Source organism: Xenopus laevis, chromosome 1L (genome assembly GCF_017654675.1).
Source record: "Xenopus laevis strain J_2021 chromosome 1L, Xenopus_laevis_v10.1, whole genome shotgun sequence".
Classification (NCBI taxonomy): domain Eukaryota; kingdom Metazoa; phylum Chordata; class Amphibia; order Anura; family Pipidae; genus Xenopus; species Xenopus laevis.
In genome coordinates, this window is record NC_054371.1 from 170,199,862 (window position 1) to 170,265,952 (window position 66,091).

The following is a 66,091-nucleotide window of genomic DNA, read 5'->3' on the forward strand; positions in this document are numbered from 1 at the left end:
AAACCAGAACACTTGGCAACAAATAGTAATGTCACTCTTAGGTGCCTTGTTTCTGATTGGCTCCTGCTGCAGAGAAGAATGCAGGGATTCCATATTCCATGGTCTCATTTAAGTCTTCTTCTTAAGTCTTTTAACTGATTACCTTATTAATAATAAGACAACAGTACATTTATGATTTTTTTTTTTACTTGCCTTAAAGGATAAGTAAACCTTTAAAATAAGTGAATGTAAAATTGATGAGGGGGCTATTCTAAGCAGTTTTGTAATATACATTCATTATTTATTCCTTTGTCATTCCATGATAGTAAGGGAAATCTGTATTGTTGATATGAATTAATTGTTTATCAAACAGCACCACCACCGCCAGTTTCTGACCACCACGTAGTCAAGGAAGAAGTTGTCAGGAGAAAGAAAGAGGCTGCTGATGTTCTTCTGCTTAGGAAAGATTTGAGAAAGGGTTTCTTTCTCCTGACAACTTCTTCCTTGACTACGTGGTGGTCAGAAACTGGCCAGCAGGAGGTGCTGTTGTCACCAAATTAATTCATGTTAACAGTACATGTATTCCTGAATATCTTGGAATAAAAAAACAAAATAAATAATAAATGTACATTACAATAGTGCTTATAGCAACCTCATCAATTTCACATGCACTTATTTTAAAGGTTTATTTATCCTTTAAGGACAAGGATGCAAATAATATATATATAATTATAGAACATCCAGAAAACTCCAGGTCCCAATCATTACAAATGATAGATCCCATACCTATAGAATATTTTAAACTGGTATAACAATCTTTTTTTTTTCTCTAGGTCCTGGAAATGCCAACCACTTTAGGGAAAGTAAGAACCCATGTCGTCACTGCATGAATTCTACCCTATAGCAATTCATTATCTGTATATTGGCTAATTCTAGCATCTATCCTTCTAGGCATTCTATTCCCTTTATTAATAACAATAAAATAGTTTTAAAATTTTTATTTTCTTACTTTAAGATATACAAATAAAAGAAAAATCAACTCAAAACACTCAAGACAATGATAAAAACAAAGCATAGAACATAAAGATACACACCCAACATCGGCGTTTAGATGCTGCCCACAATGATCCTTTGGGATTAGGTGAGGAATAACAGACACCGTACTTAACCACTTTAAGTTCTTCCAGCCATGCTTTTTGTTTGAGTTTACATTTAAAGACAAGAAACTGGAAACACATTCAGTCCCCTCAGAAGGTCTTGTTAGTGGAATACAGGTACCAAAATGAAGGTTTCTCACAAAGACTAGAGCCTGTGGTTGAACTTTTAAAAGGCCCAGTATTGGACTGGCCCACCGGGATACCAGGAAAACTCCGGGTGGGCCCTGGTGTCAGTGGGCCCTCCTGCTTCTAAACATTTGGCCTATTTCATGGTCATTGCCTATTTCTATGAGAATAAAGAGGCTAAATAGATTGAATAATAGTGTGTAAAGAAAAGAGACTAGGAGAGGTTGAGTGAGGAGAGGAAGAATAATAGTACTGAGAGTGGGCCCCTGGTCTAAGGTTTTTGGGTGAGCCCTTGGTGTCCCATTCCGACACTGAAAAGGCCTTGCAACTCAAAAGTGGAAAAAAGTAACAAGGATACTCAAACCAGCAGTCTTGATCTACAAGAAATGGCACAGTTTATCCATTTGGTACCAGAGAGAACACAGTAAAAGTCTTCCTAAACTCTGCGAGACCCAAACCATCAAGGTCGATTCGGAACTGTGAAGAACGGATTAAGAAATGACACAATGCATATTCGGCAAGCATCAATAACAGTGCAAAGGGGATCCTTCACTGTTTTACAGTCTAACAGAGACTTGATTCAACTAGTGTGTGGCCCCTCAAATACCAAAGAAAACTGGAATATCCACGGCTGGACATTACAAATACTGCATTTACTAAATTCTACATTTGTGTGCAGAGATGTTCTTCTGATACTAAAAGGCTCAATGATCACAGGTGGGGGGGGGAAGAAACAGCAAACAAACAAGAGCAGTGATCCTTGCACCTAACAGCGGAGAATTCATTAGGGGAAACAAGGTCCTGAGAGCAGACATTAAGTCCAGGGCCCCTTTTATGCTGTGCCGGGAACAAGTGCAAGTGCTTAGTGTATTGTGCCCATTAATGCCCAGCGCTGGAGTTGCTATATGTGCCATGAGACCTATAGTTTCAATTGACTGGACTTGTAGCTCAAAAACAGCTAGATCAGGGCTATCCAACTGCCCCAAAAGACTGCTTTGTATTCCATCATAATTGTAGTATAATCCAAATAACTGGCCCACTGCCTGAAAACGTTGAACATTACGAAGCTAGATGATTTGGGCAGGTTTACTAGTATACATTATATTTGTCCTTGTGTTTGTTTATCTTTTGATTAAACTATGTCTGTCCAAAGGAAGGACACCAGGAAGCAACAATCACAAAAGAGAAAGGAATGTTTTTGAGCAGAAAATGATATAACACACCTGTCACAGGGCATCAGCTGATGAGATTTTCAGTTGGGTGTGAGGTTTGATCCAATGGGAATGCAAGATGGGCTGTAAACCCATATTCGGTGTAATTGTGAGCTGTTTGGTCCAATAAAAACATAGCCCGTGTGTACTGAATTGAAACACTATGGGGTCAATTTTATCAATGTCTAATCAGTTTCAGTTTTCCAGGCAAGTTTTGCTAAATCCTAAAATCCAGTATGTGAATGACTATAACTGTACAACTTTTGTCATGTTTTATGATTGTATACCAGAGCAACTATTACTTATATTAGTTGAAAGTATAAAATGTTTGAATTCAGCACACAGGGGCTATGTTTTTATTGCACCAAAAATGGGCTGACAGCCCATCCTGCATTCCCATTGGATCAAACCGCGCACCCAATTGAAAATCTCATCAGTTGATGCCCTGTGAGAGATCATTAGTCAACCCAAAAAAGGCACCAGGCCCTAGATCTAGCTTTTCATTTTATATTACAGTCTGCATATACAGGCATGGGACCTGTAATCCAGAATGCTTGCGACCTGGGGTTTTCCGGATAACGGATCTCCATCATTAAAGTCTACTTTTCAATTCATTTAAATGTTAAATAAACCCAGTAGGATTGTTTTCGCTTCAGTAAGGATTAATTATATCTTAGTTGGCATCAAGTACAAGATACGGTTTTATGATTACAGAGAAAAAGGAAATCATTTTTAAAAATTTGGATTATTCGATTAAAATAGAGTCTATGGGAGACGACCTTCCTATAATTCTGAGCTTTATGGATACAGGTTTCCAGATAACGGATCCCATACCATATGGCTGTCTTAAAGAAATCCTTTTTCCTTTGTGTATTATGAATACATTGTTTTAACCTTGCTAATTACAGATTTTGTAAAAGTGAATTGAGTTTAAAAAAAAAAAATAAGAACGGATATGATTGTTGTATTCTTCTAAGATTTACTCTTGCAGAGGGAGGAGACTGCCATACATGTTGTTAATTCATCTATGTTTTGTATCTGTGCTGTATAACTACATGTCTGTCTATGGTTTTTCAACCTGATAAACCAGGCCAGAGATAATGAATAGAACTTTGCTGCACACAAATTGCAATGCAGTACTTTAATACCTCTTATTTGGATTTCAAGGGCCACAAAGAACATACACAATATGTTCAAGTCCTATATAAAGTAACATTTGCACCCTCTCAACGTAGGGACAGAAAGGCAGAGAGGTGCTTGGAAAGGTCTGCCAGTGCAATAGCCTGCATTTCACTGCCAGCTTAAACTGTCATCTGAGGGACCAGAGCTAAAGTAGATAGTAAATGTTTTTCCACGTCTTGTCTTTTAAACAATTCTGAAAAACAGGAACACTTGTTACACCATGCACACGTACTTACACACATTAACAGAGTTTGTTTAACCTTAGCAAGCCCAGTGCTTAGCAGATTCCAAAAGAGCAAGGCATCTGCAGTACTCAGTTGGTCTCTTCTAGCAATGGGATTAAAAGGACACTTTTTTGCTTTTTGAACATTTTTTTTTTTTTTCCCGTGTATTTTTTTTCTACCACTCAATAAATACCATACTGTCTCAGAAATGTTATGTACAACTTAGAAAAGTGATAAAAACGCACTCGGATGGCAAACAAAAATGTTAAAATGTTTAACCCCTTTAGTTACCCAAAGCCTTGCAACGCATGCATTGGGATACCTTCTTGGCATCAAAAAGGGGTTAATAGCGAACTGACAAAAAAAAAACAGTAAATAATATTTCAAGTATTGATAAACAAACTTTAAAGATTTAACCAGCTGTTCGTGTTCAGAGCGTCCTACATAAGCAAGATGTGTTTCATTACACCCTCTTTGCAGTTGTACTGACGGACTTGTGCTTAGATTATATATTAGCACATCGTTTTAAGTACTTACATAATCCCCAATGAAGAGATAAAATTGATCATTGTGTGCATTTTGATTGCTAATCGTGCTTATGTATTAGGTAGTGCAAATAGTTACACTTTGAACAGGAACAGCTGCTTTAAAAGACCTGTAAACCATGGTTTATGGAGTAATACTTCAAAACACTGAGGCAAGTCTTTCTTACATAACAGCTACACTCAGATACCAGTCCTGCATCAGTCTATATATGTGTATATATATATAATATATATATATATAAATATATGTTCAGCTTTAGCCCATGCTTCCTGGGGTTGTAATCAAGTAGCAAGAAACTGTAGACCCCCCTGCATCATGTTCTGGAGGAAGGCAAATGTCTAAGGGCAGGACTCCACGGACGATTCCGCCGCGCAAAGAGGCAGGCGTCACGATGGATGCGACGGAAATAAGGTAAGTAATGCTATTGTTGGATCGTATCACATTGGTGATGCGACGCAACTGTCGGATGCAGATGCAGCGTGCATCATCTGCATCCGACAGTCGTGTCGCAACAACGCTACGACACAATCCAACAATAGAATTACTTACCTTATTTCCGTTGCATGCAACGCCTGCATTTTTGCACAGTGCGTCGGATTGCAGCAGAATTGTCCGTGGAGTCCTGCCCTAACTGAAATGTATCAGTGATAGTGGACTGGGGCACAGAAACTGTGGAACTGAATAAGAATGCCCTGACGGCCGCCTGTATATTGTCATGTATCTTCCTATTACTGTATACTGCACATCTATCATATGAACATTATTCATTATATGAAATTACTTGTGGACTGGAAGATATACGTCTGATGCTTGTTGTTGCAGTTCCAGTGTTGCGGCCTTTAAGCACTAAAGAGTCCGTTTGCCATAAAGTAATGCTAACACAGGCTGCACTTCACTCTGTGCACTTAAGGAAAGAGTCCGAGAATAATAATAATAATAATAATAAAACAACCGCCATGTGAGGAGGATCAGTGAGTTGCCGTGAGAATGAAGGAATGAACCCCACTGCTTGCTGGGAAGACAAGACAGTAAAGGACATGGTGCAGACAAAACATATTGATTTAGCAAAGCATCAATATACAATGTGACTAACTATACATTATATACATATATAGTTGTATATACAATGGCATATGTACACAGGTAATATTGTATTAAACTGGGAAATAGCCTTGAGTGATCTTGTGAAGCGCAGCGGAAGCTTGGCTTAATGTGCAGACTCAAAAGCTGATAAGGAAACCAAAGGAATAACTAAGTAAACAATCTTCAATAAAAAAAAACTTTCCTTTTTTTCCCATATATTTAGTGATGACTCTTTTGGTTGTTGTACAGATCATCTAAAGAAGTGAATAAAGTGCGACTTAAAATTACGATTTTTTTCCCCCCTCTTTCAAATGACCATGCGACAGAATAGAACCAATCGGTGTAACCCTTTGTTGTCCATGTGCCTAATGTGACATTAGGTCTCTCAACACTTCGGGGCTGATTCACTAAGGGTCGAATATCGAGGGTTAATTAACCCTCGATATTCGACTGGGAATTGAAATCCTTCGACTTCGAATATCGAAGTCGAAGGATTTAGCGCAAATAGTGCGATCGTACGATCAAAGGATTATTCCTTCGATCGAACGATTAAATCCAATGATCAAAGGAATATCCTTTGATCAAAAAAAGTTAGCCAAGCCTATGGAGACCTTCCCCATAGGCTAACATTGACTTCACCCGAAGTTAGTGAATCGGCCCCTTCATGGAGCGACTTCTTATAACAGGGATAATGCTCGGAGATGGCTTACTGGTTGAACTACTTCCAAAATGCTTAAAGAACAGACTGAAGCACTGATTGTCCAGGATAGGTCCAGTCTCTGAAGCTGTAGTGAGATCTGAGCAGCACAATATTCTTTAGTTAGAGTGGACTTTTAACACAGGGAAATCCAGAGTGACATTCAAGTGCATTGTAAGGAGATCAATGAAGGAAAGCTATGAACACTTTTAAGTGTATAAATTACAAAGTCTTCTGTATGATCCTTCCTGTATCCATGTATTCCTGGGCTCCATCTGCTTGCATTACTGAAAGATGTGGTTGTCTTCACAAGATCACAAAATATTGCCCCTAACGTTTCAAAGATATTAATAGTCCAATGAAAGAGAGATCAGGCTTGTACAGTCTTGTGCAAACAAAGCCTTAAAGTCATCAAGTTGAAGATCTGATCAACATCCAGATCAAATTAACATTGCAAAGTCTGCATGACGGAGCGGGGAATTACAAAGTACACTGCAAACCAGCTGCATTCTTGTGGCTCTTTCCAACATATTAATAGTTGTGACAGCACTTCAATTGCTCCTGGTCTACCTATGCTTCTTCTCTTGTAAAGAACTAGAAGGTCTTGACTTCATTTTGTTTAAGTGGAAACTCTGTTTCCTAAGGCTTTTTTTCCCTTCCACTCACCAGCAGTTCTCATTTCCAAAAGCTGTGGCATGTAAGAGCTGAAGTCCAAGGACTCTCAAATGAGCAGCTCTACAGTACAGTTCAGATTGGCAGCTCCTTTGACCGCTGATTATGGTTGTTCTATGGCAGAGGGAGAGGCAACGATGAGCACACTGCAGTGATGAGGGCGACAAGGACTAGAGGAACAAGGTGCAATACAGTTATATAAAGAATAAATATTTTCCGTGGCCGCCTTCGTTATCTTGGCAAATGTTAAAAATTAGAAAATAAACATGGATGTCTCCTCAATGTCTTTGATAGAACACTGCCAAGTGCATCTGATTCCTAGTAGAACTAAGCTGGCCTCAGGATGACTGCTGAGAAAAATGCTTGAGTGGGAATGAAGATAAACTCAAGCACAAATACTGCCCTGCAGGGCACACAGTCTTCGTTCAATGCACAGCTTACCTGCAAGAAAACACACTCCGTTATTCATTATCTGCTGCAAACAAGGTAAGCATCTGAAAATTCCAGGATCTGTTATTTGCAGTAAAGTAACTTATAGCAACCAATCAGAAATTTGCTTTCATATTTTCAATGGCATTATATGAATCTGCTAATTGCTAACTGGTTTCTTTGGATACTGATGGGTTTAAAGGGGAGGGTCACCGTTCAGTTAACCTTCAGTACGTTATAGAATGGCCTATTCTAAGCAACTTTTCAATTAGTCTTCATTATTTATTTTTTATAGTCTTTTAATGATTTGACTTTTTCTTCCAACTCATTCCAGCTTTCAAGTGAGGGTCACTGACCTCATCTAAAAACCAATGCTCTGTAAGTCTACCATTACTTTTTATCACTCATCCTTCAGGCCCTCCCCCAGTCATATTCCAGTCTAGCAACCATATTGCAGAAAGTGCAAACCGGAGAGCTGCTGAATAAAAATAATTCAGAACCCACAAATAATACAAAATGAAAACCAATTGCAAGTGGTCTCAGAATATCACTCTCTACATCATACTAAAAGTTAACTCAACGGTGAATCACAATTAATGCAACAATGTTAGTGAAAAGGGCATCTTAATTTAAATGGAATTCTGTACAACTCTTATGAACAAACATCTTATGAACAAACAAACATATTAAAAAAAATACAAACGTACAACTAGCCCCCCATACCCAGTTGTATGTGCAGAGGGCTCAGAACAGTGAGAGTGGTGTGATTTTTTTTCCTTCCCCTAAATTGTGCCGTCCCACTAGTTGCATCTAAGGAACCTGCTTACCTCTAGTTCTGGCAGGAGGTACAACATTAAAACACAACAATTTCTAAAGACAAGAGCCCTTTTCAACATAAATATACAAGTTTATCATGGTTAAAAAAAAAAAATGTGTTTTCACAGTTTAATTTATCTTGTTAATTCTGTTTTTTTTCTAAGGTACTGAACCATAAAAAAATGTATATACAGTGATAACTCTCAAGCTTCAAAATTTGTTTGCTTTGAATGTGCAATGGCGCCTTAATTTCATGTAGCGAATACCTGATTCTCTAAAGAAGTTTCTGCTAAATACTGAACCTTATTTGCATATTTAAATTTCAGCAAAAAAAACAAAACAAAATTCATATAACAATAAAAATTGTACCTTTAATGGTCCAGTGACGTGAGATTAAGGGTTCAGATTCTATTAAGCCAGGCACTAATAATTTGTCCTAATATTAATACAGCAAAAGGTGTATCACTAATAGAAGTATAACAGCTATCTATCTGCTGTGCTGGCCAAGGTTTCATTTCCTTGTGTTATCAATTTGAAATTACTAAGTAAGTCAGGCATAGTACTAAGCACCACTATAGAACACTGGGGCTCAATTATAAAGACCAGACAATAGGCAGTAATTCAAAGCAAACTCTTGGGGTCAGTTATAAACACTGGGCAAATTTGCACTATGGCAATCAGATGATTGTTTTCACTGTCCAATCTGCAGCTGGCTGAAAAAAGCTAATCACTGATTGGTTGCTGTGAGTTACTGGCCAGATGCAGATTGCCCACTGCTTAAAAAATGCTGCCCACTAGTACTAGTTATCTTCACCATACAAAGATACATCTGGCATAAAAGTGATTAGGAAAATGCTACAAAGTGCCTTACATTTGCTAATGTTCTCGATGTCACTCTGATCACTCATGAAGCTCAGTAAACCATCCATCAGCAGCAAAGATCTGTGGTACCTCTGCACACAGTCCTCCCGATGATTGAACATCTCATCCAGGGCTGCTGTTTGTACCTACAATTAGATGCATATTAAGCACTCACTGTTCCCATAAGAGGTAATTTGAATGACACATGTGAAAGTGAGATTTGTTGTGTTCAAATACATCTATCTACAGTATCCATCAATCAATCTATCTACAGTATCCATCAATCTATCTACAGTATCTATCTAATCTATCTATCTATCTATCTATAGTATCTATCTACAGTATCTATCTATCTACAGTATCTATCTACAGTATCTATCTACAGTATCTATCTATAGTATCTATCTACAGTATCTATCTATCTACAGTATCTATCTATCTACAGTATCTATCTACAGTATCTATCTATAGTATCTATCTATCTATATCTATCTATATCCATCTATATTTATCTATTATCTCTATCTATCTACAGTATCTACAGTATCCATCTATCTATCGTATCTATCTATCTATAGTATCTATAGTATATCTATCTATAGTATCTATAGTATATCTATCTATAGTATCTATAGTATCTATCTATCTATAGTATCTATCTATCTATCTATATCCATCTATATCTATCTATATCCTACAGTATCCTTCTATCTATCTATCTATCTATCTATCTATAGTATCTATCTATCTATCTATCTATAGTATCTATCTATCTATCTATCTATCTATCTATCTATCTATAGTATCTATCTATCTATCTATAGTATCTATCTATCTATAGTATCTATCTATAGTATCTATCTATCTATCTATAGTATCTATCTATCTATCTATCTATCTATCTATAGTATCTATCTATCTATCTATAGTATCTATCTATCTATCTATCCATCTATCTATATCCATCTATATATCATTTATCTATATCTATCTATTATCTCTATCTCATTTATCTATATCTATCTATTATGTCTATCTATCTACAGTATCTACAGTATATATCTATCTATCTACAGTATCCATCTATCTACAGTATCCATCTATCTATATCAATCTATATCTATATATCATTTATCTATATCTACAGTATCTATCTATCTATCTATCTATCTATCTATCTACAGTATCTATCTATCTATCTATCTACAGTATCTATCTATCTATCTATCTATCTACAGTATCTATCTATCTATCTATCTATAGTATCTATCTACAGTATCTATCTACAGTATCTATCTATAGTATCTATCTATAGTATCTATCTATCTACAGTATCTATCTATCTACAGCAGGGATCCCCAACCATTTTTCACCCGTGAGCAACAATCAGATGTAAAAAGAGTTGGGGAGCAACACAAGCATGAAAAATGTTCCTGGATGGAGCCAAATAATAGATGTGATTGGCTACTGGTAGCCCCTATGTGGACTGGCTGCCTACAGGAGGTTCTGTTTAGTAGTACATCTGTTTTTTATGCAATCTAAACTTGCCTCCAAAACAGAAATTCAAAAATAATCACCTACTTTGAGGCCACTGAGAGCAACATCCAAGGGTTTGGGGAGCAACATGTTGCTCACGAGCTACTGGTTGGGGATCACTGATCTACAGTATCTATCTACAGTATCTATCTATAGTATCTATCTATCTATATCTATCTATATCTATCTATATTTATCTATTATCTCTATCTATCTACAGTATCTACAGTATCCATCTATCTATCGTATCTATCTATCTATAGTATCTATAGTATATCTATCTATAGTATCTATAGTATATCTATCTATAGTATCTATAGTATCTATCTATCTATAGTATCTATCTATCTATCTATATCCATCTATATCTATCTATATCCTACAGTATCCTTCTATCTATCTATCTATCTATCTATAGTATCTATCTATCTATCTATCTATAGTATCTATCTATCTATCTATAGTATCTATCTATCTATCTATCTATCCATCTATCTATATCCATCTATATATCATTTATCTATATCTATCTATTATCTCTATCTCATTTATCTATATCTATCTATTATGTCTATCTATCTACAGTATCTACAGTATATATCTATCTATCTACAGTATCCATCTATCTACAGTATCCATCTATCTATATCAATCTATATCTATATATCATTTATCAATATCTACAGTATCTATCTATCTATCTATCTATCTATCTATCTATCTACAGTATCTATCTATCTATCTATCTATCTATCTAATCTATCTAATCTATCTAATCTATCTATCTATTATCTATCTATCTATCTATCTATCTATCTATCTTTTTGAGCCAACATGCCTATGCTTAAAAGCCAAGTTCCCTATAACACTCAAAAAAGCCAAGAAACACCCAACACCTAGCATGCAGTTGTGGGGAAGAGGTGTTATTTTCACCTGTCTTTAGCGATAAAAAAAAATAATTATCACTCTAACATCCCGTCAGACAGGATACTTAGTATAGGGCACTGCCTACTGAGATAAAAAAAATGTTTAAAACTCAAGCCTCAGAATTAATCTTCTTACTGGTAGCCATGGTTGGAACCCCAGCAGCCATACTGCATTTCAAATTTGAGATTGGAGACTGAATGGCATGTTACAAACATATATCACTGTATAAATCACACACAGACTTTTCCTTGCAATACTCACCATTTGCACAGCATAACTAAAGATGAGCTTCTCTGCTGTGATACTGTTTATCCGATCCATTAGCTTTTGTTTGTCAGCAAAGAACCTCTGGAGCCTTCCGTTCAGGCAGTGACAGAAAGATACACTGGACTTATACAGCTCATTCAGTTTCTTCACCACTATTACAAAAACAACAGAAAGATGTCAGACCCCACTGATGACACTCAGGGCTGCCTACAGAAATGACTGGGTTCAATGCTATTTAACAGATGGAAAGTGGACACTGCCAATAAAGTATAATGGGGCCCAGGTAAAATATTGGCAACTAAATTCCCAGCTTAGCGATACCTTATTATGTCCAAAGTAAATCACAAATTATTTGAATCTACATTTTAATTTCTGTGAGAAAGAAGAGTTTATTTGAGGGTTGCTAAACAACTAAAATCAGTCACTTACACCGCCAACCACTGGGAGGCAGTGTACCCTCGTATTTCTACCACCTTTACTGCTCCTGACATCTTGCTTTTGTCACAAACAATGTAAAAAGAAAAACATAAATCCAAGAACGTAACTCGCACAGCCCAAAAAAGAAGACAAACTATTCAGGCTGGGGAATCATCATCAATCTAAGCAATATATTCCACCTAAAGGCAGTGGCACACTTGGCAAACAAGCAAGTAATTAAATCACTTTGTTTATCACATAGTAATGGAAAAAAAAGATTATTACAGCAGACAGCACTTTTTTTCATAAAAATGCAAATATTAACACTTTCAGGCAAGAATCATACCTACATGCCACAAACTCTGAGAATCTTAATTTGTTATAACGGGGAGCTCACAGTGTTACACATCCGATAACACACCCGCAATACAAAGGGCTCTTACCTTGTCGAACAGTGGAGGAGAGGCATAGCTTTCCAGTTCGGATCTGTTCCATAGCGGTCTGTAATCCAGAGGACAAAAGCTCAGCAGCCTTCAGATAGAGAACGAGCTGTTCCGCATAACTAAAGGGATAAAAGAAAAGGATTTTCTATAGTTTGCCACAACTCCTAATCTGCATGAGGCTTGCAGAACAAAACTCAATGTTACATGCAAGCAGTAATATGCTATATCAGGGGTCCCCAAACTTTTTTTTTTTTTTTTTTTACAAGGGAGCCACTGTAAAAAGAGTTGGGGAGCTTAAAAAAGTTCTTGGGGTGCCAAATAAGGGCTATGATTAGCTATTTGGTAGCGACTGTGTGGACTGACAGCCTACAAGAGGCTCAACTTGACAGTACAACTGGTTTTTATGCCTCCAAGCCTGGAATTTAAAAATAAGCACCTGCTTTGAGGCCACTGGGAGCAACATCCAAGGGGTCAGTGAGCAAATATTATACCAAACAACAAACATACCTCCACTCCCTACTCAGGAGGCTGATCTGATCGGCCACAACACTTTCTTGCATCTGATATTCAGACATCACCGATGCACCCACATCTGCAGTGGTTCCTTTGAGAGATGCAATCTCCATAACAGAATGGGCAAAGACCAATGTGAAGCGGAGACTGCGCAAGGTGTCCGTGTGCTCCTGCTGCAATGGAAAATGAAGGCACAAGCCTAATTACTAACCACTTTCTTGTTATATTGCACGATTCTTAAAAGCATTATTAAACAGGTAAACCAGTGAATTTAACCCCCTTTACTTACTGTAGCTGGGTGCAAGATATGTGATTGAAAAGGGCACAATATTGTGTGTGTATTTCACCCACGTAAGACTGGCGAATATAAAACTCCAGGGAAATATGTGTGTCGTTGCAGCAAGCATGGCTGTATTTGTTTCCTATAGCATAGGAAAAGCTGGATAATGGGTCCCTGGAGTGAATGGAGGAGAGCAGGGTAGGACTTCCATTCCATGCTCCGTTAGGTGTTTTGCAGTTGCCCAGGTAAAGGAAGCTAAGTAATTAGACTGCAGATGAGCTGTAGTTAAATGGAGGTGTCAGACTACACCTCAGTGCTTTTCCCTTGAGGCATCCTTGAGTGGAGAAGGGTGAGGGGCCGTGAAAACCTCATTGAGTGGAGGAAGGAGATGTGTGTGTAGCTGGGAAAAAGAGTTTGATTCCCCCTGAGTTAATGAGTTGGGAGAGAGCTCCAAAAGGACTGAAGAGAGGAAGAGAGAAACCCCTCTTAGGAGACAAGTGTCTAGAGTGAGTCCCAGAGAGAATTCTGGGAGTTGTGTATGTCCAAGCCTGTGAGTGCTGGAAACCATAGTTTTGTGTGAACTCCAGTGAGGGTATTAAGTTATTGCTTATGTGAAGCAAATGTGCTAAACCTGCTCATTGTGTTTGCAATAAAGGACAGCAAAGCTGCATTTGAACTTATAAAGCTGGCGTCCGTCTCCATTTCTGTGCTGAAAACTGTACCATGGCTATGGTTTTCACTACCTAAAGGTCACAATACACATTACAAACATTGGTGATTTACACTGACCCAGCAAATGCCCAGGACACCGGAACAATATGGCAGATGAAAACGAAATTTTTATGTTTGATAAATACACTCATCTATTGTACAGTGCTGTAGAACAGATTGAAGGTTTATAAATGTCTGTTCATAGTAATTAAGTGTCTCAGGTAATCACCCAACTGCAAATGAACTTATCAGAGCACACTGATAGCTCAGTCTAACCTGGCTGAAAGCTTCTGGCTGCTGTGTATGCTAAATGTTGCTGCACAGCGTACAAAAACATCATGTGACTACTCATGCTTAGCAGAGGGTGGTGGTGTCATACAGTACGGCAGGGTGTGCAGTTAAAGCATGTAGAATGCTAATGATGAAGGAAGGGCTGGGGAACTGTAAATATTTGAAGGATTATCCATCACATTTCATGCCAACCTTCTTTATACTAATAATTACACATACAGTACATACCATATTCAGTACATGTAATCAAAGGACAATCTGCTTTCATGAACCATTTACTTCCTGAATACTCATGTTAATTGAAATTAATTCTAAAGGATATCAAGGAACAACACAATAAAGATGAAAAGCACTAGTTGTTAATGCTGCAGCAAAACCATATTAAGGGCAATTCTACTTGTGCAATCCCTATTTTTATGTTCAGGGCATTAATCCAACCATGACAGCAGTCCCTTGTAACTTGACCTGTTTCTTGCTGGCTTCCATATTACACAACCATTGCAAAATATTGCATTATTGTTGCTTGAAGTAAGTATTTTAATGACAACAGGAAATTGCCAAGGAAAACACTCAAATCTAGCATAATTATAATAAAATAATAATAATTATAATAATAATAATAATCAGTCTAGTCTAATGGTTTAAGATGGCTTTCCTTACCTCCATAAGAGTTTCTTCAGGCAGTTCAGGCACCTCAAACATTACAACACCCTCAGCATTAGCTGTCCCAGGATCAGGATAGGTGCACCTGAAGCTGGATGGTGATTCAAAGGCTTCTCCTCCTGCTCCACCCAAAAGATGCCTTCCAGTAAAAGAGCCTGCTGAGCTCTGAGAGCTGGAAGATCCCACTGTGGAGGAAAACAATGGGGGGAATAAGAAAACTGGAAAAGATGGCAGATTATAATAATAAAGAAGAAAATATGAAGTAAGGATCAAGTATAGAAGCTCACCAGAGAAAAGCCGGGTCCTTGCTTGGGCAGTGGTTGTTCCATCTGGGGGTGAACCAACAGTAAAAATGACAGGAGCGGGGCTGGTGGAACATCCGGCCTGTGCACCACTGGGCAAATTTCCTCCGAAGCCAATCAAAGGAGCTGCAAAGAACCAGTCAGGATCAATTACAGTGTCATCATCTGTTTCATCATTATAGAACAACTGATTTGGTACAAACCATTTTAAACTAAGATCTGAAGGAGTTGCCACATAAGGAATGCTAACAAGACTTTAGCAGAGTATTTTGGGATGCTGCAACAGTGTCTTCCAAAATTACTAGAATAAGTTTATCTCAGGATATCATAGAGAAACAAGTTAATACAAGGGAAACAAAATTGTTGCTGAAACAAGTTAAAAGACAGCTTTAAAACACACCAGAAGAAAGGCATGAACAACTATAGGCCCTTTAAAAGCTATTGAACTTCATCTCCCGGTAAAGGCATAAGGTCATTGTGGGATGCTGGGAGTTGTATTTCAGCAACATCTAAATGACCTCCTTTCTGCCTGTCCATGAGACATAACAACTCAATGCTTACATTTAATTTCATAACCCATTGTGGCAAAAGGACAGATAATGTCAAGCTACCATCATGTACAAGGTACTTTTTATTATTATTATTACAGAGAAAAAAGAAATGAATTAAAGGAGAATGAAACGTCCCAGCCCCTGTTTTCAAGGCTGCCTACCCTGAAAAGTCCCATGGCCACCTCACCAGTACTATGACTATATAGTAGAGCACAAGGGTTGGCGGGCGCCATCTATTGTTATATCAGGTCTGGTTTTTAGGACCTGGAAAGGCACTGCTGACCAAGAGTTTGCACACTGGAAGCCTATATGGCCCTGGCTTCTGCTGATCATGCTCCTAGTTGATCTCTGGAGGTTCATGAACTTTTCAAAGCCGGCACCATGCAGTTTGGAACGGGGATCAGGGGCCTTAATATGAGTAAGATGCTTGTAGGATAATGGGTTTCTGGATAAAAGATCCCATACCTTTATTGTGAGCTACATTCAAATTTGGCTGGATTATAAAACCATAAAATATAGTATAGGTGATAAAGACTATGCTATACATAAAGTTGTTTGTAAAAAAAAAATGGAAAATGCTTCAGCACTGCTACAAGCTAACTGACAAAGGCAGCTCTGACACAAGAAAACGTTTGTACTATATTGGTACCATTTCCTTCTTTTCACAGCTAATCCCTTCAAATCCTTTGAAAAGTGTAAACGTGTATAACAGGCTTTGGCAACCTGCAGAGCTTTAGCTATCAGATAGCAGTTGCTGCTGAAAAAAGAAAAACATCAATATAGTTGTTGGACTTGTTGTTGGAAATTGTAGTGCAACATCTGGAGGCCTGCAGATTACCCATTATTGACATGAAACAACGCTGTATTGTTGCCTTCCGCTACAAGACCAATCTCTTTGCTCAGGTAACAACTAAGAAATCAGGAAACTTAGCAACTCACCTGCAATTTCCATGGGTTTCTCTGCATTGAGGCTTTCATTGCTTCCAATCTCAGCCTGAGTCCCAAATGCAGCCTTAAGCAATAGATCTGTCAGTTTTCCAGTACTAAAGGACCTGCACGACACAAACAAGCACATCTTTGGATAATGGGCTTACTACTGAGGTTTTGTAATTGCTTCACTATCATATAGTAAACTCAATGTACATCACTGAAATGAAACTTTCAAAAGGGTCCTACGTTTGATTATAGCCAGTGTGGGCTTCATCTGGGAGTCTTACCACCCACACTCACTTACAGGCAGCTTAATTGGCTCTTGATACAATTTACCATCAAATGTATGGGATGGTAACCTTAGGCTGTAAGCTTCACTACAGGTATGAACGATGTATAATATATGTAAAGCACTGCAGAATTTGTATATTTATGAAAATATAATGTATACTGTATAAATAAAAATGCAGAAGCTTCTTCCTATTGATGCTACTTAAATTAACTAGGTACCACAGAAAAATCTTCATAGGGCACCCAAAACTTAGGGAGAATGCACCAACGTATACTGAAACTGCACAGTACAGCAGAGTGATTACCTAGTTTCCCCATGTGTAGAGTATACAAAGTTTGTTTACTGAGAAACAAGAAAATACGTTTCTTATGTAAAGTCAAAAGCAACTGATTTCCCCATATGCTCTCCCAGAGTTCCCCTAAATAAATAACAAATAATAAATAATACTTAAAACAGCAGGTGACATTACCTGCCAAATGGTCCTTTCACTTCTTCTAATGGACGCAGGCCTACATTGTTTTGCTGGCAGTGAAAATGACCCATGTTCTTCAGATCAGGGAGAGTCTTATTCCTGGTGGGTGGGACCATCACTCCCTGGTGAGCGAGCAGAGCCAGCAGATTTTGGGAGCTGGGACCCCTTGTGAACTCAAATGGTGATATGCTCTGCAGAAAACAGTGAGACCAATTCAAGTTGGAAGTATAGTTCCTCTTTCAAAACACTTCTCTGTTAGAGGAGGGTTAGGAAGAAAAGTGCCTGCGGTGTCTGTAATGCATTTCTGAAGTCATAAATGCACAGAAAATGAATCACAGGACAAAGGAAACTCATTTCTGAAGCCATCAAATTTAAAGAAATGAAGCCATATATGAGCATGTGAGCAACACTGGTACTCTACACTTTGGAAAATAGTCTGTCCTGTGCTGTTCTGTGGCATTTAATAGTTTTTCAGAGTGCCACTGATACTCCAGATTAACTATCTCTCATTAAATGATGGCCACATTGTACAACACATATTAATGGAATAGGTTTGGGGGTAAGCAATGCAGCCAATGACAGTTCCAAAAGCAAACAAAATCCGGTGCTAACATCTACATGTTTTAAAGCTGAAACAGAGCAAGACCATTTTTTTAAAAAGGGCGTAAGAATGCCATAGCTTTGTTGCCCATAAGTACCTTTGTAGGTGAGCCTAATATAGTAGGTAGAGGACTTCTCTGCATGAAGTCTGATAACTTTGGGGAGGATCGGAGAGGACGGGTTGGCTGCAGGCTGTTGATCTGCTGTGGCTGACTGGGCTGGGGAACAGCATCTTGGGGCATCACAGGATCAGAGTACTGTTTCTTGATTTTTTGTCCACAGGATTGCATATCTGACAGGCTTGGGGCACTGTGAAGTCGAGATCCCATTCCACGGGAGTTATGTGCAGGTACAGGAATACCTGTTGATAAAGTTACATTCATGAATTTACTAACAATTCAAAGTGCTGTACCTAAATCTCTGTATATTAAAAAGGCTTGCAAGTATCTGGAGATAAAAAATAATAATCATTTTTCACCAGAATTAAAGACATATCCATCAAAAGTTATTGGAAACATGATACAACCCAAGTCATTTCTCAATGCACCATTCTTATAGAGAACATACCATAAACAGGACTTCTGTTCCGGATCTCAGTTCCTGCTGGGCTTACAGTGATGCTTTGTCCAGGCTGCTCTGGGATAGTTCCCACTTGAAACAATACATTAAATATGAAATGGTAAAAAAAAAGTAGCTGACAATAATAAAAGGCAACGTCTTCAAGAAAGAAGGCCAAGCCTTCAAGAGAAGTCACACATACAGCAAATTAATAAATAATACATAAAACTTTTTTGTATTTTTTCCAAAGATATATATCCAGTGATATTAAAGGGATCCTGTCATCAGAAAACATGTTTTTTTTTCAAAACGCATCAGTTAATAGTGCTACTCCAGCAGACTGCACTGAAATCCATTTCTCAAAAGAGCAAACAGATTTTTTTATATTCAATTTTGAAATCTGACATGGGGCTAGACATTTTGTCAATTTCCCAGCTGCCCCCAGTCATGAACTAAAAGTAATTTAGAATTTCTAAGGCACGCTGCAAATTAAATATTGGGTACAAAGGTAAAATTATTTCCATCTTAGATGAAGCAAATATTAAAACTCCTCTTTTTTTGGAACTGCTTTTATTTGCCCTGTCTAACGCAATAAACTTCACCTCTGGCTGAGTTCTCATCATTTGGGCCCTGTACATATAGTTCTTAGTATTCAGAATTATTCAGAATAGAGTTAGAATCCAGGCTAGAAAATAAATCTTTAATCGTAGCATTTTACCTTGTGGGGATGGTGTGTATGGTTTTGCCCCACCAAATGAAAGCCTCCTCGGTGTGGGGGCAGACGTGTTCTCCATGTGGGAAGGAGGGGATGTGCCAACTTTCATGAAGCTGATGGGGCTCGTGCTACTAGACTTGCACACCATTCCAGCTCTAGGAAACAAGAGTAGCACAGTTATTCTTCAGGACTAAAGCTATGTTTGGGTTATAGTATGGTTATCGCTGCATAAACATGGACGCTTACAGAATTGTGCTGCAACAGCTAGACACACACCAAAAAAAGCCATAATTTGGATTAAAACTCCAACACATCAAGATGTTAAAGGGGAACTCCAAAAAAACATAACTTAAGCTTTTTGAAAAGTAAACATAATTTCAAGCAACTTTGCAATATACATCAATAAAAAAATATGCAGACTTTTCATAAATTTTAATGGATTCTGACAGTTCCCTAAGTCTAGCCCCCTGCTCTCCTTCTGAGCTTTCTGTCTACTTTGCTGAGCTGGCTGACTACTGTTACTTTGTATCAACAGCCAGTTATCCTCAGGCTGCATCCTCCAAACCCCACAATTCCCTGCATGAAATGCATTGTGGGTTATGTAGTTCCTGCATGCTGTCTGGAAGCTGTGGAGAAGTTGTTACAATTTGTAATATCAGTGTTTAGTCCCTCCTTCCCTGCCAGGATTTCAAATGATGCAGAAAGATAAGAACTGTTAAACAGCTGGATTTCAGCATAGAAAATGGCATTTGTTCATACTTTTTTGAAGAAACAAGTAACTGTGATGTGTACATTAGGGGGTTTCTGTGGGCCTCTCAAATTTTGGTTTGGAAGCCGGAGTTCCCCTTTAAGTGAAATAACATCACAGTTTTCACCTATGTTAACAGTAATATATCATTTCCTCTATTGCAGTTGCATTAGACTGTTTTACCGTTAGGGCAATGGTAGATAAGGAGGACACCTGCAACAAATCTCATCTTCTGTGGATGACTAATCTCCTCCAAATGCTTTCCAACCAGCGATTGCATTGCCTGTGGTAAAACATATGCATTGCTTCAGCTTGGAGGAGATTAGTTGCCAACAGAAGAGGAGATTCGTCAGGGGCATTAATCTCCTCGTCTACCATTGTCCTTATATTTGTGTGCAAGTGAACCATTACATTTAATACAATCAAGCAAAGGCTAAGAATAAGGAATTTTGATCCAACAGTTTGTCCCTCACCTAGGTGGTGTGAACTGGTTTGGAGACTGCAGATTTTGCTCTATACGTCGGTAATTATGGATCTGTGTTGGAACAGGAATGGGGACTGACTGTCCATACCTATTGCTTGAAGGTTGGGCCAGTCTGAAACAGAAAGAAAAAACATATTGTAAAAAATAAAAAAAGACAGTAAATGGCTGAGAAGACCCGAAGTGTTCCTGAGAGCTAGGTACTGATAAACAGCTAGCACTTGGAAAGCTAATTTTAGATGACAGGTTAAGAATAGAATCAGCTGACAAAGATTATGCTTGTCCACTACAGAAAACTCTGCTTGACAGTGAAAGGGCTTATATACCTAACTTTAAAGGACAGTAGACTTAGACAATTTGCAGATGCCACTGTGAGCAGTCCACAGTATTCCACAAACATTCTTTAGGTAGCAGCAATGCAAAAAAAAAAAAAAACACAATAGTGTGACCTACCTGGCAGGGCCTGGAGAACAGCTATATGTAGGCGTTGGTGAAGGTGTACGAGCGCGACTCTCTAGGCCTGTAGATGTTAGCAGCGATCTGTTAAGCGACACAAAGTTGTAGGGTATTAGAAACAGATATGAATGACTGAAAAGATCGGTCTACACATATAGAATTTCATTAAAAATAATTTTCATTGTTTAATTAAAGAGAAGTACAGAGAGGCAGAGTATCAGCCTTAAGGTACTAATTACAGTATAACCATGGTTTATAGTTAGATATAATACACAAAAGCCATGAATATCCTGTAAATTATATCCTTATAAATGGTGAGTTCTGATGTCATCAGTTATAAACGGTGAGTTCTGATGTAATTTCTGTCACATGACTCACTGAAATTTATGTATTATAATAAATAAAGTACCCCCAGTTGTAAAATATGAGGATATTAGAAGTTACCTCGGAGTTCCATGACCTGTATAAAAACACTTGGCCTTCGGCCTCGTGTTTTTATATGGTCATGAAACTCCTCGGTAACTAATAATATCCTTATATTTTACAAGAGGGGGTACTTTATTCACTATATAATTGAAACACATTTTTAGATATGCCAAAATCATTGTTATTAATCAACACTTGCACAGCTGAATATCTGTGTGTTGTTCTAGAAGAAAATAATGACTATTGATTGCCATATATTTTAGACTAAGAGTTTCCCTGCAAAAGCAGTTCAGTATTAGTTTCTGTATAAAAGAAGTTCAGTATTAGCATAAATGACAAAATGACAGAAAGATTTCATCTAATCCAGCTATAATTCTTTTTGCAATCTCCTGCTGGGATGTTACATGTCCATACGTCACCAAACAGTTTGAAAAATATATGTAGATAAAAAATTATTTCTACCTAAGCTTAGCTGATACACATTGTCAGTTTAGTGTTCTTGTACCAATGGGACAGGAGCAGACGTTTAGTTCATAGGGCATATAGGGAAAATATATAGTTATATAAATCTTACCCGCTATACATTAATGTATCCTGGATAGGTTTGCTTGTAGTGGCCTCAGAAGCAAGATCACCTAAAGATATCAGAAAAGCCATGAAACGTGAAATCACTGTATTCTTTTAGTCTTCGGTTCTGCAGTTTTCTGTGTTCTTCATATATTTGAATGCAGTCACAGCTCAGGCTATGCTCACTTCCACACAAGCCAAGACTTATATTTTGTTAAACAGATTAACCTCGGAGGCTTGTTTTAGCTATACTTGACTGTTTTCTTGCTATTTCATTAAATTCAAAGTTAAAGATGTATAACCCAGGTAATAGATGAGCAGCTTTTGAATCCCTGATGTACTTGACATAATCACCTCATTATTCCACTTACATTTTCCAACCTGATCACTAAAACACTTGGAATTCTTTCAACGGCTCAGTCTAGTTTCTAGCCTGATCTGTAATTCATAGAAAACCACACTTGGCAACACTGCTCATGGGATTTTTTTGCAGGAAGGAACAATTTCTTTGTTTTAATTGCCTGGGAAGCACATTCAGACTTTAATGATTGTGTTATGTCTGAGAGGAGTAATTAGCCGCAGCACACCACACAATGATGCAGAGGATAGGGACCAGGGTAGAATAACAAAAACATAACAACTTTTCCAGAAGCCTGCATATTTTATGTTGCCGGATCTGCATGAATTCACTTGTATAACCCTTTTTAACTGAGATGGGAAAAAGGTTTGAAATAGATGACAAGGGATAAAACTCAATGTATTTCAATGAAACAGCGTTACAAAGTTGGCGCTGATTACATAGACAGTGTGTGTCTTCAAGAGTCATCTTTCAGATGAGACAAGTGAATATTAAGTATTTGAACTGACAAACAACTGAACTGATGCAACAAAAGATGTTTTTTTTTTTAAACTTATATTATTATTAATATATTCCCCATCTACGTTTACACTACTCTGATGAGTGCAGGTGCAATATTAAGATTTAAATAAGGTATTGCTTATACAAACCTGGCATACTAGGAAACTGGGCGGGCACCATCACAAAGTCATCTGTGTCACATGAAGAATTTTTGCTGCTGCTTTCAGCAGACTCCTTGGAAGCTTGAAGAAACCCTGGAGAGTCAGGTATAGGAGACACCAATGGTTTCCCTTGTATTTGCTGCATTTCTCCCAGGGACTGCTGGACAGTAAGGAAGAAGATGTAACGGTGAATGCAGAATGGACAGACATAAGCAGTAAAAGATTGCTGAGATTTAGAGTACAAGCTTACACAGTTAAAATAGTGGTAGAGACGGTACAGACAATGAATACTCAATCTAATGCATGGGACATACATATTGGCAATACATATATGGTCAGCTAGGTGCTAATGGGGTAGTGTTATGATATCAGGAATGAGTTTAGTTTTCCTACAAGGGGGGAAAAACAGGTATAATTAGAATGTTCATTGACACCTGAATGACCTGTGGCCTTTTAGATGAAGAAAAAGAAAATATTAGGTGCAGGTTGTGTGTATTGTTGTTTCTATTAAATGAAAACCCCAGAGGAGTTAACAAGTGAGAGACATATGAGACAGAAGGACCCTGAAAATATAGACTTAGACAGGTGGTGTAAATACTCACAGGTGGAGACGCCAGATGTGATGTGGAGGAGCTGCTACAAGAGCTTCCAGATCCTGAGCTTGGATATGATGGCATTGGCACAGGCACAGCTAGATAAACACAACACACATTTTAATATACAACAAACAAATATAAGGATTTTATTTGCTTTTTCTGCCTGGGACCAGGTCTAAGACCAATGCTGTCCTTGCAGTTTACTTTAAATTATTCAATTCGTTGATAAAATGCATCTCTCAAATGTGACTTTTGTTTGCTTCTATCAAAAGATACACGATTTTGGCACACGCAAGACACTACAAGTAGAATACAGTCTATCACAAGGTACCAAAGAAATGGTGAGCAAATGATTTGCATCAAAATTGTTACACTGCATACGATGCTCAGTCTCCCAAAAAGTGAAAAAAGTATCCCTCCTTGTTGGACTAGACTGACTAGCTACTGGGGCATTGGTTGTAGCAGCACTTACATTTCTTCATAGAGGAGCCTGCATCTAGGAATGGATGGTGGAAAAATTCATCTAAACGAGAGGAAGAAAGAGAATTATAAGTGGTGTCCTATCACATTCATTCACTCCAATAATTGGGGACAATTGCATACTTGCCCCTAGCCCTTCATACGGCACAATAAAGTCTCTGGAAAATCCCTACTTTGCTGTACATGTATATTTTTATAGATATCTATTTACCTTTTAAAGAATTCTGGATCAATTATTGAGTAACTGACTTATTTATAACAAGGATAGGCCTGTGCAGTGACCTCCTGTAATCTTATTTACACAGCAATAGGCAACCACCACAGGCATTACTAATAAATGGCTCTTAGCATTCTCCTATCGCTCAAATGATGTTGTGATTCTGGGAGTTTTAGTCCTGCAACATCTGAACTGAAATCACCATTCAAGTGAAGAAAAACAAATATAAGAAGCAAATAAACACCATTATTTTTCACAGCTATTCACATTCAGGGGAGGAACATTAGATAATTATGAATGAGGAGATATGATGTTCAACAGGAACCTTTGTCTAATGCAATAAGTCTGCCATACAAGTCTGCAGCTTCCAATAGGCATAGGCCTCCAGTCTGTTTATACACAGCTACTCCCTATCTTTGCTCTCCATGAAACACACACAGCAAGCCTTAACTAATCGCTCTCCAGCGCCAGCCACATCATTCTGCATAGTCAAACATAACCCAACAGCCACAGGCAGCTGTTGTCTTTAAAAACAAACTGGTATAGTGAGACGCTGCATGAAGGCAAGTTTGTTTTCAAATGAAAATATGCACTCTAATATATTCTCCAGAAGCTGTCACCTGAAACTGTACAAAGGCACGCATTTACTGTGACGAAAATAATAAAGGCCTCTCTGCATATATCCATTTATACATATTTACAGGAGTTGCCATATTGTTTACTTCCAAGCATATTAGTACAAATTCAGTGTTTAAAAGAGCATTACGCAGGTCATAGGTTATTCTGGATGGGCACTTTTTTTTTTAAACCATAACTTATTAACGATTTCAGTTTCATGGGTTAATTGTCCTTTTTTTCCCTCCCAACCACTTACCCTCCTCTAGCCCAAGAGCCAATAAACTTAGCAGTTTAACAGGGGAGTGACACTGTAACCATTCACTAGCTGACCAGAGGTATCTATCAATAGAAGCCACCCTGAGCAGGTTGAAGAAATTAAAAAAATCACAATAAAATGTTTAGGGACCTGCAACTACGAATCAAGGAAACCTAACCAAATTGCTATACATAAGAGAAATGTTTAAAAAAAATAATTTACCAAACTCCATTCGATCCTTTTGATTCCGCTGCAGGAGTCCCAATAGCAGCTGTTTCAGATGACATGATGTTTCTCTGGGGATGCTATAAAGGTAAGACACGCACACAGCTTAGATAAAGACCACCACATACGGAAAAAAAGGGAGAGACAGTGAACTGCCACAGTAGAGAAAATGCTGAGCTGAATATTCAAGCAGCCTGTGCAAGTGAAAAGCGAGAGGGGGATCGTGGCTGCCAGGTTTAAATTTAACATTTGTGAGGTCCCTGAGCAGCATTCTGCTTCCACCCTCCCATGCATGATACAAGGTATGCTTCTGGAGGAGGTGTGACACAAGACAAAGAGGTGTCTCAACGTTATAGGAGACCACAAATATCAAACATGATGTTAGGAAGGAGGGTGCAAGGCCTCTCATTCTTCTAGAGGGAAGTTTTAATAATTTGATATGATCAGAGGAAGCATATCATTTGTAAGGGGGGAGCAAAACTTGCAGCAAAAGCCTTTCAGACTGTACCAGCCTTATTTTATATGTCCCAGATGGATACAAATCCAGTAGAGTGCCAATATGTTCCTAGCAACTCACATGCAAATTATTTTAGGAAAATACAAGTCTTGATTTAGAGTAAACTTTCCTTTTTGGTGGTAAAGTCTTGAGACAGCCATGGCCAACAGGCAGCCCCAGCACAGTTGTAATGTATTTCATAACCCCAGAATTGACTGAAAATGTGATACGGTAAGGTAGCTTGGGACTCCACCTTCCCCAATGCCATAGATCATGTGCCCAGTGTTACCCAGAACCATATTAAGCACAGCTCTCCTTATTTAATCTTTCATGTATTTCATATATCCCCTAAATAAAACAAAACAGCGCAAATCTCTGACCTTGCAAGCGACTAGGATCTAATGCAATAAAAAATGGTTTCCTAAAATAACCTGCCCCTAGGGATGGAAGGCGGTTATGCAGTGTTAACTATGGAATGCTTAAGATGGTGCCAAATATTTGATGCCCCTCTCACAGACAACTAGGGAGGTTAGTTCAGAATCAGCAGGTGTCAACAGAGTAAGTCAATGGAAAAACAGCAGCAATGCTGGAAGAATGATTACTTGGGCGTCAGGTTCTTGTTTTTCTCATAGAACAGACGAAGATCTTGAGGGCTGCTGGCCTAGAAAGAGAAGCAAGTTTTACTCACAGACCATTTGCAGGACCATTAGAAACCAACTTTATGTTATAACAAGGGTGTATATCCTAACATCTGCCCCATGCAATTATGCACAGGCCAGATAGTTTGCACTGGACTTTATTAAAGCCTACAAAAAAACCTCTCTAATAATTAGCCAGGTCCACATGGGTATTTTGTGTCTATTTTCCAAGCGAGGAAACGACAGAGCAAAGTCTCCCTTATATTAGTGCCTATCAAAATATGGTACCATTTGCATAACTTGAAACATGGTCTTTATAATATAAGCATATTATACTTTACTATAAATGCTTCCATTATATTGCTAAGTAAGCAGGATACTTTATTTGCCCTGAATGATGTAAATATTTATTTTTGTTGTTGTTATTATTATTAACACGTAATTATAAAACATATTCTGCGGCGCTGTATAATAAATGGGTATATACACTGAATATACATAATAACCAATGACTGATACAACAGGTAAAGAGTGAACTTAATTATACAATCTTAATTATAGAGCTCTGCAACATGAAATAGCACTTACTTGGGACGAGCAACCCCTTTTACTACAGATATTGCTGAACTACAACTGGCATTAAGGTTACTGCCTAATGGCTAATTGGGTAAAGATTGCTCAATATGAGGATACATTTAAAGGGGTGGTTCACATTTAAGTTAACTTTTAGTGTGTTATAGAATGGGCAATTCTAAGCAGCTTTTCCATTGATCTTCATTATTTATTTTCTATAGATTTTTTTATCTTAAAAACAAATGCTCTGTAAGGCTATTTATTGTTATTGTTTTTACTACTACTGGTATAGGATCTGTTATCCAGAAACTCATTATCCAGAAAGCTCTGAATTAGGGAAAGGCCGTCTCCCACAGACTCCATTAAAAGCAAATAATACAAATTTTAAAAAATGATTTCCTTTTGTTTCTGTAATAATAAAACAGTAGCTTGTACTTGATCCAAACTAAGATGTAATTAATACTTGTTGGAAGCAAAACCAGCCTATTGGGTTTATTTAATATCTATATGACTTTCTTGTAAGCTTAAGGAATGAAGATCCAATTTACGGAAAGATCCATTATCTGGAAAACCCCAGGTCCTGAGCATTATGGATAATAGGTCCCATACCTGTACTACTTTTTATTACGCTAGGATAATTTGGACCCTAGCAATCATGTTGCTGAAATTGAAAACTGCAGAGCTGCTGAATAAAAAGCAATTTAACCCAAAAAACACAAATAATAAAGAATGAAAACCAATTACAAATTGTCTTAGAATATTACTCTCTACATCATACTGAGCGTTAATATAAAGGTGAAGAACCCCTTTAAAGAGAATATCATACTGTATATTAATGCTTCTTTCAGCATTCCCCCCCCCCTATGAATTGGTATTCAAATAGAATCTCTGTAAAAGGAATTTGGCACATAAATAACAGTGTTGCAAATGTCTGCGCTTCAGACATAATTTAGTTCACGCAACTGCCCTGGAAGGGTTAACTGAACCAGAGTGGCTGCAGAATCTAGCTAAAAAATGGCTTTTCAGGGAAATACAGAGGCCCATTGAAAGGTTTGCAAATTCCTGCTGCTATGTTAATTCACTGTAGAGTAAGGCATATCTGAGTTAAAGCTTACAACGCAAATAGCCTTAAATCTACACCAGAACACAGAAGGCAAACGAGAAAAATTTTGAATTAAAAACATTGTTAAACAAATGCTTCTTATGAGCCAAAAGCTCCAAAGAGATTCACAAATAGGATTGACCAGCTAACTATTCTCTCCTGAATATGTTCTATTCTGTTGCATAAGGCTGATTAGTTTAATTGTGGTGCTTCACAATTCAGTAATGTATCCTATCCCTTTTGCTTTGTGTAGGTTGTGCATGTGAAAAAAATATTTAGAGGGCATATTTCCATGTTTTTGTGCCTGTTGACCTTTGAAACATAATGTCCATGTCAGAGATAAAAAGTCAAAAATGATGTGAAGGAAATATAACGTTATACACATCTTAATTCTTGGGTACGGCGACTGAGCACTTCCAAAAACCTTCATACAATTGTTCAGATCCAGCACCTTCAGAATGTGGCTTTTGGGAGATGCTGGGAATTGTTGTCCAAACAAAGTCAGAGTTTCAAATACCACAGGTCTCTGATCCAGTGGAATTTAGGCTATCAATCTTTTGTTTTAACAATATGTACTTTGGATAACTATGTCTGTTCCTGACAGATATAGGTCCAGTGAAATTTTATAGTTTGTCAGAAATGTAGATGATAATTAGGAGACTAAACATTATAAGGACTGATTTTCACCTAAAAATTACTTTCCTCCACGATCTTACAGGTAACCCAGTTAATCTTCAGGTGCTAGAAGATGATGCCCAGCTGTAGCTCCCTGCATCACCCTAACAATTGGAGGGCTGCCAGGTTGTAACCCCTGTTCTGTAAATCCAGGACAATGGGATTCTAAAATGGCTACCCACCAGCTATTGCTGGCCTGTAACACTAAATGGCTCATGATGTTTCACTTAAATTTATGGTTTCATTTTTATATTAAGTTTCAGAATATGTAACTGTATTTTATATCCCCCCTTAACATTTTGGTGTTTAATATTTTCTAAAAGACACTTCATTCATGGTATTTCCACTGATCTGGCCACACTGTAATATACTGCATGATTTAAATATTATTTACCATACTCATCCTCAAGCCAAATTGCCTCACACAGGAATTTTACCTTCCAGATAGTTTTGATCTACAATTTCCAGTGCGCCCCAGAAAGGCCACACTGAGAGCTGGAGAGTTGCAGGCTGGAGTGAGACGCACAGCACAGGGCACCCTGACTCTTAATACTAGAGGCAATTTCTTCGAAAGTTGCATCAGTTTGTGTTTCCACACCCACTGGCTGACTAACTGGGTCACTAAAGTTTTAACATTCCCATGGGTCATTTAGGACAAGAATGGCTGCTAAACACTGGAATGTGCACAGTGCAAGTATGTTGCCTATGCGCGCTCTCTCTCTCTCTCTCTCTCTCTCTCTCTCCTTCTGGGGATCATAGAGGTCACTGGTGATTTGTTTGTAGAAACAGATCTACTCTGCAATCAATTTCATAGATGAAGGTACTTTCCTTGCACTATGTGAAACTGATAATGCAAACTGCTTTGCACACATGGGATGCATCTTGACAATAAATCACATGGGAATTATAAGAATCTTCACTTAAACTTTCATTTTCTTGACATTAGGAATAGCCATCAAAAGGTTCTATGTTTCTTAATTATGACTCCCACCTGACTCCCCCACAGCAAGTGTATGTGACAGGCAGAGGATGTTGGGAGCTGTATCTACTCTACCACAGTTTTAGGAACAACCCTATACTGTGTGTACTCCTCCTCTCTCTATTTGATGTTTCAAGGAAAGGACCAAAAGGGTTTCCAGCTGGGTCTTGCACATGTAACTCCACATTTCATGAATTCTCTGTATTTTTCTATAAACAGATGGCTTGTTACATTGTAGGAGCGAGAATCAGACACCAGTTACCTCATTTATATAAATCACAAGTGTTGCTACAATTCTAATGCTAAAATACAAGCTAGGCTACAGCGCCACATTTATTGAGGAATGAAGGTTTTGTTTATATCCTGGTTACAATGGCTGACTGATGGTTCTTTTGTTACTCTGTTTCCAACTCAGTGATTTGTGTTCCGGTCATCACTGGTGACAAAAAGTTCAGGGTATGAACAACTATTGCCACAAAATACATTCCATACATTGAGTTTCTTTTAATAAAGAACACACAATATTTATACAATAACGGGCTATTTTAGATTCAATATTAATACTATCTAAAATGCACATGAACATGTGGGCCTTGGGTATTTCTAATGCCTACCTGGAAAGGAGCCTTGCCCGTTAGGCACTGGTATATGATGGTGCCAATGCTCCATAGGTCTGCCTTGGCATCATAGTGCTGGGACATTATGACTTCTGGAGCCTGACGCAGCAAAAACAAAAAAAAATAGAATTATTTCTTGCTTGTTTTACAGTTTCTGAGAATATAAAACACTTACAACCTAAGAAAATGATTCAACAAGAATAAAAATAATGAACGTGTGTCATTTCAAATCTGCTGGGCAGTTATACATTTTCAAAGGAAGGTACAGTGATGTCATTTTAAAGTTAATAATGGAAGGCAGACAAGAATTTATAGGAAAGGCAGTTATTATTTAGCAAAAGTGAAATAATTACATGCCTCACTAACAGGTTCAGTAATCAGGTGGAAAGCATCTGCTTCCCCAGAGAAAACGAGAGCGACAAGCCATGACTTCGCATAGGTAAAAACACTTTAAAGACGGACATACCATGACCAATATTATCATGCCAGAAAAACATTCTGGGATTTACTTTAATTCAGCCTTATATTAGGTGATGCATTCTCAATTAGAAGTATAATGTTTAATGGCTCATAAAGGTATAACCATAATAACAGCACAGCATAATAAAAACATCTGTAGCTCTTTCTTATTATTGAGCTCCAAGTAGACCACTCACAGTTGAAGGCTGTAGGTGGCCTATGGCAAAGACCCCCCATATGAGCTGCATATACAGTGATCATAATTAAAAACAATATTGAACTACCTGATTTTACACATCAGACATTGGTGCACACACATATGAATACAAAGCAGTAATATCACATATTAGGTAGGGAAAAGCCAAAAACAGGAAGGCTGCTCAACAAAGCTGCTACAAACTCTAACTGATAAAGCCTTTATCTACCAGCTGCTTAGAATTCAGCAAGGTGCATGGCAGACTCCATCTGTTTGGGGCGGAGAGCAGTGAATTACATTGGACTAAGCAAACCACAGCAGCTGCCCTGGAGCACAGTTGAGGAATACAACAGGACCAGACTGACAATAAAGGTTTTCAAGATAGAATAACTATTATACATTCTGGGTGCATGCCAACTGTTTTGCAATGCTGCACAAATGCCATTCATCAGGCTGCACTTCAGCAATGGCAAATGTGACTCCTCTGACAGGAAGGAACCAAGGACACCAGACTGCAGACTGACTTTTTCAGTCCATACACTTATCTGTTTAAAAGAATGGCACTAGCGTTAAAGTTTCCCAAGTATGTACCAAAAAGTTCTTAAATCATGCATTAAGAATTTGATATTATGTTACACAGGTGAATACTCGGGGCTGAAAGAGTTAATATCTACTTCTCCTTGATTGGATGATAATCTAAGAGAGCACACTTGCTGGCTACAGAATAAAAGCATAGAATACAGTCACAGTGAATATTTCTTCTAGGAGCCCCTGAATTTAGGTTATTATTGGTGGTGCATATTATAATCCACAGATTACTAGAAATGACATTGTCACTGTTTGAAGGATACATATCAATCCATCGAACTAGAGAGGGATTTTTTTGGATCAGATTGACACTTTTTCAACTGTCCTAAGCTCAAAAACGGTAAGAGCTATACTCACAATTAACCTACTGTACTTTTAAAATATCCAAAACAGCACATCACTTTTCAGCATCAAATATGACAATAATTAGAGTGAATCCCACTACCATTCACAGCTTTGCCACATAGTTCAGCAACCTCTGCTGAAACGACTAAATAAGCCAAAAAATCCCATTTCTGCTCTTCACTTAGCACATAACAAAACTTGACAGCAAATAACAGTCCCCTCCTATTCTATACCAACCACCAAAACATATTACTGATGGGTGCTTATGGGTTACTCTAGTGTGACAACCTCAGTTTATATTACACATTAAAATTCAGGAAAAGTGTTGGAGCATATTACCATGTACATTGGAGACCCACAAAGAGTGGCTGCCATCATATTGTTCTGCAGATATCGCGCAAAGCCAAAATCAGCTGTAAAAGAAAAAAACAGTTATTTACCAGACTTGCATAATAAATACATTAGGCTGGGGGTAATGGTGGTTTTGTAGAAAAGTCATTGTAACCATAATAAGGATTACTGTATTACCATCCTAGTTTCTTTAGGATGTTGCAGACCTCTAAGTCAATAAATAATAGTATATGACCCTGCATACAACCTTAGGCTCAATTTATAGCTCTGTATAATCACAGCATACATCCTGACTGTTGCCAGAAACTAAAAGTAGAAACAAGAAAGAATAAAAAAAAGTCTATTGTTTATTCTGCATTAGTATATTAACTGTTTCCCATTTAATTATTCCAATTTTGATCGCTCCATAGTAAACACACACAGTTTATACCTTAAATTAAGCATACGGGTTAGTTCACACGAGGAGATTCGGGGAGATTTTATCACCTGGTGACTAATTGCCACGTCTTCTGGGCGACAATCACCCGAACTGCCTCAGCGTGTCTTCCCATAGGCTATAATGAAAAGTCTCCTGCGCTAAAGCACACGCGGTGCTGCGTTTTCCGAAGTCGCCCTAAGTTTCCGCGGCAACTTCGGGCGACTATGGAATACGCAGCGCCGCGTGTGCTTTATCGTAGGCGACTTTTTATTATAGCTTATGGGAAGACACGCTGAGGCAGTTCTGGGAGATTGTCGCCCAGAGGACGAGGCGATTAGTCGCCGGGCGACAAAATCTCCTAGTGTGAACTAACCCTAATATTCCCAGATGGCTCAGTCACAGGTGTATTTTTCACTGCCTTGTGTCATTATATATACAGGTATGGGACTTGTTATCTAGAATGCTCAGGACCTGGGGTTTTTTGCATAATGGATGTTTACATAATTTGGATCTTCATACCTTTAGTCTGCTAGAAAATCATTTATACAATAAATAAACTCAATAAGATGATTTTGCTTCCAATAAGGATTAATTATATCTTAGTTTAGTTTGGATAAGTAAAAGCTACTGTTTTATTATTACAGAGAAAAAGGAAATATTTTTTAAAAATCTGGATTATTTCATTATAACGGAGTCTATGGGAGACGGCCTTTCCGTAATTCGGAGCTCTCTGGATAATGGATTCCATACCTGTCTGGGAATAGGATGCGTTATCCACAAGGCGCCAAAATATGGGACAGCCATCTCCCATAGAGTCCGTTTTAATCAAATCAACATTTTTAAAATGGATTTCCTTTTCCTCTGTAATAATAAAACAGTACATTGTACTTTATCCAAAATGGGATATAATTGATTCTTACAGGAGGCAAAACAATCCTATTGGGGTTATTTAAGGTTTATTTTTTTTTTTTAGTAGACAAGCTATAAAGATCCAAATTATGGAAAGATCCAGAAAACCCAAGCATTCTGGATAACAGGTCCCATACCTATACTCCATTATGCATATAATGCACACCATGGTATTCTCGAGCAGTTGTTAGGTGGACTCTAGTGCTGTGATTAGCATGAACTATGACAAATGAAAATGAGCACCCAGGTGAAAGCGTTATCTGTGTGTCTATTTCTTGCAGATACCCTCATACACTAGTGCAACCCACTACAAAGTGCACCATTTTTATGCAGCGAGAGCACACACTTTGTGTACTGCATGATCCACAATACTGCTCTTGCAGCTTGAATACATAGAAACAAAAAAAACAAACAAAACAAAAAGAATTCCAATGAGTCTCTCTCAAACAAAGGTGTATTGCCTCACAAAAATATTTACTGCATTATGCGAATACCATATATCTTGAATGCATATATGCTAAGGACTTGTTTTTGTGAAATGCCTCCCTTCAATTAATACATGGCAAAACTCTAGAAACGTAGACAGACTGAGTCTCCTGAGGCCTCTCAGAGATTTAGACATTCATGTTCGATAATTAACTATAGACAGTGATACATTTCACAAGTGATTTATAAGCTTATGGAAAGAATAAGAAAGGGTTGATAGCTGTTTTCTTTGGCTGGGCCCCCTGTGAGTTCCTCTGTAAGGACAGTTTGGCCCTTCCAATGTTCTCTGTCTAGTACTGATCTCTTCGGGGGAGATGTTCTGTGGCAAATCACATTGCCTTTTAAAATGTTTTAAGTTAATGCAACATGAACATTACCATCAAGCTAAGCACCAAGGACTCTTTTATCAGGGAGCATATTCTTCTGTTTAATGTATAAGATTCCCTTTACCTCTCTTGATGGCTGTCAGGCTTAATAAGTCATTGTTCCAGTTTATTTGGCATAATGGAAAAAATGTAGCCAACTACAAGGCATGAAGCAAATAATAAGATGGTGTGATCTTCTTACAGGAAATCAATCAGGACATGAACTTGAAGGCATATGCTAAATGAGCACCGCGGCACACTACTAAATTATAAAAAGTTCCGGTTAACCGGCTTTGACTCCCAGCGTAATTATGTCAGTAATTAAACATGGGAATTTCAAAAGATTACAAAAGGTTTTTTTTACCCTGTAACATTTTAGTGCTGCCACCTACAACTCTTCTCCGAGTGATTCTACACGACAGTTTCTTCTTTTCCTCAAGTCTTTTAACTTTTAATAACCTGTTATTATATTTAGAGGTGGAGCATGGCGCCATGACAGGAAGTTGAAACAATGCCAGGATAACTTGTCCACGGCTCCTGTAAGATATGGCCTTTATACCACATCAGCATGATTCTTGTATTATGCATTTTATGACACTGGCTATGCCTAGTGGGAGGTGAAATAACATGGGAACAATAAAATATGAATTGAGAGTTTAAACTGGTGCAATAACATATATGAGAAGAATTCAAAAATGTTCTCCAGAGCCTGAAAACATAAGTTGCCCTGTTTATTTCCACTGTAATATTGAGTAGGAAAATATGGTTAGACAATAGACTTAAGGGTCACTGAGAAGAAAAATAAGATGTGTTTTAACTGCAATGACTGATAATCCCCTTTTAGTTTCTTCAGATACAGTGCATTTCCTGTAACAGTATAATCAGGTCATCTAGAAGAATAATGCCACGGTTCTTACCAATCTTAATGCGAATATTGTTGGGGTTGGACTTGCGCCCCCCAGAACAAGATAGGAGTATGTTCTGGGGTTTCAGGTCACGGTGAATGATGCCCTTGCTGTGCAACATCTTCATGGCGCCTGCTATCTGCTGGAGGAAAAGCCGGATGGTGTCCTCACTAAGTGTCCGCATGGCTAAAAGGGGAACATTTTAAAAATATGAGATTTGATGTTCAATTCTTAAACAAATTTCATAGCTTTTACTGAAATCCATTTGTTTAATAGAATGAATCCTACAACCTAGATGTAGAATTATATAACCAGTCTGGTCCTTTTCAGCTCAAAAATGGTCTAGCAAACTGTTTTCTATGGTATTATTGGCTTCAGTAGCTCATAGGGATATTTGTTTGTTGTAATCCAGCTATTCTGAGTACTCTAGCCTGATTATCTGGACATTCAGCCCATGTATCAGCAACATTTTCAATTCCCCAGCTTGTGATGATTCAGTGAATGTGGTAATTCTAGCCAGTACGGTGATCTATAAGTGGCCTTGCTTATGAAAGTAGATGTTTTGTTGCATCAACACAGGAAATGGAAGGCTTTCCTCCCCAGCAGGCGTGGGAACGGTTTGAGATTAAAGTAGAGAAAAAATCAGAAATGTGCTCTAAGCCAAACGGTATATTTTATTCATCTGTATTACATGATATATGATAAGAAGTGTTAACTAATGTTTTGAAAGAACTGTCTTTTCAGTAAAAAACATGATGCTGATGCTCAGTTTGAATTTTGTAATCCCAAAAGACTTTTGAGTTTATTTATGAATGAAGCATGAGGGGCATCATGCAATAATAATCCTATAGAACACAATATACAGGTATGGGACCATCCAGAATGAGCAGGACCTGGGGGTTTCCTGATAAGGAATCTTTTTATAACTAGAATCTTGTCTTTATGTACTGAGGCATTTGTAAGCATCCAGTGTTAACTTGTGTCTTGTTCACTCATGCCCCTGATAAATCATTTTAAATGAGTTTTCCATCAAGACAGAGGGGCTATATTCCCTGAAATGGTCCACTAGTATTAATGCTTTGTGAAAAGGCTACAAACTATTCCTTTAAAAGAAAGAAGCTTTAACGCACTGGCAAATTAGCAATGCCATTGACATAAGACTTGTGCCTTGTTCCCAAAACATTACACAATGAGATACTTCTTACTAGGTACATGTGGTGCAAAGGGCAGCAACTCTCAAGTATGCTGGGATATATGCTGTGCACCGCTATCTGTTTTTGATCCATAATTTTACTTTTGCCGTTTTTGAAAAAATAAATCAATAGCCGACAGCAGATTCCAAAGCAGAGGTGGGTGTATTTTCAGGACTCAGGGAGGTCACTGTGAGCCTCATAAAAAGAGTTGGGGAGCAACAGAAGCATAAAAAATGTTCCTGGGTGGCACAAAATAAATGCTGTGATTGGCCATTTGATACCCTCTATGTGAAATGGCAACCTTCAAGCCAGTAATTTAAAAATAAGCTTTGGCTTTGAGGCCACTGGGAGCAACATCGAAGGGGTTGGTGAGCAACATGTTGTTCATGAGCCACTGGTTGGGGTCACTGCTCTACAGTGAGAAGTCTCAAGTACATCACAGGGTATGCTGGATTTGCTTATGTTGAAGCTGTATTTAGTCTGCTGCATGAAATCACTGAAAACACCATGATTAAAAATCACTGTGCCAATGGTGTGAGAAAATGCCTGAATACTACAGAAATATATGTGGCTATAGAAACAGCACATACTTTTATGAGTGTGCAAAATGTGCCATCAGTCCGATAAGTTGAATGGGTTAAACCACAGCTTAATAAATTGAACTTCACGTAGACACTCCCATGAGGATACAGTGACAAGCACACTCAGTAGCCCTCGCTAAATGGGAATGCATTGGATCCCAGAACATTATGTTGACTTAAGTGCTGGGAAGTTAATTTCTCTGAACTGACACTGTGATGAAATGATTTTCCCAGGCATGGAGCAGTTTGTTTAGATCTCTTCTCTTCATATCACTTTTGGCACAAGGTCTGCTTCACAGGGTCAGGACAAACTGCATGTACGGGTCACTCACGGGTCTAGTGCTGTGCAATGTCCTAATACCTTGTCTGTCTAGGAATTGGAAACAACAGCACATTATTTGGATTCAACCAATGTTATCAAAAAAGCTCTGAATTACGGGAAGCCAGTCTCCCATAGACTCAATTTTAATCAAATAATCCAGAATTTTAAAAATGATTTCCTTTTCTCTGTTAAAATAAAACAGTAACTTGTACTTAATCCAAACGAAGACATAATTAATCCTTAGTAGCGGAAAAACAACCCTATTGCGTTTAACGTTTAAAATAATTTTGAGTAGACAATGTATCGAGAGCCAAATTACGGAAAGATCCCTTATCCTGAAAACCCCAGGTCCCAAGAATTCTGGATAATGGGTCCCATATCTGTATCTGTTCTGAAGGTACAGTTTTCCTAGTTTAATAATATTAAGCCAGTAATATTACTGTATTGCCAACATGTATTAACACATGCCAAGGGGCTGGCAATTTAGTGTAAGCAATGATCAGGGGCACTTGTTTTATATAAACAATTTCCTCCATAGAAAAAAACAGAGAAAGACTGGGACACTACAGACAGACTGTGTTTAGTGCTTATTTAATAACCTTACAATCTCAGTAAGCAGAGATCTGTTTATAAATATTTATTATACATTGCTTACTTGTACAGAGAAATGGCAAGGTTATGGCTGTCACGAACAACAGATTGTGTCTCGTCTGTGTTTATTTAGAATGGTTTATTGCCTGTAGGGAACCAGTGGTTCTCAAGCTTCACCCATTGCATCACATGCATATCACATTCATCAGTCAGTACTTAACTATTTCAAACTTCATTACAAAAACTGGGCTAATGGCACACAAAGCTGATCCACTGCCTTCCATAGCCTAAATGTTTGTGGACGGACAATGGATCAGCCTTTTAGACAGACAGACAGACAGACAAACACACACACATTTGATTTTCAGAGCTGATCACTCAGTTTCTTACACCTCTTCCTATTTTATCATTTTATACAATGAATAAAATACAATGTCTATGAAGCTTATAAACAACTTCAGAAATGAATGAGATGGGCACTTAAGAGAGCTTCAAACCAAAGCTTTCAATGTCTCCATATAATGTTACATTTTAGGGACAGTAAGCTACAGCGATACAGTCATTAATAAAAAAACTCAAAACTTTCAGAATATTTAGGATTTTGAAATTTCAGATCGGATAGAACATATTTATAATTAAAAAAAATTAAAGCTACAAAACTACAAATTAAGCAAAAAAAAGCTTGTGTATTAATGTTTTACTACGGGCATATTACTATTTATATTCTCTTTGCATGAAACAAGAGGACGCCATACCTCCCACTAAATACTTTACTGTCTCAGAATTACTCCTAATTTTAAATTATAAATATACATACGCTCTCTTAGCTTACACTTAAACATGCCAGAACAAGCCTGACACAAGACACCTTATCTGCATCTTTTCAATCCCCACAGCATTATTCTAACATCTGATACTGAAGGGATGTTTTATTATTTTTTTGTATGTAATATACCTTTGATTTAGCTTTAGAATTAACTTGCTTACAAATAACCTAAGCTGTGTTGTTTGTTTTGGTGGTGCAATTGGTAGATGGACAGAGATCCAGCTAAAGGAATTTGCACAGAAAGTAGCTGTGGTACATTCTCTAACTGGAGTAGAGCTCTACAATGGTGTTCTGCAAGGTATCTTCTTGAACTGTTCATGACTTGGAGGAAGGTAATAAAAGCAATGATTATGTATAAATGGATCACAGTGAAGATGCACTGAGTGATCCATTTTTTTTACTGCCAACACCTGTGAAAAACAGCTAAATCTGCAAAGGGTATGCTTTATTACAGGAAAAAAATATACAGGTATATATTTCTTAACTTTCTTTGCTCCATCTCTCTGATGGACTATGTCTACTATGTTTCTAGGCTTGGGGAACTGTTTCTACTTGTCTTGTATCAGAGGAACTCCTGGTAAAGTCCAGAATGCTGTGGGAAATTCATAATGATGATAAATAGTGATAAATAAATGTTAGAATGACAGGGATGAGGTTAACCATCGCCCTAAAGCAAATGAGTTTGTTATGGGAATATATTGAATGTAACTGTAGGCAATGCTTGGAGACTTGAATGAACAAATGAATAATTTATGAAGAATTAACCATTAACTTCCCATATGGTGGTAATGTATATTTCTTTCTGGATAAAGAAAGGTAGGGCTATGCTGAATTGGAGTGTTACTAAGGGACTGACAGTTATGGAGGTGGTGTATTTGTAACTACTGGTTCTATCAAACTAATGAAGACTAAAGCCATTTTAAAATCACAGCCAAATTTGTAATATTAAAGGGGAACTATAATATATCATGGATATAAGAACCATTTTCAAAAATAATCAATTAAAATTCCATTACAGTGCGGTCAACAATGAAAATATGTTTTGATTTTTGAGAGGTTAGCGTTGGTGTACATATTTTGATTGCTAACGGCTCTTCTAGATTATGTGCATGTAACACTGAACTGTATTGCAAGCTTCTTAGAAAAATGACTCAAATTCACCTGAAAAACCTTAGGCAAAAGAACCATTGACATTTTTTTCAGCTGATGTATTTCATCTGGTGTGGAAACTGAAACTGCCTCTGTCATTTCACATGAAATGTAATGTGTAATGTGAACCAACTAAAAGCACCATTACTGATGGCTGTTGGACTACAAATGCTCTAGTACTAGAACGCCAAGAACCAGTACCATTGTATCTCATAAATCAAACAGACGTTGCAGGGAGAGTTGAAATATGCAAATGGAGAAAATGCCTAGTAGCATTCTTTCTTATGCTTTGAGATACTTTGTGCATTAGATGAGTATACCTGGTTATCCTAATATGCCAGAAGAGTTTGTCATACTTATGTTTTGAGTTTGCATTTGAAGGAAAAAGCATTCACTGGCACACAGGGGTAATGCTAGCAGGGCAAGTCATTGCGTTTTCCTTCCAATACTGGTCCTGAGGTAGCCGATTCCTTTTTCACCGAGCACCTGGGGTTCACTTTATCAGAAGCTCTTGGGTGTGTGAGTTCTCTCCCTACCTTGGGGCAAATTCACTAAGCGCAGAAAATGCGCTAGTGGCAGCTTTGCTGCACTTCGCCAAATTAGTGAATTAGCGTAGTCCCTTCGCCAGAGCGCAACTTTGCCTGGCGTTAGGGTGCAAAGTAGCGCTATATGTCTCCCTCGCTAGCGAATTTATGCCAGCACCCGTTAGTAAATCAGCGAAGTGCCTAAATGACGTCACGCTGGTGAATTTTCGCTAGTGTTAGCCACTTCGCCCTCCAGTAAATTTGCCCCCTTAAGTTTGCTTTCAACATAAACACTTTACTTACTGTGAAGGTAATCTGCCAGATCTCCACCATTGCAATACTGAAAAAGAATATAAAAATATAATGAACATAAAATTCGACAATAATTTCCAAATGCAATAAAGGAAAAACTCTAAAGCTGAAAGTATCAATCCGTTATCTAGGGTGGTATGATGCCAACCAAGATCATTGTAAACTGGGTTAAGAAGGAAGTTCTGTGATCTATATATATATATATATATCTACTAAATCTATATATATATATATATATATATATATATAGATATATATATATATATATATATATATATATATATAGATAGATTTAGTCAATAAATTACCCAAGTTGTAAAATATAAGGATAAGTTACCGAGAAGTTCCATGACCATATAAAAAAAACAAGGTCAAAGGCAGAGTGTTTTTATACAGGTTGTGGAACTCAGCGTTGACTTCTAATATCCTTATATTTTGCAACAGGGTGTACTTTATTTATTATAATACACAAGTTTCAGTGAGTCATGTGACAGAAATCACATAAATAAACTCCGATTATAACTGAAGACATCACCAAACAAGCACCGTTAATAAGGATATAATTTACAGGATATTAATGGCTCGTATATTATATACTGTATAACTAACTTACCTCCATAGCCAGATAGACTGAATTGGCTTGTTCCTGTATGAAATAACGACAAAAAAAAATTGGCAATTAAAACTGCAATAACATGCATCAATCTGTCAATAACGCGTGTGTGTTTGTGTGTGTGCGTGTGTGCGTGTGTGATATCAGCAAATGTTCATACAAGGCCAATACATTTTCTAGAGCTGTATATACGAATGCATGTAAATTAATATAACGAATGTCATAAATACAGTTAAAGTTACAGTTATTCTAGTGTCTGCCAAACTTGTTGGCAAATACATTTTCCTTTATTCAACTCATAAATTGCAGCAGTTTATATCACCAGACAAAAACTTTTCAGACTATGTAGAAAGCAACTGAAGCATAATTTAACAAGCTCCGGAACATGAAATATATCAAAGACACCTCAATACTCTTTATCTAATGCTTCAGCTAAAGAATAACACGGCAGATGGCTACATGGAAGAATTTGTCTTCTCAATATTCAAATGCAGCCACCAAACATTGTGAGGATCTCACAGCAGTAAGGTCAGGCCACAAACTATAAAGCAGTATGTAATGCTTGACTGAAAAAGTTATCAAAACATTTAATAAAGCATATATAAGTGCAGATTAACAGGCTGCACAGTAGTGCTCAATTATTGTGGTTTGGGGTTTGAAATAACTTAGTACAGAACCCAGCTTCCAGACAGAACCACACCTGTACATGGGCTAAATGTACATGTGAAATGGATCATTTAAATTCTATAATTGTGGCAGGCTGCATGACAGCGCTCAATTACTCTTGTTGGAAGTTTCAAATCTAATCAAAGTGATATTTTAGAACCCACGTGCATAAATAGTCCTGGAGCTAGGGTAGGCAATGCAGCAATAATGCATTGGTTGTTTTGACCTTTAAAATGTATCACTATAACTAATGCGGATTATAACATCAACATCTTAGAATACATAATAAAAAGAATTTGTAACACTGTAACTATGTTATTGTTTTAGAATGTTCAATTATTACACATTTCTGTCTGAATAAGATGACTTTGCAAAAGACTGGAGGTGAATGATGTATGGCATGCCTGCCTGACAGTTACTGTTCTTGTATAGCTATACAATAAACTCAGATATAATGAGGTCACTAGATGGCACCTTTCCTTATGTGATGATTATTGCCATGGAAATATGGATTTGGCACTTTACACTGAAAAACCATAAGCAAAGTGATTTCATAAGTGACCGAGAAGTGCTGTCAAGTATATTGTTAAGAGTGCAATAAGTAGAGAAGTGTCAAAACAAAACATATACAGAATACAAATAAGGCCAATACAAATGGAAGGGAAAAAAGCAGCAAACTGAGGCTGAAAGAAATAACATTTATAAAAACAGAGGAGAAAAAGAATAAATTTGTTTTTCAAGTTTATGAAATGTTTGTTTTATCTCCCTATTCAGATCTCATACAAATTCCTGATGTTACTTTGCATGCAGGTGCTTGGGGGTAAACTGAAGGCTGAAAGAATTCAAGGCAGTGCACAAATGCCCTTTATTGTTCAGCCAAGCAGCTGTTGCTGCTTAAAAATATGAGGTATCTAGCAGATGATGGCAAGAGATTGCCTCCAACGTATTGGTATTTGTGTCTGACAACAATGTACATGGTTTCATGAACGAGTACTGTATAAACTGGCAAACTCGACAAACAAGTGTTTTTTGCATGATTTAACGCAAAGGTGAAGCATTATATAGAGGCACTTTTACTAACTGCATAATGGAATATATAGAAGACATTAAACTTTTAGGAGGCTCTGGACTTGTTGTCTGATAAGAGAACAAAGAGATGACAAAATATCTAGGCGTATATGTAACATTTTTTCTTTTCTAATGACTGACCAAGGAAAACGTTGTCTTTGCCAAAAAAACTGAAGCCGGTAATATTTTTTTCTTGGCCTGAAAGCGCAGCTGCCAGGCGCTCTAGAGATTCATAGTCTTGTCTGAATGAACAAAAGCGAGAGTTACACTGCTTGTTGGGCCTGATAAACAGATGTCCTTTTTAATCCAAATTAACAATGTAACTATTTTATTATTAATACACAACTCTGATCTTGATGATGAAAATGCCAGAAAACTGAGTAGTAGCTTCAAAATCTACAATAACCAGTTTAGACCACTGATTTTCAGACTCTTTAGGCTCAATTGTCCTGGTCTGGTCAGACAGCCCTTGGCCCCAAACATGGATTAAAAAAAACTGTTTTGTTAACACCTCTATGTTTCCAGCCCACATCCGTCAACTGTTTTACGGCTTTTGAAACCCGTTTATATATTTTGCTTGAGAAAGATCTATGAGAAGCCGGAGACAAAATATACCAGCATGAATATATATTATAGATAGTCTGAAGAGCAGCGCACTTATCCCTAGAAAAGGGCAAAAAAGCCAGAGAGCTGCGGCAAAAAGTAATATCAGCATAAAGAACACGGAGCACTTGTGGGACTCAATTTATGTGCAAGTCGACGTTTTGGTCCTGCACAGAGGACCTTTATCAAGACAGTTGGGGAACTGTTTGTGATGTCTTGATAGATGTGTATTTGTGTGTACGTGCATCTGAGACATGCAAGTGCTGGGTGACCCGGTGTGTGTACCTTTGCCTTGCTATCCTGCCTAGCAACAGCAGCAGCATATACATGGGAGTGCCTCCTTCTCTTCACAGCTGATCTGCTGCCAGCTGTCTGCTAAAGATAAGAGGCCATTGCAGGCCATCTGTTTATGTAAGGGACACGTAGGCCGGCTTTTTCTCTATTTAACTAAAGACAAAAGAGCTGGGGGATACCAGGCCGAGTCTCGTCTGTTATTTGGCTATTGCTTCCAGCCCTGTCTGGGTAATGAAAAGCGACAGAGCCAGAGGTCGGACAAACTCTCCTGGATAACATTACCAATGGCTGCCTGTGACATTCTGACTTTTTGTTATGTAGTGGTCCTTTCATCATCTAATTAAAGTGGAAGTGGTACAAAACCATAACCCCACAGTACCTTGTTTTAGTCATATAGCAGAGTTTATGAAAGGCCACAGAAAGGGAAGGGACACTGCAATTGAGGCTATGGGAACATGATCTGTATTACTTATGAGCATAAATGGAAAAATGGATATACCTGGAGAATCCCATGCAAATTGTTTCTCCTTCACAACTCCCAGCACCACTTAACAACCCCTGGCTGCCGTTTAAAATCCCAGATATTAACACATTTGTGTTTTAAATAATTTCAGGATATAGAATTTACATAATTTTCTGTCAAAGAAACCCCATCTGATGCTGAAAGACCAGGGTCAATGACCTCCCCACCCTATACTAACTAAGACCCCAGAATCAATAAACCTTTGTACATAGCACCTCTTGGCCCCTAACTGAACAGGAGTGTGTGAAAAGGGCACAAGGCATAAATGACTGCTGAGAAACAGCACAATCAATTTCACACGGGCTGCATTCTGTCACCAGATAAATTCATTTAGGATTATGTGGTCTTTTACTTATAACAAACTTAAATCCAGTGCTGCTATGTTAAACATTGACAGCACAATAATGGACCCCATTGAGTTCTTACTGTTCCCGCTACACTTGTGCATGGATAACCGATATCCAGATATGACATTTGAAATGGAAATAAATATTTGGAGTTCTGAAATGGGGACAAGCAAAACTTGTGATAAGGGTACATACATATATACACATAGGGGCAGATTTATCAAAGGTTGAAGTGAATTTTTGAATTAAATAACGTTGAATTTAGAACATCAAAACATCAAACATCGAATAGGCCAAATTTGACTTCAATTCGAATTGAAAAACCTTCGAAAAGTCGACCACTTGAAAATCGAAGTACTGTCTCTTTAAAAAACTTCGACTTCGACACTTCGCCACCTTAAACCTGCCAAATTGCTGTTTAGCCTATGGGGGACCTCCTAGAACCTATCTGAGGCTTTTGGGCAAGTTTTGAGAAGTCAAAGTTTTTTTTCTGAAAAATCCTTCGAATCGCTCGATTCGAAGGGTTAAATTGTTCGATCGTACGTTTTTATTCGATGGTCGAATTTCGACGTTTTTTTACTTCGAAATTCGATCCTTGATAAATATGCCCCATACTGTATCTAATTTCCATCAAAAAATTTTTTTGATGAATAAATAATTTAAATTAAGCAACATTAACTTATATTAATTACATTTTAATGGCTTTACATGTATATATATATATATATATATATATATATATATATATATATATATATATATATATAAAATTGCTATTGACAGTAGCTTATTTCTGACTCCTAAAACATTGTAGCAGTAGCCAGCTGATTTACAGATGAAGCTCTGAATAAAGGGGAACTCCGGCTTGGAGAACAAAATTTGATAAAGAGGCCCACATAACACAGAAACCCCTAATATACCCATCACAGTTACTAGTTTCATCAAAAAGTATGAATAATGTCATTTTCTATGCTGAAATTCAGTTGTTTAACAGTTCTTCTCTTTCTGCATCATGTGAAATCCTGGCAGAGAAGGAGGGACTAAACACTGATGTTACAAATTGTAACAACTTCTCCACAGCTTCCAGACAGCATGCAGGAACTACATAACCCACAATGCATTGCACTGTGATGTTCTGTTCCTTATTGAAAGTTATGTTTGTGTGAAGTACCCCGTATCAAAAGGAGAATGGCTCTTTATACATTGTTTCAAGAGTCAGAGAAGAAAGCAACAAATATTGCTGTGTAGGGAGTCCATTAAAAGGAGAAAAGGCTCAGATTACACAGCAGATAAGCTCTGTAGAACATAATGGTGTTATCTGTTATCTACTATTTAACCTGTGCCATATAGCCATTTTTTTTTTAAATTTCCACCATTGCCACACAGCAGCTTGTTTATGTGAACTATAGTAATGTTTTCTAAAGCAAACATGTCAGTTTTACCAGTGCAGGGCAACACTACATGATATTTTCATTATTTTAAAATATTTAAATTTTTTGGTGTTACTGTTCCTTTAAGTGATACAGTATGTTGCTACAGTGACCGACAATGGGCTCAGTTAAACAGACATGGTAAGTGTAGGTTAGTAAATTATGCATTAAATGGCCAAATAAATAAAGTCTATAGGATATTTATCACAAACTGTTTAGCCACATCTTAGCAGACAGAACAAAGCCCATTATTGCTCTGCTTGGTTCAGACAAGTGCCTGCTGCTAAGATGATCCTTTGTGCCACTTGTAACCTGAAAGGCTCTTACACACTTACAGCAGTGATCCTGAAACAAAGGCACAAGCTGCTACTGAACAATAGGAGGGTGGCCATTGGATCATATAATGAGGATATGTGAATAGGGACTGACCATCTGATTCCTTGTTCTGCACTGGTTCTCATTAGCAACATTAAGTCTGCATTGAAAGCTTTAATCATTACACTAGCACTATAATAGCAACATGCATCTATTGCACTGGCTCTAGACTGTGGAGCAAGTAAATGTAAGTCATTTAGTGTGCAATTTTGGTGAGATACCAATTTTGGTTTAAGATATAGCAGCAGAACTATATGTGAGTGACTGCAAAAACCATTCTTTTCATTTACCTGCAACCTTGGTAAAAGTTAAAATGTGGGATCACAGTATAAATATTAAATCACTGCTTATTCCATTTTCCTTTTTTCTCATTTTAGCAAGTGTTCCTTAACTCATGCCTAATGTGCCCCTAAAGCAGTAAAGATAATGTAATCAAAGCAATAATATATGAGCAGAAATCGACACCCTGCCGAGGATCTTAGTTTGGAAGAAATATCACTTTTTTTAAAAGGGGACCTCAAGGTAAAAGGGTTATTGCATAATGAAAGGAAATGGAATTCTAAGTAAATTTCCAATATACATTAAAATGTTGCATTGGGTTTGAATTGCGAGCAAGTACTTTTCGTGATGTTTAGGAACCCTGGAGCTATCATCAGTGGCGTAACTAGATATTACTGGGCCCCGCAGCAGATAATTTGTCAGGCTCCCAGGTTGACCAGTTTTACCAATATTTATTTAAATTGTATATGAATTAGGACCTTGTGGGGCCCCTATTCCTCCTGGGCCCCCTGCAGCCACAGGGTCTGCTTCCTATATAGCTACATCACCTTGAAGGTAGGATCCTACAGTGGGATTCATCAAAAGGTGCATTGTACTTGCACCTAAATAATCATGCAAAGATGTCACTTCGATGATCACCGAAAGTGTTGTAAATGATTTTCAGTTTAATTGAACCTGGTTCATTAAAATGTGTAGGAGGCAATTGTGTGGGGTGCATCTCCCTCTCACTGCTGCAATTACCCTGGAATTATGGGGAAAAAAACAAATAACATGGAGACTTGCATCCAAAATGGCACACTGCACTTGAGCTCATAAATGACAGGTTTGCAGGCATTGTTCATGCTGTTCAGTTTGTGGTTTCTCTGTTTAACAAAACTAGCAAATTATGAAGTGAAAAGCTGCCAGTCCAGACTGGTATTTTAACCTAGTTGGTAAGAATAGAAAGCTGCCATAACACAAAGGATCAAAGCTAATTTTGTTTCCCTTTATTGGACCCACAGTTTGTCCTCACACAAACCCGCTCTCAAAAAAACAAATCAGGTCAGCCTGGCAGGCAGAGCAAGGTAATGCTGGGACACACAACTTTATCCTAGACGGGTCGCTGAGGTTACTTATACATTCTTACAGATAACTCTTATCTCGTCCAATGAATGTACAACTACGGGACAAGAATAACCAGCAACCCTATCATAATGTTGTATACTGCCAGACATTCTCGAAAGTCTTTAGGTTCTCAACTCTCTGGACTCAATAAACATGAAACAATAAATTGACAGCGGGTCGCTCACTTTAATACTGACTCGTAGTACTGTACAGACAGGGATACTCGTTGACAATTTGCAATTGGTTTTCATTTGTGTGTGGGACACACATTCTGCATCTGACTTATGATCACATATAAATGCTTATACATATGAAAAGACAAACATATTTTCCTATTAGAAATCTGCTTGACTGTAACAGATTTTATATTGGGGCAACTCACCATGAAAGGATCAACTAACAAAATAAAAATGTAGCCAATTTTAGCCCAGCAGACCAATTATTTGTTATATTTATGTATTCTTTACCAACCTTCCCTCTAATTTCTTCTAGACTGTGCACAAAAAAAAATTATTTTGTTCGAACACTTTAAACTTGTGTGCGCAGTTTTTAAAAAGGTGTGCTTACATCAGAATGAATATAAAATTTTGTTTTCACACAAATTTCTTTGTGCGCACCACAATTTGTTGTGCGAGTGCATGAGCTTACACCTTAGAGGGAACATTGTTCTTTACGCCATCTGGCTAAGTCTGAGCTTTATCACCTTTATCTTATCAAACGTCCAAGCTAATCACAGATGGTTAGGGAATGACCCTTTGTTCAGAGTGTATGTAGGTACGGTGGTTTTCTATACTATTGCAGGTGCCAGATGTCATTAATTTTCAAGGACAGTCACGGTTGTTTTTCTAAACATCGTCCAACACATTATTGCCCTGGAAGTATATAAATTTTCCTATGAAGCATTAGTTATTGATCTTGAATGGCATGGTTGCACAGTTCTGCTTCGCGGTCCGTAAACTTTGTTGTGCAATTAGACCATTCATGTTATTGTCCAAATGACACCAAGATTCTACCAATTGTCAAAGGGCCAATTGGGCAGATATCACAAAATACCCATGCGAGCCCAATCGTGCTATGCCTCACAATGCATCAGCCAAGTGAGAAACAAAGAACAAATTAAAATAGTATTCTGACTTTTCCTATCACCATCAGCAATAGCTATGCTCACAAGTGACTGTACTAAACTGCAAAAAATATTCAATGTCATCCTGACAGTTTGATAATAATGGTACAGCTATGGGGCCTGTTATCCATAATGCTCCGGACCTGGGGTTTTCTGGATAACGGATCTTTCTGTAATTTGGATCTTCATACCTTAAGTCTGCTAGAAAATCATGTAAACATAATATAAAGCCAATAGGCTGGTTTTGTTTCCAATAAGGATTAATTATATTTTAGATTAGATCAAGAACAATGTAATGTTTTATTATTACAGCCAAAAAGGAATTATTTTTTAAATATTTTGTACCCAGGACCTGTGACCTGATTATTCTGTTTTAAGTGGAACAAGTTTTTCAAACTTTTATTACGGTTTACAAATAAAATATATTGTATTATTGTAGCAGCAAATTTCAGTGTGTTAAAAGAAGATCTTGCCCTGATTTTTTTCCTGACATATAGCGGATACCTGGTTTAAAATATGTATAGGACGCATTTAAAATATCTACCTTGTATCTCTAAATAGGTTAAAAAAATGGATGGTATGCTAGGCTAGAGGGGATGAAACTGCCTGTAACTTTAGGTAAGTCCCTTGCTTTTCTTTTATATATTAAAAACCTGCAGTGTGTCATGAATGTTTTTCATTATTCGGTCAATTTGGTTTGTAGGGAAACAAACAGAGCAGCAAAATCAAAGAGAAATAGCACAAAATGGTAAAAAGATGCTTCTTTCCATGGCAAGAGAGGATATAAATAACTCTTTTTAAAGCACATGCATGTTGGTTCAGCAAAAAACAGCACACTCAATATTTCCTCAAGAGTTACGAGCAAAAGAAAAAACTGCCAAAAGATGACGAAATGTCACTATGAAAGCACACCAGATGCTTTACACAGCAGTTTTTTGGAGGTAAAACTTTACCAAAAGCATGTTGTTCAACAAAATCAGCATCTCAGCAATGATTCAGGATTAAGAAATGAAATAAATAACTGATTACAGGGTGATTATTTTGCTGCAGTATTTGTTATGTGAAATCATTTCCTAATTACAGTTGTTAAGTGTTGAGTCACAGTGTTTTGTTCACTTTAAGGCGACACCTATACATGTATAACTAGATGGTGTAATGTACATGTAGGCCTTAATTACACTACACAGAAAATCCTACTCCATCTGTCAGATCCTGTCTCACTGAAGGACTGGATCTGTCAATTTTTCTATCATACCATTGTGAATGGAAATCAGGCATACACTGAGAAGCATACCATGGAGATGAGCGAAGATGCAATATTTGGATGGCAGGTCAGATCAGACTGTCTGTAGCGTAAATGAGACCTTAAAGGCATTTAAGCCGACTGTTGACATACAAGCCAGTAATGCTCACTGTCTGTTAGCTGGCTAGTAAACCCTGGAGGGTATACTTGTAAGTGTGGCTGGAATGGAATCCTGGCAAATTCAACTGTGGATACCTCCATCAGGTGGAGAGAGAATGAGGTCCCTTAATTATATTTGTGTGTGTGATATGGCTATTTACAATGGATTACTGCAACATTCCAACTGCCATTATAAGCATACTAAGTAATCAGGCAGCTGTCTGGCAAGCAGTAAAGGCTGTCAAAACATTGTGAGCCAAAAACCTCCAACCAACCAAGATGCTTTACTTCCAGGTTTCATCACATCCATATCTCCAGCACAAGGATTTTCTCCCTATCTTGGACAATGCAGGTCATTTCTATTGACTGTTTTTTCAGACCTTCAATGTCAACTATCAAATACAAAATGTATACTAATGTCAATAAAAGATTACCTTAATGCTCACTAAAGGATTGTAGCATTATAAGGCAGGGACCTCTTCTGTACAATGACCCTGGAAATACTGATGAACCCTTTTACCTGAACATTTATTGCTAGCTTTCTTGAACAGTATTTAAGGTAAACAGTCCGAAGTGCAATATAGTATACTCATGGGACATAATTAAACAGTGTAGATTTGGCCCTTTGGACAATATTCTGGGTGCTTGTAAAAACCTGCTGAATTGTATATGCTTACAGCAACATAATAGAGGGTTCACATGTCATGCACAGGGAACACCTTGTCATACAGTCACATGAAATGTCATAGGGAGGGGATAATCAACTTGCAACTCTGTAGATATAGTGTTGTTGAAGTACAACATTCAAAACCCTTGCAACCAACCATAAAAAAAGATTTGATCAGATGTAGTGAAAACACAGGTCTGACACGTTGCTATGGGCTACTGGACTGGTGTTAGTAATTAATGGTGTCTGTACAAATATATAAAAGTCACAGACTACTAGAAACAAAAGTGACTTATTACAAGTTTGGCTCTGACTGAAATAGGGTCAATAGTCTGTAGTGCAAATCAGGGAGTGCTTGGATCAGTACAACTGCAATACATTGTACTAAGCAGTCACAACCGATCTCAACGACTGTGATCAGATGCGGTTATTACTGAAAACAAAATATCTGGATCATTACATATTCTGGCAGCAAATTATAAGGATGAAAAATAAGACACAAACACATAAGTGAAATAAAAGCTATACAGTTGTTTACTTTTAAATTAACTTTTACTATGGTGTCGAGAGTCATATTCCGAGGAAATCTGCAACTGGTTTTCATTTTTTATTATTTGTGTTTTATGAGTTACTGAGCTTTTTATTCAGCAGGTCTCCAGTTTGCAATTCTAGAAATCTGGTTGCTAGGGTTCAAATTACCCTAGCAACCATGCAGTGATTTGAATGAGTATGAATACCAGAGGACCTGAATTGAAGTAACAAACCAGTGCAGGGCAACACTACATTATATTTTCATTACTTTAAAACACTTTCATTTTTTGGTGTTACTGTTCCTTAAGACATAGCCACAGTATGTAAGTAAGTAGGTGTATTTATCCTGCTGAAGAATACAAGTGTACTCCTTTATAGAAGGGGAATGTGTACTGCAGTAATCTTAGGGAAAATAAACAATTCAAACATGCTTATTCAATATTAGTTTATTGGTTGACACCCTGGTCCGTTGCCTCGGACACTCAGCAAATAAATTCACAACTAGAATGGTACAGACTAAGTCTCTTTGGCACATGTTGCCTAAAGAGATTTAAGAAAATTTGAAAACCCTTTCTGCAACCCACACCCGCCACCATGAATGATATAGGTCCCTCAATCTAAACCAAACTCCTTCTTCTTATCTGTCTTTCCTGCCTTTTTCCTTTCCTCTTTTGTTCTTAATATCAACTAAAATAAAAACTATTTGTTTATTACAGCGTCAGATTGGGGGGGGGGCTGCCATCTCAGGAGCCCTGTCTCAGTCTTGGGGGAAGTAAGGGAGAGCGGCTATAGTGTCAGGTGGCAAGGAGGGTCTGGGTCTGTACGGTCCATGAGGGCTGGGGCCCACAAGGTTTTTTTTCACGGTGTCTGACCATAGTTTAGTAGACCTTACCTTAAAAGAGAAGGAAAGGCTAAAACTAAGTAAGCTTTATCAGAAAGGTCTATATAAATACACCAGTAAACCCTCAAATTAATGCTGCTCTGAGTCCTCTGTCAAAATAAACAAAGCATTTCTTTCCTTCTATTGTGTATACATGGGCTTCTGTATCAGACTTCCTGTTTCAGCTTAAACCTCCAGGGCTAGGGCTTGAGCATGCTCAGTTTGTTCCTCTCTCCTTCTCCCCTCCCTTCTGTAATCAGAGCCCAGAGCTATGAGTGAACAGGGACTCAGGCAGGAAGCGATATCAAACCAAGCTAATATGGCAGCCGCTATCCTTAACAAACCTGTTTACTTTGGTATGGTAAAGCATTCTGCAGAATAAATATAGTGTTATAGCTTGGACTATTGTGGCTAATCTATTGGACGACCAATACAGGGGACTAATCTTTGCTGAAATACACTCAGCTTTATATTTTGGGTGTAACTATACAAGAAGTACACCCTGTGGCTACAGTGGCAGCAGAAGTGTAGCACTCCGCATATTTTATATTGGTAAATCAGGTTAACTTGTGTTTGTTTTGGAGGCCCTAAAAATTAATTTGCTGTGGGGTCTTGAAACATCTAGTCATTCCAATAATTCTGGCTATTTAGTAAGACATTACACATGACATGAGGCAGTTCAGCACTACAACAGCATTCTATATCTGCATTAAAACATGGTGTATAATGCGACAGAACTGCTATTGGGCCCATTCAAGCACAGATTTGTTATTGAGCCTCACAGATGACTTTGCAGTTCTTTTCTTTCCCCTCTCGGAATGTCTGGGACAAACTGCTCACAAGTTCAACCGACTTCTAGAGAATAAACTGGGAACGCTGCCAACACAAGCAAGCTTCTGTTTACAACCCCCGCGGGTACATCTGGGAATTGTAGTCCTACTTGCTTCAACCTGAAGGCACGAAACAAAGACAGCGAACTACAAGCCCCGAAAGCCGGAAATCAACGCCATGGAGCCGAATGTCAACGGCGGAGGGTTTTCCTAGAATCCCGTGACGCGATACGAACGCGAGCCAATGGGGACGCGGCAAAAGCAATGTCAACAAACAAGAAGCAAGCCCACGTGACAGGGAAGACCGCCTCTGGTAAAAGGGATCAGACGATGAGGAGGCGTATAGAGGAGGACTGTTTCCATCGAATTATACATATCTAGCAGATGATTTGCATTATTAAGATTACATAACTAACAACCACGTGACTAATATACGTGACAAATAATGCGGTACCACATGAAACAAAATACACTGAAAGAACGCCCACAATAAAGGTTGTGTTCAACTGCAGCTCCCATATACGAACAGCCAGCAGGAGCCCTTCAAGCAGGGGATCCTGAACATCTTCATATCATTATTAATTGCTTAGTAAGATTTAAAAAAAAAAGTTTTCTTACCTGAAAATCATAAAGAGCTACAATATTCTCATGTTTCAGTTCCTATGTAAGAATAGAGACAGTTAATTAGAGTGTATATATGTATATATTATATAGCACCCCCAGCATGCCAATATGACACTGTATTTACCTTCAGTATTTTGATTTCCTTTCCTAGGAGAGTCTGAGACTTTGCCAAGTTCTTCTTGTTGATGCATTTCACCGCTACTTCCAAATCCTGCTTCTAGAGAAGAAATGCAAGCAGAACAGAGTGTATCACTAGGTGGGCCCAGGATTACAACAAACTGGGTTGGATTTCATATGACAGGATCCTATTGAGGCAAGTCTATTGAGGTACCCTAGTCCCACTTGTCCAGACTTGCCCTTGCCTGTGCAAATCAATGGCCATAATGTAATACAGCTCAAAGCTGAACTAGTGCTCATTTGGGAGAATTAACAGTGGCATTGACAGCTTGGTGCCAAAACAAGATATTTTTTTTTCTAGCCAAGGTAAAGATTCCAAGAATGGGTCTAATATTAGCAGACAACCTGTTTTATAGTAGAGATGTACCTATTAAATTGCAGAGTTATGTCCCATGCTAACTAGGTCATGTGCTATTAGTCAGATCATTCCCACTGTTTGCAATCTCCTGGCTTGTATTTAGAAGTTGCTTCTCATTAGACCATCTCATTCCTATACGACCAGTTTGTTTCTATAGCTCAGGTCACACTATGTACTATAAAAAGCAAGTAGTGGCAGAAGTAGCAAGTCATATTGCAACCTTGATGCTGCCCCTGTTAGCCATGGCATAAAACTAAAGTGCTGCCTGTCATTTTTGTCCTACCAGACACCTTTTAAGAATCAGATTGGACTGAACCACATTCAACTCTTTTTTTTGCATAATGAGAGATGTAATCCCAAGCAACATTCTAATATACATTCACTACAACAATGACAATGGGTTTGAAGTTATAAGTAGCTATATATCCGCTAATGAAAGCAACATCTGTCTAGTTGTTTATATGGACTGCACTCCTGGTTCTGACTCCTGGAACAATGTTGCAGCAGCCAGTTGAAAAATAGGCCTGGAGGAGACCTGATTTCTGCTACATTGTTCCAAGAGTTAGAACTAGAGAACAGAAAGGGATAAACAGTATTAAGCATTGTTTTAAACTGCAGTTACAACAAGACAGGCCCAATGGGATCTAAAAAAAAAACCACACTAACAAAACAGATTGTTCACCATTTTAGTAGTATGTTATAGAATGGCCAATTATTTTCAATTGGTCTTCATTGTTTATTTCTTATAGTTTTTTTTTTTAATTATTTGCCTTTATCTTCTGACTCTTTCCTGCTTTCAAATCGGGGTCACTGACCCCATCTTAAAGCAAACGCTCTGTAAGTCTACATAAATATTATTATGCCTGCTTTTTATTACTCATCTTTGTATTCAGACCCTTTCCTATTCATATTTCAGTCTCTTGTATAAATCAATGCACAGTTGCTAGGGTAATTCGGACCCTAGCAACCAGATTGCCAAAACTGCACACTGGAGAGCTCTGAATAAAAAAGCTAAATCACTCCAAAAACCATAAATAATAAAAAATGAAACCCATTTGCAAATTGTCTTAGAATATCCGCCTCTATGTCATACTAAATGTTGACTGAAAGGTGAAGAACCCCTTTAATGTATGGCTATGTAATAATTGTAGTTACTAGCCAACTTTCAGTAAGTGTCTGAGCATAGAACATCAGCCAACCAGATGCTGAGCTGCCCAAGTCAAAGAGAGGCTTGTGGGAGCTGGAGGGTCGCAGCTAGTCTGTGTGTAGCAATATATATACAGGGAGCTGTACCTCTTTATGTCTGCCTTTAAAAACAACAGCAAAGGCTCCATGGCCGATCAGATCCTTCCGGCTGAACTCAAACTTGCCCACGGACTCCATGTTGAGGTGCTGGAAGCAATAGATGAAGCGGCGGTGCTGGGGGTTCGGAGGGGAAAGAGAAGGGGTGAGAGTCAAGAGCTGGGCACCAGCTGGAAAAGGAGGGCCGCTCTCCTGTCAACCTCTCGGCAACTGAGGATCACACTCCTGGGGCTCACTTGCATTGGCTGTTGCTGCCAGCTCTGTGCGCTTCCCTGAGGCATGTTACTGGGTGTAGGACGGGGTACAGTGGCTTTGGAAGGGGACGCGGATCCCCTAGAAGCGGAGGAGATGAGGGTGCCCCGTTGGGCACTGCCCCCACACTGGCATGGTGATGCAACTTGGGTCACAGCAATGGCACCTTCACAACGAAAACGATCTTCAAGCCGTCGGCCCCGCTGCTTGTAGAGAACAAAGTGGGGGAGGCCTCCTGTTCTGTATGTATCCAGGTGATGGAGGCAGTCGTTGTGCTGCTTCTCCTGTCACTGAAAGCTAATAAGGGGCCCACAGGCGGCGCTTTCACAGCGCAGAGCTTCGCGCACGCGCAGATGCTCACTGGTGTTTCGAACGGTGCGCATGCGCAGAGAAAGTTGCCGGCGACGGTACAGGATATTGAGACAGCGTCTGTGTTTCTTATACTAGACAACATGCCCACGTACTGGAAACTTGTGCAGCTAGTGGTTTACTTTCTACTCATTTCATGCTTTTCTCTTACCCTTCTGCCGGCTAAAAGATACTTTTTACAAACAAAGGATTGCCTTCTGTTTATAGTTGGATACATGCAATGCCTTGTGTCGTGCTGGTTACACTTCCTAATCCCTATAGGCGTGTATGTGAAACAGTGCCATCTAGTGGCTACATTCATGTGTAGAAAGCTGCATGTCTTCTGGAAATGACCATTACAGAAATACATACTTTTTGGAAAGAGAGATAGACCACGCCCATTTTATGACCACGCCCCTTAATTACCATGTTCATATTACAAAATTTGGCAGGTGTTATTACCGTTTTGCTAATAAAGGTGAATAACTCTTTAAGCTGCAAGTCAGTTTCCCCAAGATACCTGCTTATATTTAATTGTTACAATTGTTGCTTTGCTTAGCTTTAATTGTTACAATTGTTGCTTTGCATAGTTTAAATTGTTACAATTGTTTCTTTGCTTGATTTAAATTGTTACAATCGTTTCTTTGCTTATCTGAAATGGTTACAAAAGTATTTAAGTGCCCTGACACATATTCTGGGCTCTCTGCCAAAAGCCAATACGTTTTAGAAACTTTGTATCTTTTTCTGGCTGTTCAGTGCAGGAGATCAAAGAGAAAGTGGGACATTTCAGTAACAATCCGGGACTACGGGCTGAGCAGTCAAAATCTGGACTGTCCCACGATAAACAGAACAGTTGGGAGCTGTGTAAATACCCCATACCATAGGATTTAAATAGTGCCTACATATGGAAAGCTTTACAGAGTGTATATATAGATTGTAAGCTCTATGAGGCTTACTTCCAAATGGCACTTTTTATATTTATACTTATTTATTATAATGCCTGTCCTCTTTGTGTGTGTGTTTTTTTACATTGTAAAATTGTGCAAACTGTGTATCCCAGTAGCACTATATAAATACAGTTATGCGTACATATGTATATTTAATCTTTTTAATATACAAGTTATTTATATTGTGTCAATGCAAACACACCATGTTACCCTGTGTAGCTGTGTTAAAGGGGTTGTTTACCGTTAAATGAACTGTTAGTACGATGTAGAGAGTGATATTCTGAGACAATTTGCTGTTGGTTTTAATTTTTTATTAATCATGGGGTTCAAGTTATTTAGCTTTTTATTCAGCAGCTTTCCAGTTTGAAATTTCAGCGATCTGGTTGCTAGGGTTCCAATTACCCTAGCAACCATGACTTGCTTTAGATAAGAGACTGCAATATGAATAGGAGAGGGCCTGAATAGAAAGATGAGTAATAAAAAGTAGCATAGCAATACAATTGTAGCCTTCCAGAGCATTTGTTTTTTAGATGGCCATTTGAAAATTGGTTAGAATTAACCATTCTATAACATACTAAATGTTAACTTAAATATGAACGACCCCTTTAAATGTATCAACTAGTAGCATAGGAATCCTTTACCATTACCAAATGCAGAATACATGGTTATGTACAAGTTATGGTTAAATGTCCTATTGTTTTCAGCTTTTTAATTGCATTTTATATTTTTTTTAATTACTTGATTTTCTCTTCTGCCTTTTTCTAGCTTTCAAATGGGGATCACTGACCCCAGCAGCCAAAACATTATTGATTGATGAGTATTGTTACTGTTACATTTGAATTCATTTTTCCTGTCTTTTCAGGCCCTCTTCTATTCATCTTTCTGTCTCTCATCAAAATCATTGACTAGTTACTAGAGTAACCAGTCAACATTTCTTAACAGAAAGCTAAATAATTAAAAAAATAGATAAATAAAAAATGAAGATCAATTACAAACTGTCTCAGAATATTGTTATCTACATTATACTAAATGTTACTTTAAAGGTGAACTACCCCTTTAACTATTATTTCCAGAGCGGTTATGAGGCAGGGCTCAAGATTATATAATTCATGTTATTATTTCAGCCATCAGGCACATTTAAGGGAATATGAGATAGGCTGATAGGCATCCTGGGCATCTTACTGAATCACAACAGCATTTAGAAAGATACCAAAGGCATCACAGTAAGGTGTGTTTCACCCATGAATCAGACACTGAATCACTCATTCCATCTGTCCATCCATTCATAGTAAATAGGAAAGCTCCATCCACAAAGAGAGCACCATTGTGTATGAATATATGACAGTATAACAGGCTCGGTGAAAACAAAATTCACCTTGCCCTTGATGGTTATTACTTTATTTAAATACTGACAGTGAAATGTGCTAAAGCACTTCAGCTCATCTGGGGGATTTGGAGCTTCTCTGCAGCCCAGATTAATGTGTCACTTACCTAGGAAAAAACACTTTTTCCAAGATAAGTGAGAAAGCGAATGAGTTCCATGTCAGATTGATGACCCCATTCTGTTAAACTGCTAGACATTTAGGGGAGTGACCACTATGGAAAGCACTGCAAATTAGCCTTTCAACTAAAGTGTGACTGTCCCTATGAGTATCCTGGTGATTGAAGCACAAAGAGATAATATTGCAAAGTTACAAGTGTGTCAGAAAAGGTCTTGCTTTTGTGCCTGTGCCAGCTTCCAATGTCAGGAAAAGGGGACTAAATAGGGTAAAAAAGATCTTGGGTGGGACATATTGCAGGGAACTAAACTATGCTAATATTAATCCCATAAAGAAAGTAAATTGTTACTGTTACATCCAAGAACTGTGCTAGTAAGACATAGAGCATTGCTGCTAGTGAGTCAGACAGACCCCACATGTCACCATTGCAGAAGTTTTTCACAGTTTTTCATGCCTGCTGCATTTTTTCTTTCAATATAAAATGTATAACTGTTGAAAACTCTATTTGCTGTATTCCTCAGTAGGTGCTCCTATTCTAAGGGAGTGTGCCAAAAAAAAAAATATTCATTGTTTTAATAGTGAGTCTTTGGGTGGTAGCTTTTCCTGATCCCTCGAAGTAATTAGGGTATTTTATTAGCTTTACCCTATAATAGAGATGCCTTATAGATGAAATTTCATAATTTCATTCAGCATGAAAAAAGCTCATTGTGTTTTTGTATTATTTTGTTCAGTTAACAAATCAGGATGTCCCTTTAATATGAACGAATAGGCCTTTGAAACATTATATTATGATTGTGTTATGTTATGTAATGTTATTATGCATTTCCTTGTAATGTGCTTGTCATCTAATAATTATTTTATGAAATCATGGGAATGGTAACTTGGATGTTGTGACATTTGATAAACAAATGCAATACCTTTTATGTTACAGGTATAGGTCATCCAGAATGCTCGGGACCTGGTGTTTTCTGGATAATGGATCTTTCTGTAATTTGGATCTTCATACCTTAAGTGTACCAGAAAATCATGTAAACATTAATTAACCCCATAGGCTGGTTTTGCTTCCAAATAGGGATTATTTATATCTTAGTTTGGATCAAGTGCAAGGTACTATTTTATTATCACAGAGAAAAGGGAAATCATTTTTTAAAATTGTTATTATTTGTATACAATGGAGTTGGCCTTTACTTACTTCAGAGCTTTCTGGATAACAGGTTCCCATACCAGTATATTTTATAGGTGGCCATAATCAAAGTAATTACCTATTTGTGCATGTAAACCTGACCTAAACCTAAACATGGGAAAGTTGTGCTCAACACTAATTTTTAAAAACATTAAGTGGTGTGCAATGAGGTTGTGACCACAAAATTCACATAGACAAATACAAGAGTCCCTCTGCACTTAACCCATTATCAATATATGAAGGACATTGAAACATTTTGTGCCTTAAGCTACTAAAAATGACTTACCCTTTAAACAAAACAGGGATTGTTTGTCCATATATTGCAATATATTTCTCTCAGAAGAGAATCCTCCTTCAATGTTTTTAAAACAAAACTCAAAGACTACCTCTGGGAGCACCTGGATAACACCTGAACTGGCACTTATATAACAATGTAACAAACTGTAACCCACAGCACCTTAATACCCCTCTGAATTGTGTCTGCATGTTACCCTCCTATTTAGACTGTAAGCCCTACGGGGTAGGGTCCTCTAGCCTTTTGTTTCCTTGACACTGAGCACTTAATCTGCATTGTAATTATATTTTATATTTATGTGAATTGTATTCTAATAATGCACTTATTGTTACTTTTTATTCCAATGACCCCTTGTTTGTTACTACTAATCTATTGTTTTGTTGTACAGTTCTTTGCCCTCAAGGAGCGCTTTACAAATAAAAATATACATACATACATATTTAAGATGGCCAACTACGTCAATTTGGCCAGCTTAAATATATTGCATTATATGGACAAACAATCCCTGTTTTGCTTAAAGGGTAAGGAATTTTTAGTAGCTTAAGGCAAAAAATGTTTCAATATCCCTTCCCTTACCTCCCGGCGCGTCTCCTCTCGGTCTTTGTGCGCAGGCGCGAACTTCGGGGTTGCGCGCCTTAGGACTCCTTGACGCTGGCATATTGACACTGGGCATCATGACGTCATCTGAGGGTGCGGAAACTTGGCGCCAAATCCTCCTTAAAGAGCCCACTTGCCATTTTGTAAGTGCCCAAGCTAGGCTATTGATTACATGTACCTGCTCAAGCATTTATTCTACTTCTTGGATTCCTGGTTTTGACTTCTGCCTGATTTTTGACTACGTTTATTGCCGCCTGCTTTGAACTCTTCGCCTGACTCTGATTACGCCTTCTCTTCATCCCTGCCGGTACCTCGCTTACGTTCCTGCTACACACTTCCTTGTTGACTTCCGCAGCAGAAAGCCTGAGGCCCCAAAAGGGCATCGGTGAACACCTGTGCATCCGTGGGTACTTTCGCTGAACAAGGTTCCTGATAACGTGGTTGTTACAGTACTTAATATATTGATAATGGGTTGAGTGCAGAGGACCTCTTGTATTTGTCTATGCATGTAAACCTGAGCAAGAAATTAAGCACACAATTATTTTGCATCTCAAAGAAATTTACTGTATACCAGGGCTGAAATAGAATTTATATAGGGCTATTCAAAATGGCAGTTTTATCACACTGAATGCCGATTTCCTTAAATCATAATGTCAATTGTTACATTTGATCTGATCTATCCTAGGTTGCTTCAGGCTTGCTGAACAATTCACCTGGAGGACTGGCTTTTAGTAATGCTCCAGTAAACAAAGTATTATTATCCACTATTCTATTAATAATATACAATTTTTAACACACATACATTGCTGCTTTCCTTCTTTATTGCAGCTCTCTTCAGCTCTCCTGGTTTTTAGTCTGAACAAAGATACATCCTCTCTATTGTTTTCAGTGGAGCCTTACATAAATACATACTTGGTAATGACGCTCAAAGCTCTACATGAAATGATGCACGTATTTTCTGATACAAGTATCATGTTTCATGCAAGCAGTGATAATGTTTCCATAGAACACAACATGTGAAAACACTGTGGAAATCTATATAGGGCACTTTCCTGCTGTTACAGTCATAGTAGTATTAATAATTTGCATTGAATTTTTCCTACACATGTCACTAATGTGTTTCTTTATGAAGGAGATGTGTGTATCATATATATTCAGGTATAAACCTGCAAGCGCTCACATGTACAGAATAATAAATCAGCATATGCACCCTTGGAGGAATTGTAATCTCTAAAATCACACAGAGGGCCATATGGGAAGTGACCTAGCCTTTGTATATGGCTTCATCTATCAAGGATGATGACTGGAAATAAACCAACTTCCCTCACTGCACAGGTGCTTCTGATGGATAAAACAGAAACATATGCTCCTTCTGGATCTTGTTATGCTAATTACAAAAATCCATTTAATCCATTGTGCTTGGATTAAAATGGATCTAAACACAAACATGAATTGATAGGGAACAGGGGGACCCAGACCACGGGGTCCTTTTCCTCAATAGCATTAAATTCCAATCTCCCCGCTGATCTACCTCCAGTGGGGGTTTGCAGCATGCATGCTTGGCCCCTCCAGAGATATTTTTGGCAGGGGGGCCCAGCTTGCTCTTCAAACGCCACTGGTCAGCAACTGTAGGGTTAACTAAATACAGGAAGTGCAAAGAAAATGCATATATATAAAGGGTCACTGACACTCTTAGTCATCAAGTTGAGGCAAGTCTGTCTAGCAATAAAAAACTTTTATTTCAAAGTGGGTTTTATGCACCAATTGACCAGGGGCGATTCTGGTCTATAAAAGGAGAGGGGGAAGCCGGGTGTGGGTCATGGCCGAGTTTTTCTCGACCTGTACATCGCTACAGTTGAACAGAATCCCTGATTTTTACTAAAGGCAGCTGGTATAATTAATACAATAGTTGCTGATATTTCACAGATGCTGCTGAGAAATGTATCAACTAATGTAGCTAATTTGTAACAGTTCAGAATATGCACCTGAGCTGCCAGACTGAAACACCAGGGACTGGAACTTTAAACTTTGATTTTGGGGGAAAAAATTAAAAATCCAACGCAATTGAATTTTTATTTTTATTTTTGGTGAACAATCTGAAAACAACAGAATTGAAAAAAAAAGTATTTGTAAGGTCAACAACCCTTTTACTCATTGGCATCATTGAAAGGGGGGACATGCAAGGTTTTTAAAGAAACAGGAAGTTACATCATAAGGCCACATCCAGTGAATTAACCAGTTATATAACATTTAAAACCAAACAAATACAGGTGGCTAATGAATGAAAGCAAAAAGTTAAAACATCTTATACAAACTCACAAAGAAAAAGTTCTAATATCTAAATAGATCATCAGAAACAGTTGCCAAGTAAAAAAAATCCATTTGACGTCGGCATGTAACAATCTCAGTGAGATATCACTGGCCTCTCATCTTGCAGTACCTTGTCAGTCATTGCCGTTACATTGTAAAAAGTGTTTAGATATTGGACCATTAATATTTTTTTAAAGAATGTGTCCTGGTAAAAGCTGGAGATGGGACTGATAGATTTACCTGAAAAGTGCCCCCTTCCTGGAACAAAGGAGCCAATAATGTCTTATGTCATAGCATGACATCAGAGTCCTATGGGACCTTACCACGCATGGACATTCAGCCTTAATAAAAATAGTGTTTTATGAATTGCTGAAAAAAAGTATGTCACAAATGCAACAACACTGCTAAGAGCTTACCTACTCTTTAACCTTGCTAAAGTGATTATCATAAAAAGACAACAAAGTACACACATATTACTTCATAAAACGTGCTTGCAATTCGTTCCCATTCAAAGACAGATACATGAAGGGGCAGATTTACTTATGGTCGAATATCGAGGGTTAATTAACCCTCGATATTCGACTGCCGAATGTAGTAGTCGAAGGTCGAAGTAGCCCATTCGATGGTCGAAGTAGCCAAAAAAGCCATTCGAAATTCAACGTTTTTTTTATTCTATTCCTTCACTCGAGCTAAGTAAATGGGCCCCGAAGTGTGTGGATAAATGAAGGTAGGTAGAATCCTGTCACAGGACCCATGGCAACAGGGCGTCAGACAAACCGAATGGTCTGATTTCTGGACCAAAAAAGGCATGGTTAAATATGCTTTGTAGATGAGCTATTTTTTTTTTTATTATTATTAGGACCCCATTTTGCTTCCATGGTATGACTAAGGGACCCCTTGGGGTCCAGGTGTCCCATGCCCCGCAAGGGGAGGGCCCTTCCAAGTAGTAGTAGTGGGCTTAGGGCCTTGTATGTATATATGTAAAACTTTTTTTAAAGGAGAACTATACCCCCCAAACAATGTAGGTCTCTATTAAAAGATACTGAGTAAAACAGCTCATGTGTAAAACCCTGCTTCATGTAAATGAACCATTATCATAATAATATACTTTTTTAGTAGTATGTGCCATTGGGTAATCATAAATAGAAAATTGCCATTTTAAAAAATAAGGGCCACCCCCTGAGATCCTAAGATTCACTGTGTAAACATACAAACCACATGTAAGGTCACATGAGCCAATTAACAGACAGAGTTCTGCCTTTTGCTTCCTCACTTCTTCCTGTTACAGTTAGTGTTGTAGTATTTCTGGTCAGGTGATCTCTGAGGCAGCACAGATACAGTCACGAAATGGTGGCTCAAAGCAAGAGATGTAAAAGGGCAATATTTATGTAAATATATATTCCAGTTTGGTAAGATTCTTTAATATGTCATTCAATTTGATATAAACTATCTGTTGCTTAAGTATTCATTTTGGGGGTATAGTTTTCCTTTAATACAGTGCTACTAAGATTTGCAGCATTGAACAACTTTACACTGTAGAAAAGTACATGCAGGGAGACTCATGAATTATGGGGAAGCATCCCATCATTTATATATGTACCCACTCTTGCTCACATTATGTACAGACATTAAATATACTAGTTCTTTTTGCCATATTTAAAAACTGCATTGTTTGTAAGTGCATAATGCTTATATTCCGACTAACTTTTATTTTCTACTACAGTATATTATGTCAGCAATTTCAAATAATTTTTGTCACAGGTGGCCGAATCAGCCTAATTCTAACTTTGACAAATAAAAGCACAATAGCATTTCAATCCAGTTATTTCTCTACCTGTACTTCTGGAAAAAGCACATATTTATAAATTCATTGTCCCTAATATACACTTCAGCTCTTCAGACGGACATGCAAAGTATACAGTGCCAAAAGTAAGGTCATTAACCTAACCATTTTGTATGATTTAAAGCAAGCAAGTGGTTAAAGCACAGCATTTATAAATAGCTGATGACTACTGTATATTGTTATTAAAGGGGCTTTATAATATCCAGTTTTAGATTTCAGGAAAAAAAAACATACATTTCAAGTTATTACAAGGGAAACCAGTCCCAAGAGGATTTAGAACAGGCCAATAGCAGGGCAGACATCCACAGAAAATTATGTGTGATTTTAATCAGATGCTCGCTAGACCTTATGTTATTAGTGACTGAAGTGACCCATACTATGACTAGTACACACTGACCTGAACTCTCAGTTTAACCTACATATAAAGACAAAGCAAACGACGAGCTAGGGAAATGATAAAAGCAACTAACCACCTAGAGA

At 37.9% G+C, this 66,091-nt stretch overlaps 1 protein-coding gene across 2 annotated transcripts; it reads right to left on the reverse strand.

The window, feature by feature from the left end:
• Positions 1–6,265: 6,265 nt before the first annotated feature.
• Positions 6,266–56,958, reverse strand: ulk1.L (unc-51 like autophagy activating kinase 1 L homeolog). 2 transcript variants are annotated; one of them, XM_018262399.2, is made up of 28 exons: positions 56,329–56,958; positions 54,625–54,717; positions 54,495–54,536; positions 41,755–41,787; positions 41,133–41,169; positions 35,656–35,829; positions 32,549–32,622; positions 30,619–30,720; positions 26,640–26,698; positions 25,539–25,621; positions 24,218–24,268; positions 23,752–23,840; positions 23,138–23,306; positions 22,137–22,197; positions 21,134–21,220; positions 20,673–20,795; positions 19,455–19,606; positions 18,746–18,829; positions 18,277–18,539; positions 17,576–17,769; positions 16,824–16,936; positions 15,319–15,459; positions 15,029–15,216; positions 13,081–13,259; positions 12,574–12,692; positions 11,708–11,865; positions 8,994–9,129; positions 6,266–7,318 (listed from the first exon to the last, which is right to left on the reverse strand). In XM_018262399.2, the coding sequence occupies exons 1-28, from the start codon at positions 56,416–56,418 to the stop codon at positions 7,263–7,265; spliced, it is 3,150 nt and encodes a 1,049-aa protein (XP_018117888.1). In that variant the 5' UTR covers positions 56,419–56,958; the 3' UTR covers positions 6,266–7,262. The 2 variants fall into 2 exon arrangements, with proteins under 2 accessions (XP_018117888.1, XP_018117881.1); XM_018262392.2 differs by having other exon boundaries at positions 23,138–23,309.
• Between the last annotated feature and the right edge of the window lie 9,133 nt (positions 56,959–66,091).

What these genes read in the sequence shown, in the direction of transcription:
- ulk1.L (XM_018262392.2), bottom strand. Translation starts at nt 56,418, where the DNA reads ATGGAGTCCGTGGGCAAGTTTGAGTTCAGCCGGAAGGATCTGATCGGC. An exon ending in TAGCTCTTTATGATTTTCAG is followed by an intron (nt 41,788 to 54,494) that starts GTAAGAAAACTT and finishes TATTTCATACAG; the next exon opens with GAACAAGCCAATTCAGTCTA. An exon ending in TTAGTTATGCTGTGCAAATG is followed by an intron (nt 9,130 to 11,707) that starts GTGAGTATTGCA and finishes ATCTAATTGTAG; the next exon opens with GTACAAACAGCAGCCCTGGA.